Here is a 72,089-nt window from a genome sequence, read left to right on the forward strand (position 1 = left end):
CCCTCTACAGCAGTCAAGCGTTGTATACATGTACACTTGCCCCCACGAAGGATGTAACCTTCAATGTAAGTACATAGGTATGACGTCGACCAAGCTGACGAGGCGTTTGACATGCCATCTTCAATCTGGTGCCCCTAGGAATCACATGAGACAAGCCCATGACATTACTCTAACAAGAGAAATTTTGAACAAGAATACTTGCATAATAGACAAAACCCAAGATTCAAGAAGATTACAAATTCTTGAGGCAATTCACATAAGAATAGAGCGACCTACCATGAACACCCAAATCACGGAACTATTTACTCTACCCACCATGAGAGTAAGGACAAGACAAGAACATATCGATGCCAACACAGAAGACAATGTCCAACATAACAGGCCAATTACACTGGATTAATCTTTGTGTTTAGATAGGAGATGCCTCGTTTGGGCCAATAAGCCTTCTGCAGCCCCTATGTTTATCCCTTATGTATCCCCCCCATGTTTTCACCTTCATTGTATTATCACCTGACCTAATGCGGGTATAAAATCAACTAGTATTGTAAGATCTGTTCACTTGAGAATGAACCATGGAGGTTCGAAACGTCGTGCAAATAATACAAATAAGTGTAATAGTAAATCACTCAATAGTAAATCACTTCTTTTCTTCACCTTAAAAGTACGAAAATGAGTTTTGGAGAACTCCTATTTCAATTAAGCCCTGATGCTAAGAAAATAGTTAGAGGGATAGAAGCCCTAAACCAGAAAATAATAAATACAGAATATGCGGTCATATTCAATGAAATATATATATATATATATATATATGCGAACAAGCCTGAATGGTCCCCAGGACTATATGCGAATGAAAACTCACACCCCAGAAGTGACTCGAACCCATACTCCCAGAAGCAACGCAACTGGTAACTACAGGGCGCCTTAATCCGCTTGACCATCACGGCCGTCAAAAGGAAGTGATAGCCGAGGCTATTTGAGCCACTTCCCCGACGGCAACTCGGATGGTAATCTTGGGCATAGCATTTCACCAAATCACCTCATTCTTTGGGGCACACGTGAGGAACACAAATGCGAACAAGCCTGAATGGTCCCCAGGACTATATGCGAATGAAAACTCACACCCCAGAAGTGACTCGAACCCATACTCCCAGAAGCAACGCAACTGGTAACTACAGGGCGCCTTAATCCGCTTGACCATCACGGCCGTCAAAAGGAAGTGATAGCCGAGGCTATTTGAGCCACTTCCCCGACGGCAACTCGGATGGTAATCTTGGGCATAGCATTTCACCAAATCACCTCATTCTTTGGGGCACACGTGAGGAACACAAATGCGAACAAGCCTGAATGGTCCCCAGGACTATATGCGAATGAAAACTCACACCCCAGAAGTGACTCGAACCCATACTCCCAGAAGCAACGCAACTGGTAACTACAGGGCGCCTTAATCCGCTTGACCATCACGGCCGTCAAAAGGAAGTGATAGCCGAGGCTATTTGAGCCACTTCCCCGACGGCAACTCGGATGGTAATCTTGGGCATAGCATTTCACCAAATCACCTCATTCTTTGGGGCACACGTGAGGAACACAAATGCGAACAAGCCTGAATGGTCCCCAGGACTATATGCGAATGAAAACTCACACCCCAGAAGTGACTCGAACCCATACTCCCAGAAGCAACGCAACTGGTAACTACAAGGCGCCTTAATCCGCTTGACCATCACGGCCGTCAAAAGGAAGTGATAGCCGAGGCTATTTGAGCCACTTCCCCGACGGCAACTCGGATGGTAATCTTGGGCATAGCATTTCACCAAATCACCTCATTCTTTGGGGCACACGTGAGGAACACAAATGCGAACAAGCCTGAATGGTCCCCAGGACTATATGCGAATGAAAACTCACACCCCAGAAGTGACTCGAACCCATACTCCCAGAAGCAACGCAACTGGTAACTACAGGGCGCCTTAATCCGCTTGACCATCACGGCCGTCAAAAGGAAGTGATAGCCGAGGCTATTTGAGCCACTTCCCCGACGGCAACTCGGATGGTAATCTTGGGCATAGCATTTCACCAAATCACCTCATTCTTTGGGGCACACGTGAGGAACACAAATGCGAACAAGCCTGAATGGTCCCCAGGACTATATGCGAATGAAAACTCACACCCCAGAAGTGACTCGAACCCATACTCCCAGAAGCAACGCAACTGGTAACTACAGGGCGCCTTAATCCGCTTGACCATCACGGCCGTCAAAAGGAAGTGATAGCCGAGGCTATTTGAGCCACTTCCCCGACGGCAACTCGGATGGTAATCTTGGGCATAGCATTTCACCAAATCACCTCATTCTTTGGGGCACACGTGAGGAACACAAATGCGAACAAGCCTGAATGGTCCCCAGGACTATATGCGAATGAAAACTCACACCCCAGAAGTGACTCGAACCCATACTCCCAGAAGCAACGCAACTGGTAACTACAGGGCGCCTTAATCCGCTTGACCATCACGGCCGTCAAAAGGAAGTGATAGCCGAGGCTATTTGAGCCACTTCCCCGACGGCAACTCGGATGGTAATCTTGGGCATAGCATTTCACCAAATCACCTCATTCTTTGGGGCACACGTAGTATATATATATATATATATACTGCTAGTATATATATATATATATATACTAGCAGTACCCGCCACGCGTTGCTGTGGCTCCGTCTGGGTAAGTGGGAAAGAAAGAAAAGAGAAAGCGCACTTTTCTAATAAGTTAATTTTACAATGCTTGTGGGTATACACGATTTTTTGTTGTTCCATTGTCTGTGGAGATATAGAGATTGTCTGGTTTGTCGACTCTAGAACACGCAAAATTTAATTGTCCATGTGAGAAGCAATCCGTATCAAGATATAAACTGCACAATTATAAAGATTGGCCATGAGTTTTGTTGATGGTGATTGCAAACGCCAATAGAATTGGAAATTACAAGCTCTTAAATTGAAATGGCATATCTGTTGGTATCATAGGATTGCGAGGAATGAGGACATCTTCACCTCTGAAAGGTCCTGTAAAAATTGTTGCTTCTATGACGTCGCTGATTATTTTTTTTTACTGCAAGCCGCGTGGCGTTGCAAAGTTTTGGCTGGATGATGTTTCCGAATATGATAATTGGCACGCCAATTATCAATTGCCATATGTGTGATAGTATCCCTGGCAGATGGAGTGAATTCAAAAATTCTGTTGGATAATTATCCATTTCATCTGCTTCCTCAACAGTGTCGACGGACTTGTATGTGACTGCCTCGCTTTGAATGTTAGACGGAATTAAGTTCAGTCTTGTGTTAGTCTTCTGTTAAGTTTTGTTAAGTTCGTGAGCCAGACGCATTGGAAATGTTGCATGTGGGAGTTTCAATTAATTGCATTTTCAACGGCAATTTCAAAGCCGAGTAGCAGTTCTTCCACCTGGTAGCAATGTTACAGGTATTCCGAACATTGCAAGAGCTAAGGCTATGCCATTTTGGGATCGAAATGCTACCAGAATCAATCTAATTAGGAAGGTTTTACCAGTTCTTCCTGGCGCATCTAAGAAGATTTCTCCAAGCCCGTTATTGACAGTTTGAATTATTTGATTGTAAATGCCTGTTCGCTCAAGCGTTAGATTAGGAATATTTGAGTGCACATACGACAACAGATCACCAGTGTTGTAACTTTGTTCACGACGCAATTTTACATCGAATGAAGCAGCAGCAGATCGATTCGGTGATGGCATTTCCAATTGATTGAGAACTTTGTTCGCGATTTCTAAGCACAAAATCATTATCAACGCTTCGTTCTAGATTTCTGCTGTGAAACCCATGTTCATATTTGAATTTTCCTTGCGTATTCGACGGACAATACCTTCAGCCATGTGTGATTTATATTTCTCCCAAAACTGTTGGAGATGAAAGAGAGCCGGTGGTCAATATGATTGCAAACAATGCACGAATTTGATCTGGATGTGGCGTGTTAGATGCTTCATAAATACATACATCCCAGTGTCGGTCGTTCTCCAATTAATTCAGAGCTTGACATGCACTACGGATAGTGGCATGTGTAACGACGTTGACAGATCTCAATTGCTGGAAGACGTTGATCCAGGCACATTTACCAACAGCTTGCGAAGAATGAAGCATTCATCTTGATTGGGATGCACTGTGTACAGTCTGCCTATCGTAGTTTATTTGAATATGCCAGGTTGTCCGTCGACTCGCTCTCCTCGTTTGCGTCGTTCAAATGATTTTCTACAGGCATTCCACGTGTAATACGTAGGTACTTCCGAATACAGCAGTGTTTTTGCAAATGCGTTATTTTGACATAACGTGAAGAAAGCAGTTAACGTTGTAGCCGGTGGATTCATAGCTGTTTGTTGCACATTTGCAGCTGTGAAATAAATGTGTTGTCCATTTTCTTGTTTTCAAAACAAAACCAAAAATATACTAACGAAATATTTAAATTCAAACGTAGATCAATCGACAACGGCTCAATTTCACCACAACTGTACTGAAAATTATAAAGAACAGTTAAAAAACGAAATGAAAAAAGAAACAAACTATACTCACGAAATGAACACTATGGTAAACAACGCGGAATGGAACGTTGTGTGAAAATTTCAAAGCAATCGGTGAAGAACTTTCGGAGATTAGCGATTTTGAACAAACGAACATTTACATTTTATTTTATATAGATATAAGATTTATATATATATATATATATATATATATATATATATATATATATATATATATATATATATATATATATATATATATATATAGTGTGACGGTAACGCGTTGGTGTTCGGCTGTTTAAGGCTAGGGGTATGGCCTCGTCACATAGTTATAAAAAAAATAGAAAAACTGGAACTTCGTCTGTGGTAAGGTAAGGAGAAGACACACAAAACACAAGTAAACTTTAACAATGAAATTTTAATTACGTTAAATAAATCAAAACATGAAAATAATGCACAAACAAATTCTTATAATAAAATCAATGAATCAAAATAATAAGAATACTTAAATGACAAAATGAAAAGTTACGTTAAGGCAAAATAACAAGAAGTGCAATACAACAGTAAGTGGGAGGTGCTGGAATATTGGCTTAAAGCCACCACCTCTCTCAGTACACTCTAGAGTCTAGCTGGGAGGTGTGCTGGCTACGAAAGCACGGAACATTCTGAAGACTGATGTTGGGGCGACCCCAGACATCGGGTAGTATGGGGGGGGGCGAGGCAGGTGCAGCCAGACCGGCGACCAATCAGCGGAGTCGTAGCGATCAACGGGTAGTTTGGTGGTTGGAGTTCGAACAGGTGGCTGGTTGCATACGTTTCTGCTCACCCTGGCAAGCCTTGCTGGTGTTTGTTGTCGTTGTTGGACATTTCTTCCATAGTCTTTTATATAGTTGTGAAGACGTAATTTTGGAGGGAAGAGCAGGCTCAATCTCTTGAAGGAGATTATCGTCACAACTCTCCCCCGAAGCCTGCGGTTCTGGAAGAAGTACGTCGTTATGTGGTGGAGTAATGGATGGAGTCGCTTCTACTTCATAAACTCTGGAGAGATCATGGGCTAAGATGTTGTCAGACTCTTGGTATAGCGTGTCTCCAGGTTGAATTTCTGCAGTTAGCAAGCCCATAGTAGAAGACGTTGAGATGAGAAGTGGGCGTGCTGCAGGAGGTGTAGGGTGGTGTGGTCCGTATTGATGGTGGACCGAGCACTTTTCAGGTGTGGAGTGAAGTGCTGAAGCTTCAGGATGAGGAAGAGTAGCTCCTTGCCAATTGTTCCGTCGTTCCTTGTAGCAGTAGTCGCTGACAGGTGTATTCTTCTCGCCTCGTTGCTGCATCACGACACCACCATCGTCGGTACCATTGGCGTCGACATGGAGGATGTAGGGCTTATCTGACGAGGTGAGAGTGGAATTAGAAGAGGGCATAGGAGCACGAGTATTATCCTGAAAGCATTTGGGAAGATCATTAAGGATTTTGGAATTAGAAAGCGCCGACTCCTTGTCAGTGCTTTCGGGAGAAGAAGCCGGGATGGTCTCACTGTGGATGTAGGGTTCTGTGAAGGTAGAACAATTAATCAAGACAGTGGGAGGAGTACCATTATATTGCTTCAGGAGGTTGACGTGGCACAGCTGGGTCTTCCGCCGCCTATCTGGAGTCTCTATCACATAATTATTATTATTCCTGCACTCTTTGACGCAGTAGGGTCCTGAAAATCTGTTTTGTAAAGGTGAACCTGGGATAGGGAAATAAGCAAGGACGAAGTCTCCCGGCTTGAATTTTCTTACTTTGCTGGTCTGGTCGTAATGAGTCTTCATTCTCACCTGGGCTTTCAATAGATTATCATGGGCAAAGCGGTGGACTCTCTCTAGAATGTGCTGAAGGTTTTGAAGAAACTGGGGCACATTCTGATGCTCACTGAAGGTGGCATCTCTGAGAGAGTCTTTGAAAGCCTTAAGGGGAGTACGGCACTTACGGCAGTAGAGCATCTCATAAGGAGATACTCCTAGGGACTCATTGGGGAGACTTCTGAAAATACACATTATTAGGTCAATCTGCTTATCCCAATCCTTTGAGGTTTCACTACAAAACTTTTTCAAGAGTGCTTTGATGGTCTGATGACTACGTTCAAGAGAACCCTGTGAAGCAGGATGATAGGGGCTGGACAATACCTGTTTGATGTTGAACTCCTCCAGTGTCCTTTTGAAGAGATCACTGGTGAAGTTGGTGCCACAGTCACTTTGAATCTCCCTGGGAAATCCGTATTGAGTGAAGATCTTCAATAGATGTTTGATACCCGTAGCAGCCGTGATGTTCTTCACTGGAACTGCTATGGGAAATCTGGTGGTAGGACACAGGATGGTTAGGATGTAGGCGTTACCTGAACTGGTCCGAGGTAAAGGACCGACACAGTCTATTATGAGTCTGTGGAAAGGTTCCGCAGGCACCTGTATGGGAATCAGTGGTGCTCTGGGAATGGAGACGTTCGGTTTGCCTGCCATCTGACATGTATGACACTGTTTTACGTACTGTTTGACGTTATTTACCATACCTGGCCAGTAGTAGTCTTGACGAATCCCATGGTAAGTCTTGTTGAAGCCGTAGTGGGAGAATGCTCCGTGGGCCAGGTGTAGAATAGTGGGCCGCAGGCTGGTGGGAATCACAAGTTGTTCGATGTTGGCCCAATCGTCCTCCTCCTTCAGTTTACTGGGTCTATATCTGCGGTAGAGCAAGTCGTTCTCTAGGAAGAACCCAGGAATACTGTCGGGTTGAGTCTCAGCCTGGAAAAACAATGGTGTTAAAGTAAGATCTTCCCTCTGCAACTTACGGAACTCCAACTTGGTCAGATGCGGGGGTAGTTTCTGAGGGTCTTGAGGGACAGCGGTAGCAGTAGAGTCAGCTGGCTGTGGACGTGCGGCTTGTGCACGGGTGGTCACGAGAACCGGAGGAGAAACTTCATCACTCTCTTGAACCTCTGCTGGAACATACTCGAGAATAGGGTTACTTGGCACAGAGTTACACACCTGGGGTTTGTCCATGACGATCAGGTTGGTTGGTTGCAGGTCTTCTGCCAAGTCGTTGCCTAGGAGAAGTTGCACTCCAGGCATGGGAAAAGGCTTTTCCCTGACGGCGACTTGGACTTCCCCGTTCACGTAGGGACAATCCAGGTGGACTCTGGCGAGAGGGTATGGAGTAGTAGCAGTGAGGTCAGTGATGAAGACCGTTTCCCCGGTGTAGACTATGTTGGGCACAGCCGACTTCAAGATGATCGATTGTAGAGCCGCTGTGTCCCTCAAGATCTTCAATTTGAAACGTCCCTCCGGATTTGAACCGTTGGCAGAGACAGTTCCAGTATACAGGTGGTTACTGAAAAGAGAAAGATCATTAACATCAACACCAACATTCATCACAGGCTTACCGGACTTAGGAGGAGTTGGTTTGGGTCGTTGTTGGTCAGTGGTTCCCTTGTATTGAGACTTACCACATTTGTCTATGGTATGTCCATAGAGTCTACAATATTTGCAGTACAGTTGTGAACCAGCTTGATCGGGGCTCACCTTCTCGTAACTGTACCACGACTTCTTACTGGAGGATGGTTCAGGTGTCAGCCGGTGGATGAGGCTGTAAGTGTCAGCCGACTTAGCACACTTCAGGTAGTCGGTTTCTTCTTTATCTGCTAAGTAGAGGCGGACAGGAGGCGGCACACGTCTCAAGAATTCTTCAACAAGCATCAGGTTCACGAGTTCTGTAAAAGTAGAGACATGTGCTGCTTCCAGCCATTTCATGAAATACCTCCGTTTCGTGTTAGCAAACTCGAGGAAGGTAGTGGTACTTGCCTTCAGGTGGTCACGGAATTTCCTTCTATAACTTTCAGTAGAGAGGAGGTAGGCGTCCAACACTGCTTGTTTCAGAGTGTAGTAGTCATTCTCAGACGCCAAAGTACTGAGTGTGACTGCAGCTCTACCTGTAAGATGGACTCTGAGAAGTGTGGCCCATTGGTCGACAGGCCAACTGAGTTGATTAGCAAGGGTTTCAAAGGTGGTGAAAAAAACATCAACTTCTGCTTCTACAAAGGATGGCATTAACTTACTTGCATGTGATATATTAAAACTGACGGGAAGATTGGCAGTAGCTTGCTGGCGTTGAGCGAGGTGTGAAGTTTCCAACGTGTATTCCCGTTGACGACACTCAAGAACCAGAGTCGCTTGCTGCTTGTCATGTTCGCGTTGTATTTCCAACTCGCGTTGTTTGGTTTCAAGCTGTACTCGTTCACGTTCACGGAGTAATGCGACCTCGCGTTCGTGTTCTTCTCTCCTCAAAGCAGCTTCACGTTCTCTGAGGGTGATTTCTCGTTCTTGTTCTTCCCTCCTCAAAGCAGCTTCGCGTTCTTGTTCGTCTCTCCTCAAAGCAGCTTCGCGTTCTTGTTCTTCTCTTCGTATGGCAGCTGCTCGTTCTTGTTGTTCGAGGGCTTCCCTTTGCTGCTCACGTTCAATCTTGGCCAGCTCTAGTTTGAGTTTCAGCGTTGCCAAATCAGTTTTATCTGCAATATAGTAAGTTTCATGAGTTTCAGAGTCTATCTTACCTTGCTCTAAATAGTAATCCAGCAACAGGTTGTGTAGGTCATTTTTGTTGGCTTGGTAGGGAACTTCTAGTTGATACTCATGTGCAAGAGTTTGTAATTCAGTCCTCTTGGCACGACTTAAAGTCCCTATTTCACCTGCTGGATTTGCACGGAAAGCTTGGAGACGAAACATGGTGAAATTAGCAAATAAAGGTACACGAATGTTCAATAATGAAATGTCAGAAACAGGACAACGTGGCAACTGGTACCTATCCTGTGTGATCTTTAACAATTAACGTTAAGTGAAAGATATTAAATTAAATCAAGGGCGCAGGAAATCTTGTACCCGGTACTCATGTAAGAGAATAAGGGCAAGAAAATCCTACTAACAAATGAAACAAAGTTTCGAAAACAAATGAAACAGTTAAATGCTTCAAAAGTAAAATTGGTAGTCCAAGGATGTAGGCATACCTTGCCAAGTCTCTAAAGGACATAAAGCAAGTTTTTCCTACTGAATTTAATATGATACTTACAGAATTAGCGAACTTTTGTGCTCTGAAAAAATAAGCTAATTCCCTACCGTTGTATGTATCATCATCTCTGACTGACGTGTAGGGGTGCGAGGTGTCAACTGGTGACGAGAACTGCTGCTGAGGTCCCAATTCAGCAACTAAAGTTCGAGCTAGAGGAACTATGGCCCTCTTTGTCCTCCTACAGTCAGATTGCAGAAGATTGGGTACTCTTGACCCGGGGCAGACCACAGTACCAGGGTACCAATATGATGATCTGTCAGAATGAGAAATATTCAAGGGACATAGATGGTAAATACGAGTAATAACATGGAGGGAGAGATGACCAATTAAGAGTATGACTGAGGCCTACAGTCACCACGTAATCCAAAGTTGTCTCACCTTCACTATATGTTACTCTCGTAATGCACAATACACCGCACCTTATAAAAAATGAAATTGAATGAAAAATAGTAAAGCTACGTTAACAAAGTTAAATACGCTTACCATAAATTACCACTTGGCACCAGTACCTGAGTGAGGCTCCTAGGACAGGCCCCCATATAACTTGTGACGGTAACGCGTTGGTGTTCGGCTGTTTAAGGCTAGGGGTATGGCCTCGTCACATAGTTATAAAAAAAATAGAAAAACTGGAACTTCGTCTGTGGTAAGGTAAGGAGAAGACACACAAAACACAAGTAAACTTTAACAATGAAATTTTAATTACGTTAAATAAATCAAAACATGAAAATAATGCACAAACAAATTCTTATAATAAAATCAATGAATCAAAATAATAAGAATACTTAAATGACAAAATGAAAAGTTACGTTAAGGCAAAATAACAAGAAGTGCAATACAACAGTAAGTGGGAGGTGCTGGAATATTGGCTTAAAGCCACCACCTCTCTCAGTACACTCTAGAGTCTAGCTGGGAGGTGTGCTGGCTACGAAAGCACGGAACATTCTGAAGACTGATGTTGGGGCGACCCCAGACATCGGGTAGTATGGGGGGGGGCGAGGCAGGTGCAGCCAGACCGGCGACCAATCAGCGGAGTCGTAGCGATCAACGGGTAGTTTGGTGGTTGGAGTTCGAACAGGTGGCTGGTTGCATACGTTTCTGCTCACCCTGGCAAGCCTTGCTGGTGTTTGTTGTCGTTGTTGGACATTTCTTCCATAGTCTTTTATATAGTTGTGAAGACGTAATTTTGGAGGGAAGAGCAGGCTCAATCTCTTGAAGGAGATTATCGTCACAATAGATATATATATATATATATATATATATATATATATATAGATATATATATATATATATATATATATATATATATATATATATATATATAGATATATATATATATATATATATATATATATATATATATATATATATATATATATATATATATCCAGAGAGGAAATGCTCACTGCATCCATGGTTCCTGCCCGCCATCTGAGGAGCTGGAGGAGCTATTCAACCTGTGACAAGCAGCCTTGTACCCTGTATGTAATCAATATTGTAACTTTTTTTGTGTAATGACATTTTCAAATAAAGTTAGATAAATATACACACTTAACAAAAGAATAGGGGTGGTAGGAGAAGAAAATATCGAAGTGTTCAGTGAGGATCCACAAGGTCTTCTCTGAGTACTCTTTATTTTCTTCTCCGAGGCTATGGGTCCCTACATTTGCACCAGAGGTGGTACCCCTTCTAGGTTTAAAAAAAAAAAAAAAAAAAAAAAAAAAATATATATATATATATATATATATATATATATATATATATATATATATATATATATATATATATATATATATATATATATATATATATATATATATATATATATATTCCGTGGAAATTCACCGAATACTGACAAATCTAATTGACGGCAAATTGTGTGTTAGCTAATTTGCCATCAAAGGGGCAGAGGGTAAATGAGGTAGCCTCGACCATCCATTGAGACTCATAATTTCTCAAATCACCATAGAAAGTCATGTGAGGATAACCCCCAAGAATGTAGCCTCCATCCTTGCGTACACAGGAAAGAAACATTCTCTTTCATAGATACAGATTGATGCGCATCTTTACTTGGGAGGGAAGTTGGGAGAAAATTACACTCCTTAGGTAGTTATGCTATTTGATTAGACGTGTGAGGTGTTCTTGAAGTTGTTCAGAAGTGGTTTTTCTAGTTTCTATTATGAGATAGTTGAGGCTTCAGGTTCTCATGGGGCCACGAGAAGGGATCAACGATAGTCATTACTTTCAAGGCATTTCGCGTGTTGACGTGAGAGTTTTTTCATTCGTAAGTTGGCGGTCTTTTTGCTCACATAATAAATTGTAAATGTTATATTCTGGTTTGTTTACGTAAGAGACGTAAACAAACAACTGTTCCAGTTGATGATGTTCCTCGGGAATATTTCCTCTGTTTGAGTGTGCCGTTGAGAAGACTTTCCAGTAGCGGAGTTCAACAGGTGACCAGACTCCGCTCTGTTGACCGTGTCATCCTGGGTAACACAGGCGGGTAACCGACTTTTAATGACCTCTTCCAAGTATCCGTAAGAGTGTCCATCGCTGACTAGGACCTGCCTTACTCCTCCGAGTTCCTCGCCAACCTGCTTCCAACTGCAGCTGTGTAACGGTTGACATTGGCACCGACCTCGCCTATTTTATGCCTGTCCTGATACTGATTGCAAGAATTGAAACCCATTTCCTTTATGAACTCCCTTAGTACTGACTGGTATTAGAGGCATTATTTCTTCCCTAGACTCTATTATATTTATTAAATATAACTTACCTTCATTCCCTATCTTGTAGCTCATTCCCCTCGACTGGACGGTAGAGCGACGGTCTCGCTTCATGCAGGTCGGCATTCAAAGGGTTGGCTATCTTTCTTTCTTTCCCCCCGTCCTATCCCAAGTCCTTAACCTTGACACCTTCCCAGTGATATATAGTCGTAATGGCTTGGTGCTTTTTTCTTGACAATTCCCTTGCACCATCTTGCAATTGAAATTAGCACAAAACTGCAATCTACGGCTTCCATAAACTGTAGGCATAGTTCCAGCAAGAAGATGTGATCAACATTCCTACAGTTGAAGTCAGGCATAAGTTGCACATTCCATTTCTACTTCGCACATCCCAGGCCTACGCTGCACATCCCAACTGGTGCTGCAGATATCAGACTCGAGGTCCACATTCCTGCCACATGTTGCACACGCTGTATATTCCAGTCACTCACGCCATTTATTGCAGGAATACATTGCATATACGCCAGACACTCATCATTCATTCAACACACAGGGCTTCTGAGGCAACAACACATCCACTGGCACTCTGGTGCCACAAGATTACCCCCCCCTGTATGCCAAAGATGATAATACCATCCATTGTCATTGCTAATGGGCGCAGGAAATGCACTGAAGATAATTATCACTCGTTGATTAAATTCATCGTCTATCAAACATCAAAGATACTTCGAGTAAAATTATACTGAAGCATCAGGTTATCTTATTTTATATCTTCAGGAGGTCAGTGAAGAAGTGTGTATGTTCGCGCTATTTGTGGTCGCTTACTACTCTGTTCCCCGCACCACTTGTGAGCACTGCAACTCCTGGATGTGTGAACACGCGTACGCTGTCAAGGTTATTCCACTTGGACAGGGAAAAGGTTGTGTGTGTGTGTGTGATGTTGTGGCCCTTTACTACTGTCAGCCAGCTGCCATGTCTCCCGGAGCGTTGCCAGTAGCCACACGTGTCATAAAAAAAGCTTTGTATGCACATATACTGGTCGGTTAGTTTTTAATTGTCATTTTAATTCTTTGTGATATAAAATTATATAAATCAGAGCAAGCTAACAAAGGAAGATACTTTTCTAGATCTTACTTTGAAACAAATATATAATTGGAGATCAGCTTCAGCTGGGGCAGGAAGGCTGGGGATACGGCAAGAAGATCTAATGTCTTGTAAGAACCCCAATTCCGCAAGATTTAGAAGCCCATTTCGAAATGGTGGTTTTCTATCTGACTACAAACAGCTGTTGGACTGTTGGGAGGGTTTAGGTGCCACGAATCTTAACACCAAGTTAAATATTCTTTGGTCATCTTCAGGGGCCTCGTAGCCTGGTGGATAGCGCGCAGGACTCGTAATTCTGTGGCGCGGGTTCGATTCCCGCACGAGGCAGAAACAAATGGGCAAAGTTTATTTTACCCTGAATGCCCCTGTTACCTAGCAGTAAATAGGTACCTGGGAGTTAGTCAGCTGTCACGGGCTGCTTCCTGGGGGTGGAGGCCTGGTCGAGGACCGGGCCGCGGGGACACTAAAGCCCCGAAATCATCTCAAGATCTCAAGGTAACATGTGAGCAGCCACCGAGCACCTGCGACCCTTTCAAATTGTTTTACTGTAATGCAATTTTATGAACAGGACAGCACGGATATTTACGAACACTTCTAAAAGTCTGACTGATGCTCCTGTTCACCTAACAGTAAATAGGTACTTGGGAGTTAGACAGCTTCTACGGGCTGCTTCCTGGGGGTGTGTAACAAAAAGGAGGCCTGGTCGAGGACCGGGCCGCGGGGACGCTAAGCCTCGAAATCATCTCAAGATAACTTCAAGATAGTTAGAAGTTAGTAACAGTTGATTTATTGACAGTTGAGAGGCGGGCTGAAAGAACAGAGCTCATCCCCCGCAAGCACAATTAGGAGAATACAGCTAGTATTCTGCTATGACGCCACATACTCCAGTATGATCATACTGTGGCTGGTGTATGATGCGTCCAAACTGTATAGTGATATCTTGGCTGATTAACCTAGTATCACAAATATTATTATACTAACTGTACCCGGCCACACGTTGCTGTGCCTCAGCTTAAGCCACAGCAACCTTCCCCTGTCCCCCAGTCCACCACATCAATTTCCCCCTTCTCCATCCCCTCGTCCTACCAACCATTCCCCACTCATAGTCCACTCATCCTCCCAACAATTCCTTCACTGTCCCCTCGTACTCTCCACCATCTCCCACTCCCATGTCCCCTCCTCCTCTCTACCATTCTTCAATCCCTCGATCTCCCCACAATTCTCCATTCCACTGTCTCCCCGTCCCCACCATCCCCAACTCTGCCTGTCCCCTCGTCCTCCCCACCACCACCCCCTTTCCTGTCCCCTTGTCCTCCACACCATCTCCCACTCCCATCCCCTCGTCCTCCCCACTATTCCCCACTCCCTTGTCTGATGCATTCGCAAATGATCTGATATTCCCATCAGAAAATTAGGAACATCAAATGATCTGTTGTTCCACTCACTGAAATATAAGAAAAACAGTTAAGAAACGAAATGAAAAACAATGAAAAAATAAAAAAATAAACAATTCTCACAAAATGTACGGTATGGAAAACAACTCAGCTCAATTCCAACACAATGTCACACAAAATAATTAAATCAAAATGAAAATAAATTAAAATCCATGAAAATTCAATTTATCAATGAAATTGGAAACATTGAAATGGAATTGAAACATATTTAGTATAGCGTGTATTTAGTGTGTGTGTATATAGTATAGATGCCATTATGTGCAACAGATGGCACTGTTTTTAAAAAAAATCATGTTTTTACCTGTCACAGGTGTGGCATCTATAGCTATACTCACGAAATGAACGGAATGGTAAAAAACACAGCTTAATTCAACGCAATGTCACACAAAATAATTAAATCAAAATGAAAATAAAACTGAAATCTATGAAAATTCAATTTGTGAATGCAATCGGAAACATTGAAATAGAATCGTTATATATTTAGTTGAGCATGAGTTGCTCCTATGCGCAACAGATGGCGCTGTTTGTTTAAAAAAGAATGTTTTACCTGTCACAGGTTTGGCATCTATACTTATACTTACAAAATGAATGGTACGGTAAACAACACAGCTCAATTCCAACACAATGTCACACAAAATAAATAAAAATGAAATAAATCAAAATCTATGAAAATTAAATTTATCCATGCAATCGGAAACATTGAAATGGAACCGTAACATATTTAGTATAACGTGTGTTGCTATTACGTGCAACAGATGGCAATGTTTTTCAAAAAAAGCATGATGTTACCTGTCACAGGTGTTGCGTCTATACTTATACTTACAAAATGTACGGTATGGTAAACATCTATATAGTAGGTATATAAAAACATGCGCGAATTTGAATGGAACGTTGTGTCAAAATTTCAAAGCAATCGGTGAAGAACTTTCGGAGATTACAGCGTGTGTTGCTCTTACGTCTAACAGATGGCGCTGTTTAAAAAAAATTCCTGTCTCAGGTGAGACATGTATATAGTAGGTAATAGGTATATAAAAACACGCGCCTATTCGAATGCAACGTTGTGTCAAATTTTGAAAGTAATTGGAAAAGAGGTTTCGATGATTTCCCTCACATGAAAAACACATGAAAAACACAATTTAAAAAAAATGTTTTTCCTGTCATAGACGTGACATCTATATGGTATGAATATAAAAACCCGCTCGGATGCGAATGGAACGTTGTGTGAAAATTTCAAAGCAATTTGTGAAAAACTTTCGGAGATCAACGATTTTGAGCAAACGAACATTTGCATTTTTATTTAAATAAATTTATCTAATCTTCTTTCGACAATATACTGGTATAAATTGTGTATTGCCAATGTATGTCGGCAATGTTGTCAATATACATATGCATATTATATTTTAATACTTAAGTTATATACCATGCATTTGAGGATATGATGGAAGTGTAGTATATAGCAGAAGCCTAATGTCATGAAGCTTGGAAAACACCATTATGTGCTTATATTATGGAATACTACATATTGCTGTATAGGTCATGCTATAGGTATTATGATGTAGAATGTATACATTTAGGTATGTGATGTATTACTAGCATGTATACTGTGAAATATTCATTTAATTATGGTTCAATGCATTGTCCTCTTGTCATATTAGTATTACTAGTATTGGAGATGTATACCACAGAGACAATGTTTTGTTACATATTTTGGTATATGATGCTGTACATTGTATTCATGTATACTTATGTATACCGGCTGACCGGTAACGTCTTGGAATCCTCCCCTTAACCCCCCTCCCCTCCCCTCCCCCCACCCACCCATGCGTACCGTCCCATCCAGTGTTACCATGTCTTACTAATATGAATTCCCCGTTGACTTATTTGTATATCATGATATATTCTATTATGTATTGATGTATTGATATATATTGTTATGTAAGGATGTGTAGTGTAACCTTGGTTTAGTTATTGTATTAATTAGGAGTTATTTACTGAGAAATGTCTGTATATGAGCTTGTGATATTGGAAAGAGAAGAGTCAGCTGACTTCTTGATTTGGAAACAGTGTCGCTCCCGGCCTGCTTGCCTCCTGGGCGGTCACTACTCTCTGATCTTCCGAGTCGGGCGGATGTGTGTCGCCCTGGGCCGGGTTTTAGTGGCCTTATTTGTGTTAATTGACTGCTAGGATATTTAATGTTAAGCAGTAGAGTTTACCATGGATCATTTCTAGCGTTGTACATCATTTATACCAGGCGGTAGATGCTTTTATATGTATTATTGAGGTGGGTATCTGAGGCTCTCAAGTGATGCTATTGTGTTGTGGATGATATTGATTCCTCAACCTCATTTGTTAATGATTGTGACACCATCATCATGTATTGGAATTAGCATAATAGGCGCTAGTGTCCCACTGTGCCAGGATAGAGCCTGGTGTCAGGTAGTGCTGAGTGTATGCAGTTTTGAGGCCCGTTGATGATCATGCAAAGCTTTAAGAAGCTGGATAAAGTAATAGAATGTGAGTTATAGCGACTGTACTTTTCTTATGGTGTTATGGTGACTTATGTTATATGCGCTAATAAACTGGAATTTTTTTTGTTAAACTTTGAATCCCCTAGACTTTTATTGATTATTGGCAAGGCAATGTTTTCCAGTGATGCTGTAGGTTCACTACCCCATAATATTATATGGGGATTCATAATATATTCACTAGCTGTATAAACAGAGGAAGTTTAACTGTATAAATAGTAGGAAGCTACAAGATGACCTAGACAGACTGAATGAATGGTCCGACAAATGGCTACTAAAGTTCAACCCGAGTAAATGCAAGGTAATGAATCTAGGCGGTGGAAACATGAGGCTAAACACAGGATACAGAATGGGAGATGAAGTACTTCATGAAACGGACAGAGAGAAAGATGTAGAAGTTGATATCACACCAAACCTGTCTCCTGAAGCCCACATAAAGAGAATTACATCTGCGGAATATGCGAGGCTGGCTAACATCAGAACAGCCTTCAGGAACCTGAGTAAGGAATCATTAAAAAATTTGAATACCGCATATGTAAGACCAATCCTGGAGTATGCGGCCCCCAGCATGGTGCCCGTACCTTGTCAAGCACACGACGAAACTGGAAAAAAGTTCAGAGGATATGCCACTAGACTAGTCCCAGAACAAAGAGGCATGAGTTACGAGGAAAGGCTGAGGGAAATGCACCTCACGACACTGGAAGACAGAAGAGTAAGGGGAGACATGATCACTACCAACAAAATCCTCAGGGGAATTGACAGGGGTACATAAGGATAAACTGTTTAACACTGGTGGTAGGCGAACAAGGGGACACAGGTGGAAACCGAGTACCCAAATGAGCCACAGGGACATTAGAAAGAACCTTTTCAGTGTCAGAGTAGTTAACAGGTGGAATGCATTAGGCAGTCATGTGGTGGAGGCTGACTCTATAAACCGTTTCAAATGTAGATATGATAGAGCCCAGTAGGCTCAGGAATCTGTACACCAGTTGATTGACAGTTGAGGGGAAGGACCAAAAAGCCAAAGCTCAACCCCCGAAAGTACAATTAGGTGAGTACACACACACACCACACACATTCACACGCACACACGGGGAGACATGATCACTACCTACAAAATCCTCAGGGGATTCCTGAGCCCAGTAGGCTCAGGAATCTATACACCAGTTAATTGACAGTTGAGAGGCGAGAGCAAAGAGCCTAAGCTCAACCCCCGCAAGCACAAATACGTGAGTACAAATAGGTGACTACACACATTGACAAATGGAATGCATTAGGCAGTGATGTGGTGGAGGGTGACTCCATACACAGTTTCAAGTGTAGATATGATAGAGCTCAATAGGCTCATGAACGTTACCCCCCTCACCGTTACACCAGCGAGTAACGGTGAGGGAGAGACATCAGAGCGGCGAGATGTCACCAGCGGAGTCCCACAGGGCTCAGTACTTGGACCCATCCTGTTCCTAATATATGTAAGCGATCTTCCGGAGGGTATAGACTCATTCCTCTCAATGTTTGCTGATGATGCAAAAATTATGAGAAGAATCAAGACGTATGAAGATAAACAGAGACTACAGGATGACCTGGACAAACTGGAAAAATGGTCTTGAAAATGGCTGCTAAACTTCAATTCCGGAAAGTTTAAGGTAATGACATTAGGCGAAGGGAGCAGGAGGCTGAACACAAAGTACCATCTGGGAGGTGAAATCCTGCAAGAGTCAAATAGAGAGAAAGATCTGGGGGTTGATATCACGCCGAACCTCTCCCCAGAGGCCCACATCAAAAGGATATCATCAGCGGCATGTGCTAGACTGGCCAACATAAGAACTGCCTTTAGAAACTTGTGTAAGGAATCGTTTAGGAACCTGTATATCACTTATTTCAGACCAATCCTGGAGTATATAGCTCCAACCTGGAGTCCATGCCTAGTTAAACACAAGGCAAAGTTAGAGAAGATTCAGCGGTATGCCACCAGGCTCGTCCCGGAACTGAGAGGTATGAGCTACGAGGAAAGGCTAAAGGAGCTTAACCTCACGTCCCTGGAAAACAGAAGAGTAAATGGAGACATGATAACCACCTACAAAATTCTCAGGGGAATTGACAGGGTGGAATAGAGGGGCTATTCAGTAAATTCAATTTTAATAATAAAAGGATAGACTGGGAGATAATAAACAGGGAACTGACAAACATTCCATGGGAAACTGTTCTAAATAATACAAGTCCTACAGAAGGAATAGAAAAACTGACTTCGGAAGCGTATCAAGTCTGTCTGAAACATATTCTTTTGAGGAAAGCCAGAAAGAGATCCAACATAGAAAGAGAACGCAGAAGACACTATAAACGCAGGAAAAAAATAACGGAACTGCTTATGCAGACACGAATTTCCCGTCAAAGAAGGAATAATTTAAATAGGGAGATTGAAGAAATCGAGCGGAAATTGAAACAATCATATGAAACTGAAGAAAGGCAGTTAGAACAGAAAGCAATTCAGGAAATAAAGAAAAATCCAAAATATTTCTTCACATATGCGAAATCAATAGCAAAAACTACTGCCATTATTGGACCTATTCGTACAAGTGAAGGTTCATACACGGAGGATGACAAAGAAATTAGTGAAATCCTAAAAAAGCAGTATGAGGACACGTTTAGCACTCCAATAAACAACATGAAAGTGGAAGATCCAGACAATTTCTTTATGCACGATATTCAAACCCCTGTAAATATAACTGATATCAACACGAGCGCACTAAATTTTGAAAGAGAAATTGAAAACATGCCCATGCACTCGGCCTCAGGTCCAGACTCATGGAATTCAATATTTATAAAGAAATGCAAAGTGCCGGTAGCACAGGCACTCAGTATAGTGTGGAGGAAGAGCTTGGACACGGGGGAGATACCAGATGCACTTAAAGTAGCAGACATAGTCCCTCTACACAAGGGAGGGAGCAAAGCATTGGTAACGAACTATAGACCAGTTGCACTAACGTCGCACATAATAAAAGTATTTGAGAGAGTGATTAGAAGTCAGGTCACCAATTTCATGGAGACCAATGACCTTCACAACCCAGGCCAACATGGATTTCAAGCGAGAAGATCGTGCCTCTCACAGCTACTAGATCACTACGACAAAGTCACTGAGGCATTAGAAGAAAAACAGAATGCTGATTTGATAAACATGGACTTCGCAAAGGCTTTCGATAAATGTGACCATAGAGTGATGATGAAGTCAAAATGAAGCACACAAAATGAAGTCAATGAGAATAACCGGTAAAGTAGGACGCTGGATACTCAGTTTTCTGTCAAACACGACTCAGCGAGTAACAGTCAACCATATATTATCTGGTCCAAGCGCAGTTAAAAGTTTTGTACCTCAAGGTACAGTCCTTGCACCGCCGCTTTTCCTTATTCTCATATCAGATATAGACAAAAATACAAATAACAGTTTCGTATCATCCTTTGTAGATGACACAAAAATCAGTATGAAAATTACATCGGCTGAAGACATTGAAAAACTTCAAGCTGATATTAATAAAGTTTTCGACTGGATATCAGAAAATAACATAATGTTTAACAGTGATAAATTCCAGTTACTCAGGTACGGTAAAAATGAGGACCTTAAACATAATACAGGGTACAAAACACAATCAAATGTGCCCATAGTAGGGAAACAGCATGTAAAGGATATGGGAATAATGATGTCTGATGAGCTAACATTTAGGGAGCATAACCAAGCAAATATTGCGTCAGCCAGAAAAATGATCGGATGGATTACGAGAACTTTCAAATCCAGGGATCCCATCACAATGGTTGTACTCTTCAAGTCACTTGTGTTGTCCCGTCTTGAGTACTGCTCAGTACTCACTTTCCCCTTCAGAGCAGGAGAGATTGCTGAAATAGAGGGAATACAGAGAACATATACGGCACGCATAGACGCAATAAAGAACCTAAATTATTGGGATCGTCTCAAAGCCCTCCAAATGTACTCTCTAGAAAGAAGACGAGAGAGATACCAAATAATATACACGTGGAAGATACTGGAGGGCCAAGCACCAAATCTACACAGTAAAATAACAACGTACTGGAGTGAACGATATGGAAGAAAATACAAAATAGAACCAGTGAAGAACAGGGGTGCCATAGGCACAATCAGAGAACACTGTATTAACATCAGTGGTCCGTGGTTGTTCAACACCCTCCCAGCGAGCATAAGAAATATTGCCGGAACAACAGTAGACATCTTCAGGAGGAAACTATATTGTTTCCTCTAAGGAGTACCGGACCATGCGGGCTGTGGTGGGTATGTGGGCCTGCGGGTCGCTCCAAGCAACAGCCTGGTGGACCAAACTCTCACAAGTCAAGCCTGGCCTCGGGCCCGGCTTGGGGAGTTGAAGAACTCCCAGAACCCCGTCAACCAGGTACCAACCAGGTACATGTTACAGTGAATTAAAAAACAAGGCCAAAATCATCAAGTTATTTAGCATTATTAATCAGTGTTTCATATGAACATTTAATGTTAAGATGAGTGTTTTCGTTGCCTCCTTTTATGACCAAGTACAAGTGTGAAATTGGAGTCGCCATTCTGACAACGTTATAACAGTTAACGCAACCAATATGCGTATTGCACTATCGTATCAACCAGGGCAAGGATTGAGCAGTCATTTATGCAATAACTTTCGAATCCTATACATCTTTCCTCAATCTTGGCTGCATTGTATACGTCAACCCGTCCTCGATTCACGTCCATTGCATCCAGCGGTCGACCCTACAGACGCATTCATAAATTTTAACATGCTGTTCATTCATAACTGGAATTTTTTCAAATGAAAATTAATATTATAATTTATTAGCATATTGTGCATATATAGGTATAGGATAGGTTAGGTTAGGTTAGGTTAGGTTAGGTGTTTAGGTTCTGTTGGTGATTATTTATATTTGTAGTACGTGTGTGAAGCATTTATAGCGTTGTGATTCGAACAAAATTCGTCAGTGAAGCACTTGTTCCGGAAGTGTTCGAACGAAATCAGTTGTGAGTCGTGTGTAAACCGTTTTTCATTCATAAACAGGGGGTTTGGCGGGTGCATGGAATCACTTTTGGGTCTTTTTTTGTGAGGACGGGCTGAATTTGTGTAAGCCCGTCCTCCAAACAAAGACAAAAAATTGATTCCATATACCTGCCAAACCCCCTGTTTATGAATGAAAAACGGTTTCCACACGATTCACAACTCATTTCGTTCGAACACCTCTTTAATGTGGAATATCATAGTTCACACAAATTAGTAGTAGGAACAAAGGGTAATAATATCAAGATAGCCTTTTTTATTTTAAAGTGGGAATTCTCCATTAATCTTATTGCAAAATTATGACAAATTTAATTGATCAAGATCATTCCTCAATGCAAAGGACCTACTGAGATCAAGCAATTCAAGTTTAAAACAAGTTTAAATCAATTATTGATTCAAGGAGTTGAAAATCTAATGGATTTTTTTATCCAAAGGCTTTTCTTCACTATTTCCAATTTCTGCACTGGAAAATAGTTATATATTGATGCTTTGGGACAGAAAAGGGAGATATGACAATATCTCGAGTTTTAATTATTTTCAAATATCTTCTCTGACAATGTTCTCAGCAGTGTATTGTAATAATGTAGGAGACATGATAGCTGGGTTGATCACTTTCAATTCTTGTCATAGTCTTAATATCTTCTGAAACCCCTCAATATATTTAATTTGCTGGAATACATTACCGCATTTTCCTTTAGTTTTAATTCTAAATCATTAAGAATTCTACAAATATTAGTTAAATAAGCAATTTGGTAGTCCAAATATAATCCTAAACAAATTGTGCCAAGGAAATATTTCTTTGTACCAAAAAGACATGAACACCAGTTCATAGTTTACACAGCCGGCTAAGTCTCTGGCCTCGTTACAACTTATGCGTGCTACAGTAGGTGGCTGTATTGGGCTCCAATCTCTGATTACAATATTTCAAATAACCTTCTATTAAATAAGCTACCTTTGATAAAATTTACACCTTTTCACTGCAACTTTCAACACATCCGTAAGCAAAAAACACAATATTTTCGCGGATTTGCAAAGTGTATTTAGTAGAAAACACGGGGAACACCGTGGTACCCCCACTATTATGGCGTCCACACATCACACACTCCTCTCCTCCACACTTTCTTGAAAACATTTCTCCCCGGCTTGAAGCCTTTTTTTGATAATTACATGTCAACAAGAACTAAGTGGAGTGATGCCCACACAATGGAAACACGCAATAATTGTTCCCATTCCGAAGCCCAATGACCCTGGCAGTTACAGACCCATCAGTCTCGTGTCATGCACATGCAAGATGCTTAAAAGGATCATCCAAAGTCGACTGTTGCACAAAATAGGCAGGTTTGGGGAGTGAGTCAATGGCTTTGTTAATGGGGGGCCTCGTAGCCTGGTGGATAGCGCGCAGGATTCGTAATTCTGTGGCGCGGGTTCGATTCCCGCACGAGGAAGAAGCAAATGGGCAAAGTTTCTTTCACCCTGAATGCCCCTGTTACCTAGCAGTAAATAGGTACCTGGGTGTTAGTCAGCTGTCACGGGCTGCTTCCTGGGGATGGAGGCCTGTTCGAGGACCGGGCCGCGGGGACACTAAAGCCCCGAAGTCATCTCAAGATAACCTCAAGAAGATGTAGTCCTGAGCTCTGGACGTTTTCCTAGAACTCATTAGACTCTGTGTTGACTCTAACTCTTTCTCTTTCAACGGTAAATACTACTCTCAAACTTTCGGTGTCGCTATGGGTTCCCCTCTCTCCCCTGTTCTTGCTAATTTCTACATGGAATACTTCGAAACTGTTCTTCTTCCTTCTATTGATATTCGTCCCTCTCTCTGGCTTCGCTATATTGACATTTTCTCCTTATGGCCTCATGACCTTAGTCTTTTCCAGCCTTTCCTCTCCTCTCTTAACAACCTGGCTCCTTCCATCTGTTTCAAAGTTGAATGGGAATCTAATTCCCTCCTTCCTTTTCTTAACGTTCACATTCACAGCTCTGTGTCCGGGTTCTCTTTCTCTGTCTATTGCAGACCCATGCATAGTGGCATGTACATTCACTTCTTTTCCTACCATCCTTCTTCTGTTAAGAAAAGTGTCCTCGTCTCTTTTCCTCCCCGCTCTACACATCAGCGACCCTCAGTTTCTTGATTTAGAAATTTCCTTTATCTACAAATCATTCTCTCGCCTTGGTTACCCTTTACATTTTATCAACTGTGCCCACTCTCAAGCTAAACGAAATTTCTTTCATCCTAAACCTGCTTCCAACACTAGTAGCACTGTACTATGCCTTCCCTTCATATCTGAACTTTAAACCTTTACTAATACCTTTCGTCCTCTTGACATTAAACTCGCCTTTCGACAAACTAACACACTTCGTAGCAATCTAGTTCACACTGCTCCTCCTGCTTCTAATTCTGCTGGTGTCTATTTCCTGTTAGTCTTGTCCTCTCCAATAGTTTGGTGAAACTGGCCGTACACTTAATGACAAACTTAAGGAACACAAAAGAATTGTAATGTCTGCAGACACTAACAATGCTCTTTTCTGTCATGTGAGGGATTCTAATCATTCTATTGATTGGTCTTCCTCCAAAATAATCTTTCCTGCTTTTACACAGACGCCGTCTTGTTTAATCGGCTCTAATACACAACGTACCCAACATGAACTTGAGTCCTGGCTTTGTTGCTGTTGACTCTTCCCTCTCACAGTATACTCAAATGTTCCAAACTTTCTAACAAACGTGACCTGACATAAGCCTACCCTTTCCTTTTGTCTTTCTTCTTTTTCTTTTCCTTATTTTCTCTCATGCCCTTTCTTATTCATATTATAACCCCTTTTATTACACCTTACCTTCCGTTCCTGTTGCCTTGCTTTTTCTTTTTCATCCTCTAAGATTTTCTTCTCCTCACCTCTCTCTCTCTTGCCTGTTTATTGCCATGGCCTCCTTCCTCTCATTTAGACACATTCACGGGAAACATCTCCCGTAACGCAGGGTGCAGTAGCACCTCCACAGATCTCCAGTATCATCTATTGATACTGGTAATGGCTCAAAAGGGCCACCACTTACGGGCTATTCATGCCCGTGCCATCTTTTGGGTGGCTTAATCTTTATCAATCATTAATCTTCCTCTCATCACAATCGACTTGTTAATGGACCAGGACGGACTGTAACGTCGTCGTCTCATCACTTTCTAGTGTGTGGTTTGGTCTACAATACAGAATAAGCAGTCAAATTCAACGAAACACACACACACACACATATATATATATATATTTATTTATATATATATATATATATATATATATATATATATATATATATATATATATATATATATATGTCGTACCTAGTAGCCAGAATGCACTTCTCAGCCTACTATGCAAGGCCCAATTTGCTTGATAAGCCAAGTTTTCATGAATTAATACTTTTTCGACTACCTAACCTACCTAACCTAACCTAACCTAACTTTTTCGGCAACCTAACCTAACCTAACCTATAAAGATAGGTTAGGTTAGGTTAGGTAGGGTTGGTTAGGTTCGGTAATATAACTACTTTATTTTTAACTCCAAAAAAAAAAATTGACCTCATACATAATGAAATGGGTAGCTTTATCATTTCATAAGAAAAAAATTTAGAGAAAATATGTTAATTCAGGAAAACTTGGCTTATTAGGCAAATCGGGCCTTGCATAGTAGGCTGAGAAGTGCGTTCTGGCTACTAGGTACGACATATATATATATATATATATATGTCGTACCTAATAGCCAGAACGCACTTCTCAGCCTACTATTCAAGGCCCGATTTGCCTAATAAGCCAAGTTTTCATGAATTAATGTTTTTTCGTCTACCTAACCTACCTAACCTAACCTAACCTAGCTTTTTTTGGCTACCTAACCTAACCTTACCTATAAATATAGGTTAGGTTAGGTTAGGTAGGGTTGGTTAGGTTCGGTCATATATCTACGTTAATTTTAACTCCAATAAAAAAAAATTGACCTCATACATAGAGAAAAGGGTTGCTTTATCATTTCATAAGAAAAAAATTATAGTAAATATATTAATTCAGGAAAACTTGGCTTATTAGGCAAATCGGGCCTTGTATAGTAGGCTGAGAAGTGAGTTCTGGCTACTAGGTACGACATATATATATATATATATATATATATATATATATATATATATATATATATATATATATATATATATATATATATATATATATATATATATATATATAGACATATGTCGTACCTAGTAGCCAGAACGCACTTCTCAGCCTACTATGCAAGGCCCGATTTGCCTAATAAGCCAAGTTTTCCTGAATTAATATATTTTCTCCAATTTTTTTCTTATGAAATGATAAAGCTACCCATTTCATTATGTATTAGGTCAGTTTTTTATTGGAGTTAAAATTAACGTAGATATATGACCGAACCTAACCAACCCTACCTAACCTAACCAAACCTATCTTTATAGGTTAGGTTAGGTTAGGTAGCCGAAAAAGTTAGGTTAGGTTAGGTTAGGTAGGTTAGGTAGTCGAAAAAACATTAATTCATGAAAACTTGGCTTACTAGGCAAATCAAGCCTCGCATAGTAGGCTGAGAAGTGCGTTCTGGCTACTAGGTACGATATATATATATATATATATATATATATATATATATATATATATATATATATATATATATATATATATATATATATATGTATATATATATATATATATATATATATATATATATATATATATATATGTCGTACCTAGTAGCCAGAACGCACTTTTATGCCTACTATGCAAGGCCCTATTTGCCTAATAAGCCAAGTTTTCCTGAATTAATATATTTTCTCTATTTTTTTTCTTATGAAATGATAAAGCTACCCATTTCATTATGTATGAGGTCAATTTTTTTTATTGGAGTTAAAATTAACGTAGATATATGACCAAACCTAACCAACCCTACCTAACCTAACCTAACCTATCTTTAGAGGTTAGGTTAGGTGAGGTAGCCGAAAAAGTTAGGTTAGGTTAGGTTAGGTAGGTTAGGTTGTCGAAAAACAATTAATTCAGGAAAACTTGGCTTATTAGGCAAATCGGGCCTTGCATAGTAGGCATAAAAGTGCGTTCTGGCTACTAGGTACGACATATATATATATATATATATATGTATATATATATATATATATATATATATATATATATATATATATATATATATATATATATGTCGTACCTAGTAGCCAGAACGCACTTCTCAGCCTACTATGCAAGGCCCGATTTGCCTAATAAGCCAAGTTTTCATGAATTAATGTTTTTTCGACGACCTAACCTACCTAACCTAACCTAACCTAGCTTTTTCGGCTACCTAACCTAACCTAACCTATAAAGATAGGTTAGGTTAGGTTAGGTAGGGTTGGTTAGGTTCGGTCATATATCTACGTTAATTTTAACTCCAATAAAAAAAAATTGGCCTCATACATAATGAAATGGGTAGCTTTATCATTTCCTAAGAAAAAAATTAGAGAAAATTTATTAAATCAGGAAAACTTGGCTTATTAGGCAAATCGGGCCTTGCATAGTAGGCTGAGAAGTGAGTTCTAGCTACTAGGTACGACATATATATATATATATATATATATATATATATATATATATATATATATATATATATATATATATATATATATATATATATATATATTCCTGCAAGGTTCAGGAAGCCATCTCTTGGTCGTGGAATTGCCATAGGTCCTCCATATAATGTTGTTAGTTTCTTGATAATCCTTGTTTCAGTGCTGAGGTGATGTCGATCTGTGAGGATGTCGAGGTGTTCTTCAATGCGGGTACGGATACTTTCGAGATTTGTTGTTTTGTTGTCTTTGATTTAATTCTCTGCCTTGTATATCTGATCACGAATCAGATCCTGGCGATATTTTATCGTGAAAGGCTTGATTCCTTGCTGCTGGGTCGTGCGCTTTAATATTAGTATATTTTGGTAGCAGTCTTTCCTGTAGACATATATTATTAAATATGACCGAAAAAGTAAGATTAATAATTCTAACACGAATTTTCTCAATCTTTCGTACATTTCTTTTCACTGTTGGAGGTAATTCAAAAATCAATTCTCCAAAATTCATTTTTATTTCTAGTCTGACGCGACACTTGAGCGCGTTTCGTAAAACTTATTACATTTTCAAAGACTTTAGCTTACACATACACAACTGAATAGAACTTGAACATCTTCGATTTGTTTATATCTACATTTGAGTGAGGTGGATGGGGTGAGGTGGTATTAACAGGGTATTAAATTCCTAAACACAAGACAGAACACGAAACAATGGGTATTGAATGGAAGTGATTTGTAGAAAGCCTATTGGTCCATATTTCTTGATGCTTCTATATTGGAGCGGAGTCTTGAGGTGGGTAGAATATAGTTGTGCATTAATTGGCTGTTGATGGCTGGTGTTGACTTCTTGATGTGTAGAGCCTCGCAGACGTCAAGCAGCCTGCTATCGCTGTATCTATCGATGATTTCTGTGTTGTTTACTAGGATTTCTATGGCGATGGTTTGGTTGTGGGAAGAGATTATATATTCCTTAATGGAGCCCTGTTGCTTATGCATCGTTAAACGCCTCCTAGAAAGAGATGTTGTTGTCTTGCCTATATACTGTTTTTTTTGGAGCTTACAGTCCCCAAGAGGGCATTTGAAGGCATAGACGACGTTGGTCTCTTTTAAAGCGTTTTGCTTTGTGTCTGGAGAGTTTCTCATGAGTAGGCTGGCCGTTTTTCTGGTTTTATAGTAAATCGTCAGTTGTATCCTCTGATTTTTGTCTGTAGGGATAACGTTTCTATTAACAATATCTTTCAGGACCCTTTCCTCCGTTTTATGAGCTGTTGAAAAGAAGTTCCTGTAAAATAGTCTAATAGGGGGTATAGGTGTTGTGTTGGTTGTCTCTTCAGAGGTTGCATGGCGTTTCACTTTCCTTCTTATGATGTCTTCGACGAAACCATTGGAGAAGCCGTTGTTGACTAGGACCTGCCTTACCCTACAGAGTTCTTCGTCGACTTGCTTCCATTCTGAGCTGTGGCTGAGAGCACAGTCGACATAAGCGTTAACAACACTCCTCTTGTACCTGTCTGGGCAGTCGCTGTTGGCATTTAGGCACATTCCTATGTTCGTTTCCTTAGTGTAGACTGCAGTGTGGAAACCTCTGCTCTTTTCCATGACTGTTACATCTAGAAAGGGCAGCTTCCCATCCTTTTCCATCTCGTAAGTGAAACGCAGCACGGAACTCTGCTCAAATGCCTCCTTCAGCTCCTGCAGATGTCTGACATCAGGTACCTGTGTAAAAATGTCGTCAACATACCTGCAGTATATGGCCGGTTTCAAGTTCATTTCGACTACGACTTTTTGCTCGATGGTACCCATGTAGAAGTTTGCAAACAGGACACCTAGGGGGGAACCCATGGCGACCCTATCTACTTGCTTATACATGTGCCCATCCGGGCTCAAGAAGGGTGACTCTTTAGTACAAGCTTGGAGTAGTTTCCTCAGAATGTTTTCTGGTATGTCAAGTGGAGTGCCGGCCGGATCACGATACACTCTGTCGGCTATCATCCCGATTGTCTCGTCCACAGGTACGTTGGTAAACAGGGATTCTACGTCCAACGAGGCTCTTATCCCTGTGGCCCGTGTGCCCCGCAGTAAGTTAACAAATTCCTTTGGAGACTTCAGGCTGAAGGCGCAAGGGACATAAGGAGTCAGCAGGCCGTTGAGTCGCTTCGCCAGTCTGTACATGGGTGTGGGTATCTGGCTACTGATTGGCCGAAGTGGGTTTCCAGGCTTGTGTGTCTTGACATTTCCGAACTTGACATTTCTTGACGAATGGAGAAATAGCAACATCGACGAAAGTCTCCGTACCCGCATTGAACAACACCTCGACATCCTCACAGACCGACATCACCTCAGCACTGAAACAAGGATTATCAAGAAACTAACAACGTTATATGGAGGACCTATGGCAATTCCACGACCGAGAGATGGCTTCCTGACCCTTGCAGGAATTAACCTCACTGAGGACCAAGTCACTCTCCTAAATCTGGGCATAAACTGTCACGTTATGTCCAGACCGAGTGAGATGGCCCGGAAAGTGGAGTTGGAAATTCTGTTGGACGACATATTCGACCTCGAGACACAAAAGAAGGTCACTACCAAAGATACCTTACAAGCAAAACTTATTGCGGAAGGAGGAAAGAATCGAGGCAACTACAGAAGCACCATACTGTCCCCCGAGCTCAAAGCGGCAGCGAAGAGCCTTCGTGAGAACAAGGAGATAGTTGTCAGGAGAGGTGACAAGTCGCCAATATACGCCATTCTTAAAAAAGACGAATATCCGGCGAAAATGAACCTCATACTCTCTGACCAAACTAAATTCCAAAGGGTAACGAAGGACACTACAGCCGAATTGAAAGCAAAGGTCAACAAACTGATCGAAACTGTGAATGCCAAGAAATCCGGACTCCACCTGCCAAAGGTTATTGGGGAATATAAACCTGGATATGCGTACGGAGAGATGTGGCAGCAAATTCACCGGGCCAAAGGGAATAAAACACCTAAAGCTCCACACCCCAAGGATCCTCAACAGGAAGCCGAAGTACTGGCAACCAGGTTTGCAGAGAGAGCAGCCAGCAATCAACTTCCACCAGATGTATTAGCAGTACAGACCGGACTAGAGGAAGAAAGGTGGCACAGAATCCTTACAGCATGTGAAGAAGTCTCTGACACTAATGCCCCCTTCACACTGGATGAGCTCAATCGGGCTAAGAAAAACTCCAAGGATACATCCCCTGGAACCGACAAAATAACCTATAAAATGATTAGAAACCTCGGCCCAGAGGGAGACGCTGCATACCTAAGGTTAATTAATTTAGCCTGGACTTCTCAAACTAGACCTTCTGCTTGGAATAGAGCAGACATAGTACCGATCCCAAAACCCAAAGATCCAGCTAATCCCAGGCCCATCTCTCTCCAAAGCTGTGCAGCCAAGACGGCTGACAGAATGCCACTCAACAGACTGGAGTGGAAAATGCCTAAACTGCACCATGATATGTATGCCTATAGAAGAGGGGTTGGCACAGTGGAATGTATTACAACTCTGTTAGCCCACTTGAATGACAGACCAGGAATGCTGATATTCCTGGACCTCGAAAAAGCCTTTGAACTGGCTAGCGCCCCAGCTATTCTCTGCTGCCTCATTGACAAAGAGGTCAGAGGCAACCTGCTCTCCTGGACCAAAAACTGTCTCATAAACAGAGAAGCAAGAGTAAAACTTCATGGCACAGTCTCTGAGTACAAAAGACATGAAAATGGTACACCGCAAGGAGGTATTCTCAGCCCTCTTCTCTTCAACTGTTTAATGGAAAGAATAATGAGGTTGAAACTCCCACATCACTGCAGGATGCTAAACTACGCGGACGACTTTGTCATCATCATAAAAGGAAGGGATGCGGCTTTCCTTGCACCCAAATGCTTAGACTGCATCAGTAAAGAGGCAAAACAGATTGGGATCAAACTCAACCCCTTAAAGTCAAAGGCCATGCCCATAAAAATAGCGAAGCCCAACATCCAACTCACAGTACAGGGTCAACCAATAGAATGGGTCGACACCTATCAGTATCTAGGAATCATCCTGGACACACACATGAATTTTAATGCTGAGGTCACTTACTTGAGAGAGCGAACTGCGGCCCGGACGGCAATCCTCAGGTCGCTAACCTCCCTTTCTGGAGGAGCCAATCTGCAAGTCCTTCGCACATACTATGTACAGGCAGTCAGATCAGTGATCGATTATGCCGCACCTGCACTCACAAATCTATCACACCAACAGTGGAAAAAGCTTGAAGTTGCCCAAAACAATGCTATGAGAGCTGCACTGGGAGCCCCCATGTGGACCAGGCTTGAAACTCTTAGACTGGAGACGGGTTTGCCCTCTCTACAAGAAAGAATATCACAAAGGACAGCTACAATTATCAGTAAGATAATTATTTCTTCTGATCCAATCCCAGTACGGCAGGCCTTGGTGGTTGGACTAGGCCAAAACAATGTAAACTCTTGGGTTGCAAGAGCAGGAAAAGTCCTAAACAGACTACATTTAAAAAACATGATTCTTGATAGAGAGGGTGATCATCCACACCCAAATTACACTCCTTCCGCGCCGTGGGAAGAGCCTACTTTCAAAATAGTAATAGAAAGTCTCCAAATGAAAAAGGCTGCCTATGATCCGACAATCCTAAGGCGCATAATAGAAGAGCAAATGTATAGCATAGCAGTAGCAGGAGCCACCCACATCTTCACAGACGGATCGGTGGACACAGAAAATGAGAGTGCTGGCGCTGCTCTTTGCACGACCAGCGTTCAGGCATATTGGAGACTGGGAGGACTAGTATCATCAACCCAAACTGAGCTGTTTGCCATACAACAGGCATTCGCATATGTGATTGCACAAAACACTCAAAATGCAATCATACACACAGACTCAAAAGCTGCACTTCAAATACTAGGACAAAAACAGTGGAAAGATAATGTGGAAATAATTACCACCATTTTGTATCTTGGAGCAGTCGCTAAAGGCAAAGGACTCAACATAACTTTAAACTGGATCCCATCCCATATTGGAATCCCATTAAATGAAAAAGCTGATGAAATTGCTAAATTGGCAACTCGTCATCCAGTGATACATAAAACAATTCAACCCAGCCTAGAGAACATAAAAAACATCATCACCAAAAAACTCTCACATCTCAACAAAGCCGACCTACACCAGAGAATAGCTGAAGGTTCGCCATCTGCAACATGGTATCTTCAGGCAACCAAATTAGAAAGGTTAAATATCCCAAAAGGAATCCACAGGGAAATAGCAGTTAGGCTATATAGACTACGTCTAGGTTACAGATGCAACTGGGAGATTGGTGAACCCCGACAGAGAGAGTGCATCTTCTGCCAAACTGTCACAGAAAAGCCATTACTTCACTATCTTCTGGAATGTGAAGCAACCAATGACCTTAGAAGAGCTTTAAGAGTTCCTGAATCATGCAGTGGCCACCCTGAAGCCATCAACACAGCCACTCTTCTGGTCAACAAAGGTGTCCAGCAGCTGGACATCCTCATAAAGACTGTGAAGCAGTATCCTCCCCCGCGATAACAGCTTGATGGTTAAATGCAACCTCAGAATACTGAGAAAAAAAAAATTGTACCACTTACGGGCTATTCATGCCCATGCCACCTCTTGGGTGGCTTAATCTTTATCAATCAATCAATCGTAAGTTCTATTCAGTTGTGTATGTGTAAGCTAAAGTCTTTGAAAATGTAATAAGTTTTACGAAACGCGCTCAAGTGCCGCGTCAGACTAGAAATAAAAATGAATTTTGGAGAATTGATTTTTGAATTACCACCAACAGTGAAAAGAAACGTACGAAAGATCGAGAAAATTCATAAGAACATAAGAAGAACATAAGAACAAAGGTAACTGCAGAAGGCCTATTGGCCCATACGAGGCAGCTCCTATTCTATAACCACCCAATCCCACTCATATACTTGTCCAACCCGTGCTTGAAACAATCGAGGGACCCCACCTCCACAATGTTACGCGGCAATTGGTTCCACAAATCAACAACCCTGTTACTGAACCAGTATTTACCCAAGTCTTTCCTAAATCTAAACTTATCCAATTTATATCCATTGTTTCGTGTTCTGTCCTGTGTTGATACTTTTAATACCCTATTAATATCCCCCCGGTTATGTCCATTCATCCACTTGTAAACCTCTATCATGTCACCCCTAACTCTTCGCCTTTCCAGTGAATGCAACTTAAGCTTTGTTAATCTTTCTTCATATGAAAGATTTCTAATTTGGGGAATTAACTTAGTCATCCTACGCTGGACACGTTCAAGTGAATTTATATCCATTCTATAATATGGCGACCAAAACTGAACTGCATAATCTAAATGGGGCCTAACTAGAGCAAGATATAGCTTGAGAACCACACCAGGTGTCTTGTTACTAACGCTGCGATTAATAAATCCAAGTGTCCGATTTGCCTTATTACGAACATTTATGCATTGATCCTTTTGTTTTAAATTCTTACTAATCATAACTCCCAGATCCCTTTCGCAATCCGACTTCGCAATCACAACACCATCTAGCTCGTATCTTGTAACTCTATCATCATTACCTAACCTCAGAACTTTACATTTATCAGCATTAAACTGCATCTGCCAATCCTTTGACCATTTCAAAACCCTATCTAGATCAACTTGAAGTGATAGTGAGTCCTCCTCCGAATTAATTTCCCTACCGATTTTCGTATCATCGGCAAATTTGCAAATGTTGCTACTCAAACCTGAATCTAAATCATTTATATATATTATAAACAACAGAGGTCCCAGGACAGAGCCTTGAGGCACTCCACTTACAACATTTTTCCACTCTGACTTGATTCCATTTATACTAACTCTCTGTTTCCTTTGGTATAGCCATGCCCTAATCCAGCTTAATATAGCACCCCCAATACCATGAGACTCTATTTTTTTAATCAGTCTTTCATGTGGCACTGTATCAAAAGCTTTGCTAAAGTCAAGGTATACAACATCGCAATCCTTACCACTATCAACTGCCTCAACAATGCTAGAATAAAAAGATAACAAATTTGTTAAACATGAACGGCCATTTATAAAACCATGTTGCGACTCAATTATTAATTTATGTTTTTCAATTCGTGTTAGAATTATTAATCTTACTTTTTCGGTCATATTTAATATATATATATATATATATATATATATATATATATATATATATATATATATATATATATATATATATATATATATAATCAGTTTTACCAGAAGCCTCAGTCGTTAAACCTACCGACAGCACACTACTCGGAGCACCTCTGGGCCACAATGCCATTGCTGCAGTCCTTGACGAAAAGTTTAGAGACCTAAAGAGGATGGAAGAGAGAATTGGGGACTTGGACTCCCACGATGCCCTCTACCTTCTCACAAAGTGCCTTACCTTGCCCAGGCTAACATACTTCTTAAGGTGTGCACCAACTTTTGGCAACCCACTTCTAAATCAATATGATGAGCTCCTCAGGTCAATATTCAGGAAGGCGCTCAACCTAGATTTAGATGACAGTCAGTGGGACCAAGCAACACTACCAGTGAGATTTGGAGGGATAGGCATACGAAAGGCAACTGAGGTAGCACTTCCAGCATTCTTATCCTCATGTACAGCAGCCAACGAATTGGTAGGGCAGATCCTACCAGAGCGTTTGAGAGATACAGCGGGAACTCATGATCAAACGTTCATCGAAGCAGCCAGACAATGGGACACCATTGCACACCCTCAACCCCGACCACAAGTCCCAAAAGACCACAAGCAGGCCCACTGGGATAGCCTCATAATGGAAAAGACTGTCACAGCAATGATTGACAACGCTGATGCTGAAAACAAAGCCCGCCTCCTAGCGGTAACAGCACCCCACGCCGGGGATTTTTTATTTGCTGTGCCCAATGCAGCCCTGGGAACTCGCCTCAGTCATGACGCTCTCCGCATTGGAGTTGCCCTTCGCCTTGCCGCCCCGATCCTCACCGAACATAGGTGCATCTGCGGAACTGCGATGGCAGACCAATATGGTCGTCATGGTATGGTATGTCGTAAATCACAGGGTAAAATCGCAAGACATGAAGAAGTCAACGACATCATCAAGAGGAGCCTCGCCACAGCCCGCTGCCCGGCACAAAGAGAACCACACTTATCCAGACCTAACGACCCTCAGAAGCGCCCTGATGGGGTCACCTTGCTACCTTGGAAGGATGGTAAGCAAGTGGTATGGGACTACACGTGCGCTGCCACACTGGCCAGTACCTACCTTCACTACAGCACACGTGAAAGCGGTGGTGCTGCTTCTTTCAGGGAATCGCAGAAAATTATTAAATACAGAGGTCTAGCACACTGCTACAGCTTTGTTCCGATCGGCTCGGAGACCCTCGGTTCGTGGGGAAAATGTGCATTGAAGTTCCTGAAGGAATTGGGGGACAAATTGATCAGCGCTACAAAAGACCAGAGAGCAAAAAGTTTCTTGTTCCAGCGCCTCAGTGTTGCGATTCAGAGGGGAAATGCCTGTTGCGTCTTGGGCACTAGTCCAACTTCAGAGGAATTCGAAGAAGTGTTTGACTTGCAACAATGATCGAACCCGTCTGTGACATTCATCAATGTTTCCCATTGTTGTGTTTTTCAAGAGATCCATAACCTTTAAGCACCTTTTTGCATTATTATTTTTGTATCAACCCATGTATATCTTGTAACCATCAAATATATATATATATATATATATATATATATATATATATATATATATATATATATATATATATATATATATATATATATGTATATATAATATATATATAGTTATAATTAGAATATATAGAAGTTATATAGATATATATATATATAAAGTTATAATATAGATATATATATAGAAGTTATAATAATTAGAATATATATATATTCTATATATTTCTAATTCAATTTATATATATATATATATATATATATATATATATATATATATATATATATATATATATATATATAGGGATACCACTACTGGTTTAATTAAAGGGACTCACATCCTCGAAGAAGAAAATAAATAGTGTTCAGAGAAGACCTTGTGGATTCTCACTGAATACTTTAATCTTTTCCTCTCCTATTATTTTTATTTTTATTATTACTTTTTATTTTATTTTACTATTATTATTTTTTTTTTAATATTTTTTATATGATTTTATTGCAATGCTACACTTTACAGAAAACACACACTTATATAACAATTTAACAATCAGTGTTCGAAGACCTCGTCCAGCTCTTCGGAGGTCGGGTACGTACCCAAGATACAGCACACATTTCCGCTCTGAACTGCGACACTCAGGCACTGGAATATGTGTATATATATATATATATATATATATATATATATATATATATATATATATATATATATATATATATATATATATATATATATGTATATATATATATATATATATATATATATATATATATATATATATATATATATATATATATATATATATATATATTAGTATATTTTGGTAGCAGTCTTTCCTGTAGACATATATTATTAAATATGACCGAAAAAGTAAGATTAATAATTCTAACACGAATTTTCTCAATCTTTCGTACATTTCGCTTCACTGTTGGAGGTAAATCAAAAATCAATTCTCCAAAATTCATTTTTATTTCTAGTCTGACGCGACACGAGCGCGTTTCGTAAAACTTATTACATTTTCAAAGACTTTAGTTCACAAATACACAACTGAATAGAACTTACGCATCTCCGATTTTATATCTACATTTGAGTGAGGTGGAAGGGGTGATGTGGCATTAACACAAGACAGAACAAGAGTATTAATAGGGTATTAATTTCATCAACACAAGACAGAACACGAAACAATGGATATTGAATAGAAGTGTTTGTAGAAAGCCTATTGGTCCATATACATATATATATATATATATATATATATATATATATATATATATATATATATATATATATATATATATATATACCACCTCTGGTGCAAGTGTAGGGACCCATAGCCACGGTAAAGAAAACAAAGAGTACTCAGAGATGACCTTGTGGATCCTCACTGAACACTTTGATATTATCTTCTCCTACCACCCCTATTCTTTTGGTATGAGTGTATATTTATCTAACTTTATTTGAAAATGTCATTACACAAAGAAAGATACTATACTGATTACATGCAGGGTACAAGGCTGCTTGTCACATGTTGAACAGCTCCTCCAGCTTCTCAGATGGCGGGCAGGAACCGTGGATGCAGTGAGCATTTCCTCTCTGGATTGCCACACTAAGGCGCTGAAAAAGAAAACTGGCAGCTCTAGGGTCTCTAGTTGTTTCGATTAGCTTAGACCCCAACTCCTTCAAAAAGCTAGCAGCACCTTTACCCCAGGCACCAAGTGTCTCAGAGGCAATGGGGACAAAATTGTAGTGGTGCTCAAGGTCTCTGTATTTACGTGACTTGACCGCTTCCCGGTGATTGGCAGCTCCTCCTGCTTGTGTAGCACTGAAGTCAACATAGGTATTGGCTAAAGTTGAAACGCAAGTGTAGTCCCACACCAACTGTCTACGATTCTTCCAGGGGTTCACCGTGATTCCGTCTGGGCGACCGACAGGCTCATCAGAGTTGCGGGACATTAGGTAACGGGGCTCTCTCTCTGCTGGACAACCGGCTGTGGTAAGGCTTCTCTTAATAATGTCATTGACCTCGCCGTGTCTTGCATGCCATCCTCCTGTCCTTTGGCAGAGAAGGCCATGCCGTCCGTATCTGTCGGCCTCTGCCTCGCCGCAAATACGCCTGCATTCGGTGTGGATTGGGGCAGCGAGGCGGAGAGCCACAGCAATTTGGACGGCCTGCGGTGTGAGACGGGTGCCGGTTGCTGACATTGGCGTTGCTAATAGGAAATCACCTGCATGGGGAGCTGCTACAGCTCTAAGTCGGGCAGTGTCATGTGGTGTTGTCGCAGCTTCTAGCACAGTCGCATCTTCTTGGTCGGCAATGGGGCGATCCCAGCTGGATTGCTTATGGGCTTCAGAAGGCGGTGGTTGGGGTGCTGGTCCTGCGAGAGAGACCCATTTGGATGTGCAGTCTGTGAAGCTCGGATCATGTACCCCGGCCTATTGAACTAGGTGCTCAGGTAGGATTTCCTTCACCAAGTTGTCAGACCCCACTGAAGAGGACAGGAACGCTGGTACAGCAATTTGTGTTGCTGTGCGCACGCCAAGGCCCCCGAGTCTGACAGGAAGGGAGGCCTGTTTCCACTGTAAGTCGCTGAGGGAAAGATTGAGGGCTTTTTCTAGTGTTGATTTCAGCAAGCTGTCGTACTCTTCTAATTTAATATTGTTGAAAGATGGCGAACATCTTAGAAAGTAGGTCTATATATATATAGTATATATATATATATATATATATATATATATATATATATATATATATATATATATATATATATATATATATATATATATATATATATATATATATATATATATATATATACATATATATATATATATATATATATATATATAAGAAGGGAGTTTTCTCTGTGTGTGTATAATATATATATATATATATATATATATATATATATATATATATATATATATATATATATATATATATATATATATATATATATACATATATATATATATATATATATATATATATATATATATATATATATATATATATATATATATATATATGTATATATATATATATATATATATATATATATATATATATATATATATATATATATATATATATATATATATATATATATATATATATATATATATATATATATATATTATACACACACAGAGAAAACTCCCTTCTTCACGGGAGGAGCTTCTAGCTGTAAGATACCGAAGCCCCAGAGTTGGGTTCCCAATTACTTTGTCTGCTTGTTAAGACCACTTTTGCCCAAGTTCTTAACGGGTAACCATTTACTGCTGAACAAAGTTGGATTGAATGCCTCGCCTGGACTCTAGCTCGTCTAGGTTATAAATTTTTTATTTTTTTTAAGCATATGAGTTTTTTCCATGTTTACGACAAGTTAAAATATATAAAATGGAGGATAATGGTTATGCTTATTTTTTTTAACTGATTTAACCCAGGCACAATCGCTTCCGACGTTTGAGCTCACCATGGTTCAGTACCTGAGCGGTCCAGGCACGGGCACCTATTGGGTCTCTTAGGGTCGAATTTAGGGTCGTTTTGTGGCAAGAGAAATCATCTGGATTTTGCGTCAGGAGAGTATGACTGTATAGGACAGGAAGCTGCAGGGTATGAAAAGTGATGCTTAAGTACTTGGCCAATTGGGGGATCGAACCCTCCCTTACCTGCGATAAGCGAAGCAACACCACTACCGGTCAATTCAAGTTCTCGTCCTTTGTCGCCATTTCCGGGTTTGCGCGCCCTGTTACCGGGCCTGTCGTCCTCGCATCCGCCTCTGGCCACCGCGCTCTCAGTCCTGCTATCCTCATATCCGGATACTCCCACCCCGATTACGGTCTGGGTGTTTGATCGTCTTAAATTCATTACCATCGGGAAAAAAGAAGTCTCCGCAAACTCCATAACAGGGAAGCAAATTCTGTTATCTATTCACGTAATTGAATTTCCATCTCCACACTAAAACAGAACATGAATCAATTGGCCCAAAGCTTAATTTCGCGGTCGGCTGAGTTCTTCTTATGTTTTGGTTGGTTCTCCACCAGCGAGAAGCTGAGAGAGAGAGAGAGAGAGAGAGAGAGAGAGAGAGAGAGAGAGAGAGAGAGAGGGGGGGGGGGGGAGGGAGACAGAACGCAGGAGTGGATACAAATAGGGAGCGTGAACTGAAGATAAATGTAGGGCTTGGAAGAGAGGGAGAAAGAGGGTATGGGAGGGAGGGAGGGAGGGAGGTAGAGGGCGTGGTAGATTGAGAGACAGAATGCGTAAGAAAAACGAATGTAGAGGGGCGTGGGAAGGAAAAAAAAAAGAAACTGACAGACGAAAGAAGAGACAAACGGAGGGATGGATTGATATATTGTCAGAGAGGGAGCTGGCAGGAAGGGTGAGAATCAGGAAGAAGGGAAAGAGAATGAGAAAGGGAAGGAAAATGGAAAAGATATGGAGGTAGGAAGTAATGGAGGAATAGAGCAAGAGAGAGGGAGAGACAGAGAGAAGAAGAGGGAGATATGGGAATAAAGAGGAATGGACGAAGAGGGAGAGAGTGAAGAAGAGAGGGAAGGAGGGTGAGAGAGGGGGGGAAATAGAGGCAGGAATAAAGTGATACAGAGGAACATAGAGGGAGAGAGAGAGAGAGAGAGAGAGAGAGAGAGAGAGAGAGACGACGAATAAAGAGCTGGAATCGATAAAGAAGAAGATAGGGAGGAAGAGAGAGAGAGGGAGATTTCTACCTGAGTAAGGAGAAAACAGGTCACACTTGCGGCTGAGAACTCTCAGATGATGATGATAATTAGACTGCACATTGCAAACCAGACTTGCAAATGGGTGGCATAAACCTAGAGTTCAGAGATAAAACTGACGTACTGGGGTGAAGTTTGGCTCTTCGATGACGATTAAGAGCCACGTGCTTATCCTAGTCCAATAAGCTCTACGGCGCATCTCACACTTTCTTGACAGCAGGGGCTGCAAAACCTTATATGAAGCTCAAGTTCGCTCCCATCTTGAGTAAGCACCCCTCTCTTGGATTGACTGCCCTTCAACACTCATTAGAATTGATAAATGATGGTGTTAACTAGACAGCATATTTCAAATGGGACAGATATACAAATGGGAGATAAAAATTTAGAAACGAAGTTGACATCTTGGGATTAAAGTTTGGCTCATCGGTGTGACCATGGAGCGTCACCTAACCTAGCAAGAATGGCAGCCAGGAAACTAACTGCCTTTCGCAAATCTCACACCTTCTCGAGATCCGGGGCTAGAAAACCTTATATGACACCAAAGTTTTCTCCTATCCCCAGGATGCACTGCTATTCTGGATGGCCCCATCCCTCTACCCCGTCTTTTATCTGAATTTTGGACAAGGTGGAGAAAGTGCAAGAAGACTAATCTCATGGCCTGACCCGTTCTGGTCAGCACAACAGAGCCTTCAACCTCACAGAGATTAACTGTAATATATAAAACTGAAATATATGTCGGAGGATTAACTGTAATATATAAAACTGAAATATATGTCGGAGGATTAACTGTAATATATAAAACTGAAATATATGTCGGAGGATTAACTGTAATATATAAAACTGAAATATATGTCGGAGGATTAACTGTAATATATAAAACAAATCTGAGACAAATTTTCCAACAGTCCCATCACCTTCACTTTCCCATGATTTTCCATTCGGACAATCAGAAAAAAATAATTTGCCCAAAACAACGGAAGGCGCTCAGCCGTCAATATCCTTTTGCTACCTGTGTCTGTCTCAAGGACTTAAGCAGGGTTCGTGGTGTAGTGGTAAGACACTCGCCTGGCGTTCCGCGAGCGCTATGTCATGGGTTCGTATCCTGGCCGGGGAGGATTTACTGGGCGCAATTCCTTAACTGTAGCCTCTGTTTAACGCAACAGTAAAATGTGTACTTGGATGAAAAAACGATTCTTCGCGGCAGGGGATCGTATTTCAGGGACCTGCCCGAAACGCTACGCGTACTAGCGGCTGTACAAGAATGTAACAACTATTGTATATATCTCAAAAAAAAAAAAAAAAAAAAAAAAAAAAAAAAAAAAAAACTTCAATTCATCAGTGACCATTCCAAGCCTTGACTCACTTTCTGAACAAGTTTGCTCATCATGCAGATATAAGTGAAATCAAGACTACTGATCATTTGAAGGCTCTATCACTCAAGTGGCTCATCATTCTTACTGCTCCTTACTTGATTGTTAATTAACATTAACTTTTAGTTATTCATAATGGATAATTATTAGGAAGGCTCACCTACAATAAGTGTCTAGGGACCAGCTTAAGATAAGCTGACGTTGGGTAACATCACGTAGATTACATTTTTATTAGGAACTTTAACACAATTCCTAATGAACCCCTAGTCTTAGTTAAAAGAGGAAGAGAGGAGAAAAGAGAAGGGAAGGAGAGAGAGTAAGATATTGAGAGAGAGATAGAGTGCATAGAGGTAGAGGGAGCTGAGGTAGCATAACAGCTCTTGCTTGTAGTTTCAATAGCTTTTCATTATGTGATAGTTACTTTCAAACAAAAATCTCATGAAATAAATGAATCACTAGAGGAAGGCGTCAGATAGGACGAGGTAGGATAACAGCTCTTGCTTGCAGTTTCACTTATCTTGTGTCCAAATACATATGGTATCCTCTTGAACCCGAATTCATTTGGCCTCTTGATGCATATGTTTTAATTTTGCATCTGGTTTCTGATGGATCTGGTGTGATGTTGCATCTGGTGTCATGGTGCATCTGGTGTGATGTTGCATCTGGTGTGATGGTGCATCTGGTGTGATGTTGCATCTGGTGTCATGGTGCATCTGGTGTGATGGTGCATCTGGTGTGATGTTGCATCTGGTGTGATGTTGCATCTGGTGTGATGTTGCATCTGGTGTGATGTTGCATCTGGTGTGATGGTGCATCTGGTGTGATGGTGCATCTGGTGTGATGTTGCATCTGGTGTCATGGTGCATCTGGTGTGATGGTGCATCTGGTGTGATGGTGCATCTGGTGTGATGTTGCATCTGGTGTCATGGTGCATCTGGTGTCATGGTGCATCTGGTGTCATGGTGCATCTGGTGTCATGGTGCATCTGGTGTCATGTTGCATCTGATGTCATGGTGCATCTGGTGTCATGGTGCATCTGGTGTCATGGTGCATCTGGTGTGATGTTGCATCTGGTGTCATGGTGCATCTGGTGTCATGGTGCATCTGGTGTCATGGTGCATCTGGTGTCATGGTGCATCTGGTGTCATGGTGCATCTGGTGTCATGGTGCATCTGGTGTCATGGTGCATCTGGTGTCATGGTGCATCTGGTGTCATGGTGCATCTGGTGTGATGTTGCATCTGGTGTCATGGTGCATCTGGTGTCATGGTGCAACTGGTGTGATGGTGCATCTGGTGTCATGGTGCATCTGGTGTCATGGTGCATCTGGTGTGATGTTGCATCTGGTGTCATGGTGCATCTGGTGTCATGGTGCATCTGGTGTTATGGTGCATCTGGTGTCATGGTGCATCTGGTGTCATGGTGCATCTGGTGTCATGGTGCATCTGGTGTCATGGTGCATCTGGTGTGATGTTGCATCTGGTGTCATGGTGCATCTGGTGTCATGGTGCATCTGGTGTCATGGTGCATCTGGTGTCATGGTGCATCTGGTGTCATGGTGCATCTGGTGTCATGGTGCATCTGGTGTCATGGTGCATCTGGTGTCATGGTGCATCTGGTGTCATGGTGCATCTGGTGTCATGGTGCAACTGGTGTCATGGTGCATCTGGTGTCATGGTGCATCTGGTGTGATGTTGCATCTGGTGTCATGGTGCATCTGGTGTGATGTTGCATCTGGTGTGATGGTGCATCTGGTGTGATGTTGCATCTGGTGTCATGGTGCATCTGGTGTGATGTTGCATCTGGTGTGATGGTGCATCTGGTGTGATGTTGCATCTGGTGTGATGGTGCATCTGGTGTGATGTTGCATCTGGTGTGATGGTGCATCTGGTGTGATGTTGCATCTGGTGTGATGGTGCATCTGGTGTGATGTTGCATCTGGTGTCATGGTGCATCTGGTGTGATGTTGCATCTGGTGTGATGTTGCATCTGGTGTGATGGTGCATCTGGTGTGATGTTGCATCTGGTGTGATGGTGCATCTGGTGTCATGGTGCATCTGGTGTGATTTTGCATCTGGTGTCATGGTGCATCTGGTGTGATGGTGCATCTGGTGTGATGTTGCATCTGGTGTCATGGTGCATCTGGTGTGATGGTGCATCTGGTGTGATGTTGCATCTGGTGTGATGGTGCATCTGGTGTGATGTTGCATCTGGTGTGATGGTTCATCTGGTGTCATGGTGCATCTGGTGTGATGTTGCATCTGGTGTCATGGTGCATCCAGTGTCCTGGTGCGTATAAGTCCTTGTGTCCTGGTGGGTATGGGTCCTTGTGTCCTGGTGGGTATGGGCCCTTGTGCCCTGGTGAGTATGGGCCCTTGTGCCCTAGTGGGTATGGGTCCTTGTGCCCTGGTGGGTATGGGTCCTTATGCCCTGGTGGGTATGGGTCCTTATGCCCTGGTGGGAATGGGTCCTTGTGTCCTGGTGGGTATGGGTCCTTGTGCCCTGGTGGGTATGGGTCATTTTGCCCTGGTGGGAATGGGTCCTTGTGTCCTGGTGGGTATGGGTCCTTGTGCCCTGGTGGGTATGGGTCCTTATGCCCTGGTGGGAATGGGTCCTGGTGCCCTGGTGGGTATGGGTCCTTGTGTCCTGGTGGGTATGGGTCCTTGTGTCCTGGTGGGTATGGGTCCTTGTGCCCTGGTGGGTATTGGTCCTTGTGTCCTGGTGAGCATGGGTCCTTGTGTCCTGGTGGGTATGGGTCCTTGTGTCCTGGTGGGTATGGGTCCTTGTGCCCTGGTGGGCATGGGTCCTTGTGTCATGGTGGGCATGGATCCTGGTGCCCTGGTGGGTATGGGTCCTGGTGGGCATGGGTCCTGGTGCCTTGGTGGGTATGGGTCCTTGTGTTCTGGTGGGTATGGGTCCTTGTGTCCTGGTGAGCATGGGTCCTTGTGTCCTGGTGGGTATGGGTCCTTGTGTCCTGGTGGGTACGGGCCCTTGTGTCCTGGTGGGTATGGGTCCTTGTGTTCTGGTGGGTATGGGTCCTTGTGTCCTGGTGAGCATGGGTCCTTGTGTCCTGGTGGGTATGGGTCCTGGTGCCCTGGTAGGTATGGGTCCTGGTGTCCTGGTGGGTATGGGTCCTGGTGCCTGGTGTCCTGGCACCTTGAGCGTACGAAGACAATGCACAAGTCGACCCATAATCATGCTGTTTCTAAGCAATCATGAAAGCATTAGTGCCTGCCAGAACCTTCAGCTGGGAAATCAGTGGTCTGTGGAAGCCTGCTGGGAGAATCACCTTCTAGAGCTGTGTTAGGACCAGCTGTGTTAAGGCCAGCTGTGTTAGGACCAGCTGTGTTAAGACCAACTGTGTTAGGACCTGCTGTGTTAAGACCAACAGTGTTAGCACCAGCTGTGTTAAGGCCAGCTGTGTTAGGACCAACTGTGTTAGGACCAGTTGTGTTAGCACCAGCTGTGGTAAGGCCAGCAGTGTTAGGACCAGCTGTGTTAGGACCAGCTGTTTTAGGACCAGTTGTGTTAGGACCAGCTGTGTTAGGACCAGCTGTGTTAGGACCAGTTGTGTTAGCACCAGCTGTGTTAGGACCAGCTGTGTTAGGACCAACTGTGTTAGGACCAACTGTGTTAGGACCAACTGTGTTAGGACCAACTGTGTTAGGACCAGCTGTGTTTGGACCAGTTGTGTTAGGACCCGATGTGTTAGGACCAACTGTGTTAGTACCAGCTGTGTTAGAATGCATTGTTACAGCTACAGTTATAATTAAAATGCTTAATTATGAATATTTCATTGCCAATTCGAATGGTTAAAATTAATATTTTATGAGTAATTTAATAATTCATTGAAGACACTGTGAAATATTATGAAATATTCCTCATTTTTGGCTCAAGAGAGCATCAAGGAAGTGGGATGCGCGCGCGCACACATACATCAAGATCATCAGATAACATCAGCGGCATATGCCAGGCTGGCCAACATACGAACGGCATTCAGAAACTTGTGTAAAGAATCATTCAGAACTTTGTATACCACAAATGTCAGACCAATCCTGGAGTATGCAGACCCAGCATGGAGTCCATATCTAGTCAAGGATATGACTAAACTGGAAAAGGTTCAAAGGTTTGCCACCAGACTAGTACCCGAGCTGAGAGGTATGAGCTACGAGGAGAGACTACAGGAATTAAACCTCACTTCGCTGGAAGACAGAATAGTTATGGGGGACATGATCACCACATTCAAGATTCAGAAAGGAATTGATAGGGTAGATAAAGACAGTCTATTTAACACAAGGGGAACACGCACAAGGGGACACAGGTGGAAACTGAGTGCCCAAATGAGGCACAGAGATATTAGAAAGAACTTGTTTAGTATCAGAGTGGTTGACAAATGGAATGCATTAGGGGGTGATGTGGTGGAGGCTGACTCCATACACAGTTTCAAGTGTAAATATGATAGAGCCCAATAGGCTCAGGAATCTGTACACCTGTTGATTGACGGTTGAGAGGCGGGACCAAAGAGCCAGAGCTCAACCCTCGCAAACCCAACTAGGTGAGAACTTGGTGAGTACACACAGACACACACACACACACACACACACACACACACACACACACACACACACACACACACACACACACACACACACACACACACACACACACACACACACGCACACACATAGGGATCGGGTAGTTGAGAGGACAGCGAGCAGGACTCGTAATTCTTTGGCCTAGGTTCGATTCCCAGACCAGGCAGACACAAATGGGCAAAGGTTCTTTCACCCTGATGCCCCTGTTACCTAGCAGTAAATAAGTACCTGGGAGTTAGACAGCTGTTACGGAGCTGCTTCCTGAGAGTGTGTGGGGGGATGTTAATTAATTACTAGTTAGCAACAGTTGATTGACAGTTGAGAGGCGGGCCGAAAGAGAAAATCTCAACCCTTGCAAGCACAACTAGATGAATGCACACACACACACACAAACTGTTGATTGACGGTTGAGAGGCGGGACCAAAGAGCTAAAGCTCAACCCCCGCAAGCACAACTAGATGAATACACAGACACACACACACACACACACACACACACACACACACACCTAATGAGTGTGTGAGTGTGTGTGAAGTAGAGATGAAGTACTTAATGACACAGACAAAGAGAAAGATCTAGGAGTTGATATCACATCAAACCTGTCTCCTGAAGCCCACATATAAAGAATAACGTTGCGGCATATGCGAGGCTGGCTAACATCAGAACGGCGTTCAGGAACATGGATTCATTCAGAATCTTGTACACCACATATGTATGACCAATTCTGGAGTATAGGGCCCCAGCATGGAGCCCGTACCTTGTCAAGCACAAGACGAAGCTGGAAAAAAGTCCAAAGGTATGCTACTAGACTAGTCCCAGAATTAAGAGGCATGAGTTATGAGGAAAGGCTGCGGGAAATGCACATTACGACACTGGAAGACAGGAGAGTAAGGGGGGACATGATCACAACCTACAAAATCCTCAGAGGAATCGACCGGGTAAACAAGGAAAAACTATTCTACACTGGCGGGACGCGAACAAGGGGACACAGGTGGAAACTGAGTACCCACATGAGCGACAGGGACGTTAGAAGGAACTTTTTTAGTGTCAGAGTAGTTAACGGATGGAATGCATTAGGCAGTGATGTGGTGGAGGCTGACTCCATACACAGTTTTAAATGTAGATATGATAGAGCCCATTAGGCTCAGGAACCTGTACACCAGTTGATTCATCTGTTGAGAGGCGGGACCAAAGAGCCAAAGCTCAACCCCCGCAAGCACAAATAGGTGAGTACACACACACACACACACACACACACACACACACACACACACACACACACACACACACACACACACACACACACACACACACACACACACACACACACAGACACACTCACACTCACACACACAAGGCACTGAACTACAGTCCAGTGTCCTTGACTTGTATACCATGCAAGGTGATGGAGAAGATCGTGAGAAAAAACATGGTAACACATCTGGAGAGAAGGGACTTCGTGACAAATCGCCAACATGGGTTCAGGGAGGGTAAATCTTGCCTTACAGGCTTGATAGAATTCTACGATCAGGTGACAAAGATTAAGCAAGACAGAGAGGGCTGGGCGGACTGCATTTTCTTGGATTGTCGGAAAGCCTTTGACACAGTACCGCATAAGAGGCTGGTACATAAGCTGGAGAGACAGGCAGATGTAGCTTGTTAGGTGCTCCAGTGGATAAGGGAGTATCTAAGCAATAGGAAGCAGAGAGTTACGGTGAGGGGTGAGACCTCCGATTGGCGTGAAGTCACCAGTGGAGTCCCACGGGGCTCTGTACTCGGTCCTATCTTGTTTCTGATATATGTAAATGATCTCCCGGAGGGTATCGATTCATTTCTCTCAATGTTTGCGGACGATGCTAAAATTATGAGAAGGATTAAAACAGAAGAGGACTGTTTGAGGCTTCAAGAAGACCTAGACAAGCTGAAGGAATGGGCGAACAAATGGTTGTTAGAGTTCAACCCAACTAAATGTAATGTAATGAAGATAGGTATAGGGAGCAGGAGGCCAGATACAAGGTATCATCTGGGAGAGGAAATTCTTCAGGAGTCAGAGAAAGAATAAGACTTGGGGGTTGATATCACGCCAGACCTGTCTCCTGCAGCACATATCAAGCGGATAACATCAGCGGCATATGCCAGGCTGGCCAACATACGAACGGCATTCAGAAACTTGTGTAAAGAATCATTCAGAACTTTGTATACCACATATGTCAGGCCAATCCTGGTGTATGCAGCCCCAGCATGGAGTCCATATCTAGTCAAGGATAAGACTAAACTGGAAAAGGTTCAAAGGTTTGACACCAGACTAGTACCCGAGCTGAGAGATATGAGCTACGAGGAGAGACTACGGGAATTAAACCTCACTTCGCTGGAAGACAGAAGAGTTAGGGGGGACATGATCACCACATTCAAGATTCTGAAGGGAATTGATAGGGTAGATAAAGATAGTCTATTTAACACAAGGGGAACACGCACAATGGGACACAGGTGGAAACTGAGTGCCCAAATGAGCCACAGATATATTAGAAAGAACTTTTTTAGTTTCAGAGTGGTTGACAAATGGAATGCATTAGGAAGTGATGTGGTGAAGGCTGACTCCATACACAGTTTCAAATGTAGATATGATAGAGCCCAGTAGGCTCAGGAACCTGTACACCAGTTGATTGCCGGTTGAGAGGCGGGACCAAAGAGCCAGAGCTCAACCCCCGCAAGCACAATTAGGTGAGTACAATTAGGTGAGTACACACACACACACACACACACACACACACACACACACACACACACACACACACACACACACACACACACACACACACACACACACACACACACACACACACACACACACACACACACACACAGTTGAGAGGCGGGCCGAAAGAGCAAAGCTCAACCCCCGCAAACACAACTAGGTGAATACAACTAGGTGAACTAGGTGAATACACACATCACTAGGAACAAGGACCTTGTGTCCCGGTATTTGTCTGTATGACTGAACTTAAAACAGTACCCATAAGACAAGGAGTCAGGGAAGGAGGAGCTGACTATAAACAAGGAGGCCACATGACAGCAGGAGAGTATCTGGGAAGTGCGCAATGGGAGGAGAAAGTTAGAGGGAAGACGGTCCAGGAAGTAATGGACCAAGTCAAACTGAGGCGGAAAGAGGCCGAACAGAGATTCATTCCCCCATTAAGGGAAAAATTGGGAGAATATAATAACCTGTGGTTCAGTAGACAGTGCCAGGAAGCGAAAGGAAAAAGCGTGAGGGAGTGGAGGAAATACAGAGGGTAAATGACAAAGGAAACTCGAATAGACACAACTGGGCCAGGAATGAATACATTTATATAAGAAGATTGCCGGAAAAACTATGAAAATGATATTGCTTCCAGAGCAAAGAAAGAACCGAAACTCCTACAAAGCCATATAAGACGGAAAATGACAATGAATGACCAAGTGAATAGGTTACGAAAAAGGGAAGGCGAGTATACAGAAAATGATAAAGAAATTTATGAGGAGCTCAGTGCCACCTTCCATGGAGTGTTCACTACTGAGCCTGAACAGCTCCCAGAGTTAGATGAGTAAGCAGCCCCTAACGAAAACTATTAAATATTGAGGAAACATCAGAGGAAGTAAAAATACAGCTAGCATCACTAGATGAAACTAAAGCTACTGGCCCACATTGAGTATCACCATAGATGTTAGTAGACGCAGCACAGGCCCTCAGCATACCTCTACCACTAACCTACCACTAACTCACAATGAAAGAGGAAATTGCCCAGCTACTGGAAAAAATAAATGTGGTGCCAATCTTTATAAAAGGAGATAGAGAAGACGCACTTAAATATAGATCAGTGTCACCCACAAGCGTCCCTTGCAGAGTACAGAAATGATTTATAAGGTTAAGACCAGTTGCACACCTAGAAACAATTAGGTTTCTAAGCAAACAACAAACACGGCTTTAGGGAAGGGAATTCATGCCTGAAGAGCTTTCTAGAGTTTTATGATAAGGTAACGAAAATAAGGCAAGACAGAGAAAGTCGGGAAGATTGCATATTTCTGGACTGCCAAAAAAATACCTCGCATAAGGCTACTATACAAACTTGAGACGCTGGCCGGAGTAAGCGGAAACGCACTAACATTAGTTAGAAATTACCTAACAGACAGGAGTCAAATTAAAAAGAGGGGTGCCTCAGGAATTAGTGCTGGGGCCCATACTATTCCTCACATATGTAAATGACTTGACAACAGGAGTTGAGTCTTATATGTTGATGTTTGCAGACGATGCGAAACTACTGAGGAGTCTTGAGACAGATGAGGATTGTATGATTGTCCAAGATAACTTTAGCAAGCTGCAAAGCTGTTCCAAGAAATGGCAACTGGAGTTCAACACCATCAGATGTAAGGTGATGGAAATGGGGTTAGGAGCCAGGAGACTGAAAGGCCAATGCATGGTGAAGGTAAACTACCTCCCGATAACGACTAGAGATAAGGTACTGGCAGTTGACATAATAGCAAACCTAACTCCAGAGAGACTAGAGGTACTGAACCTCTAGTTTAGTACCTCTAAACGACGCTTTAGAAGGACAAGAGAGAGAGAGAGAGAGAGAGAGAGAGAGAGAGAGAGAGAGAGAGAGAGAGAGAGAGAGAGAGAGAGAGAGAGGGAGAGGAAGAGAGAGAGAGAGAGAGAGAGAGAGAGAGAGAGAGAGAGAGAGAGAGAGAGAGAGAGAGAGAGAGAGAGAGAGAGAGAGAGAGAGAGAGAGAGAGAGAGAGAGAGAGAGAGAGAGAGAGAGAGAGAGAGAGAGAGAGAGAGAGAGAGAGAGAGAGAGAGGGAGAGGAAGAGAGAGAGAGAGAGAGAGAGAGAGAGAGAGAGAGAGAGAGAGAGAGAGAGAGAGAGAGAGAGAGGGAGAGGAAGAGAGAGAGAGAGAGAGAGAGAGAGAGAGAGAGAGAGAGAGAGAGAGAGAGAGAGAGAGAGAGAGAGAGAGAGAGAGAGAGAGAGAGAGAGAGAGAGAGAGAGAGAGAGAGAGAGAGAGAGAGAAAGAGAGAGAGGGAGAGAGAGAGAGGACAAGACAGAGACGGATAAAATACACACAGAAATCCCAATAGCATGATTCATCAAATGAATAAATCAACAAGGGCCCTGATGAAGGTTCGAACTTACGTCCAGGATGATCCCAGACACGCCTTAATCGACTGAGTCACGACATGGTAAAAGAATTGCAACCGGGATTGCTACTGCTCTCACACGGATCCCGCAGTCTCTCCGTTGGCAGAGCCCGGGTGCATGAGGGGGGGGGGGGATTGTGTAAAACCCTGGTTTGTGTCTCGGAGAGACTCCAGGATGATCTCCAGAGATCATCCTGGACGTAAGTTCGAACCTTCATCATGGCCCTTGTTGATTTATTCACGAATAAAATACTTTAAGGGATTGACCGGGTGGAGAGAATTTTTTTTGCAATGAATACCAATCGAATAATTGAGCACGGATGAAAGCTAGAGACTCGCGTGTATCACAGAGATGTTAGAAAGTTTCCTTTTAGCGTGAGGGTAATGTGTAAATGGAATGACCTAAAGGAGGAGGTTGTAGAGACAAACTCAATTTACAACTTTAAACGCAGGAATGATAGGGAAATAGGTCAGGAGTCAATTCAATAGACAACCAGCGGCTATAAAAACCGGGAGCAGGAGCTGGAGCTCGATCCTACAGGCACACATAGTTAAACAGAAATAGGTGAGCACACATACAAATTTAAATACAAATTGAGGTAGACAAAATTGAGGAAAAATATATTGGTTAGAAAGGCGGGGTCCAAGAGCTAATAGCTCGATTATGCAGATACAAATAGTAAATACAAATTGTAAATACTCTGTTAAACTGTATTATACAATGCACAAACATGCATTAATATAGCATATATGACTGGTTTAGTAAGTGCTGTAATGGGAGGATTACCCGGCTGTGCCCGGGTCTCTCAATGCCCTTCTCTACTTCCCCTCTCTTCGAATCTCTCCCGGTCTTTCCCGATCCCTCCCTCTCTTCCTTTTCTTCCCATTCTCCAAATTTCTTTCCACTCATACCCCTTCTCCCTCCCTCTCTCTTTTCCACCACTCTCCACTCACCTTTTCTCACACTCTCTCTTCTCCCTCCTCTTTCTCCCTCTTCCCACATCTTCATCCTCTGTTCTTACTTCATTTAAACTATCTCCGCTCTCTCTCACCTACTTCCTTCTTTCCCTCTTTCTCATTCTGTCTCTGTCTCTGTGTCTTCTTGATTCATTTTCTCTCTCTCTCTCTCTCTCTCTCTCTCTCTCTCTCTCTCTCTCTCTCTCTCTCTCTCTCTCTCTCTCTCTCTCTCTCTCTCTCTCTCTCTCTCTCTCTCTCTCTCTCTCTCTCTCTCTCTCTCTCTCTAAGAAACAATATATAATCATCATTGCCGCATGTGTGGTCTACCGGTGGAAGGAGCCTAGAAGTGTGAAGAATTAAAAATATATAAAAAGTTACTCTTTTTACTTTGAGAAGTGGGGGGGGGGGGCTTGAGAAGGTCATAGAAGCTGTAGGATTATTAGCTTTATGCTAGTATGGCCAAAATATGAATAGCAGAAAATTTTAGTTCATTTTTCCACGATTAGTGAAAAATGATGTGTGGGACTTGTGGGGTAAGACGAAAATTACTATGATTTTTGTTTTCTTCACAAAATCGTCGTGGTCAGGATGTGACTCAGCCATGTTAATCCCTCTTAAATTCTAGAAACCTCAACCAACCTATGTCAGTCCCGTACCGTAAACCACTCCCCCTGCAAAGCTAGGTGAGGCTAGTCCTAAGCGTCATTTGTCCACACCTGGACAGACAGGCAAACAGACAGGCAAAAAACACAAACATATATTCTCTCTTGTATGTATAGCTTATCTATTCACAATATTTATTATTTCAAATATTTCGAATATCACTAAGATATACAGAGAACCGGGCGTTAGGTAATGACGGGGAGGACTTGTGGGGCAAGTGGAGGTGGGGAGGACTTGTGGGGTAAGTGGAGGTGGGGAGGACTTGTGGGGTAAGTGGAGGTGGGGAGGACTTGTGGGGCAAGTGGAGGTGGGGAGGACTTGTGGGGTAAGTGGAGGTGGGGAGGACTTCTGGGGCAAGTGGAGGTGGGGAGGACTTGTGGGGTAAGTGGAGGTAAGGAGGACTTGTGGGGCAAGTGGAGGTGGGGAGGACTTGTGGGGTAAGTGGAGGTGGGGAGGACTTGTGGGGCAAGTGGAGGTGGGGAGGACTTGTGGGGTAAGTGGAGGTGGGGAGGACTTGTGGGGCAAGTGGAGGTGGGGAGGACTTGTGGGGTAAGTGGAGGTGGGGAGGACTTGTGGGGCAAGTGGAGGTGGGAAGGACTTGTGGGGGCAAGTGGAGGTGGGGAGGACTTGTGGGGCAAGTGGAGGTGGGGAGGACTTGTGGGGCAAGTGGAGGTGGGGAGGACTTGTGGGGCAAGTGGAGGTGGGGAGGACTTGTGGGGCAAGTGGAGGTGGGGAGGACTTGTGGGGCAAGTGGAGGTGGGGAGGACTTGTGGGGCAAGTGGAGGTGGGGAGGACTTGTGGGGCAAGTGGAGGTGGGGAGGACTTGTGGGGCAAGTGGAGGTGGGGAGGACTTGTGGGGCAAGTGGAGGTGGGGAGGACTTGTGGGGTAAGTGGAGGTGGGGAGGACATGTGGGGCAAGTGGAGGTGGGGAGGACTTGTGGGGTAAGTGGAGGTGGGGAGGACTTGTGGGGCAAGTGGAGGTGGGGAAGACTTGTGGGGCAAGCGCAGGAGAGGACTTGTCGGGTAAGCGCAGTTCAGAACTGTTTTTTCCCGGACCGCCCACCCTCCTGTAGTCATAAATCTCAGCGGTCAGTAAAGGTCAGAATTCAATCAGTTAACCGTCGAGGAGAAGCAGTATGCCAAGGAAGGTTGATCATATTCCCACACCAGCTCCTGCATTCCCTCCTGTTGTTCCCTTGGGAACGGCTTTACAAATTGGTTACTCGTGACCCAGTTCGATAATATCATCTGACGTCACGACCCCTAGTCTGACACTTGCTGAATAGTACCATCACGACCACAGACTGACACTGGCTGAATAATACCATCACGACCACAGTCTGACACTGGCTGAATAATACCATCACGACCACAATCTGACACTGGCTGAATAATACCACCACGACCACAGTCTGACACTGGCTGAATAATACCATCACGACCACAGTCTGACACTTGCTGAATAATATCATCACGACCACAGTCTGACACTGGCTGACATGTAATATACCATCACGACGCTAGTCTGACACTGGCTTAATAATACCATCACGACCCCAGTCTGACACTGGCTGACGTGTAATATACCACCACGACCCTAGTCTGACACTGGCTGACGTGTAATACCACCACGACCCTAGTCTGACACTGGCTGACGTGTAATACCACCACGACCCTAGTCTGACACTGGCTGACGTGTAATACCACCACGACCACAGTCTGACACTAGCTGACGTGTAATATACCACCACGACCCGAGTCTGACACTGGCTGACGTGTAATACCATCACGACCCCAGTCTGACACTGGCTGACGTGTAATATACCACCACGACCACAGTCTGAGATTGGCTGACGTGTAATACCACCACGACCACAGTCTGACACTAGCTGACGTGTAATACCACCACGACCACAGTCTGACACTAGCTGACGTGTAATACCACCACGACCACAGTCTGACACTGGTTGACGTGTAATACCACCACGACCACAGTCTGACACTGGCTGACGTGTAATACCACCACGACCCTAGTCTGACACTGGCTGACGTGTAATACCACCACGACCCTAGTCTGACACTGGCTGACGTGTAATACCACCACGACTACAGTCTGACACTGGCTGACGTGTAATACCACCACGACCCTAGTCTGACACTGGCTGACGTGTAATACCACCACGACTACAGTCTGACACTGGCTGACGTGTAATACCACCACGACCCTAGTCTGACACTGGCTGACGTGTAATACCACCACGACTACAGTCTGACACTGGCTGACGTGTAATACCACCACGACCCTAGTCTGACACTAGCTGACGTGTAATATACCACCACGACCACAGTCTGACACTGGCTGACGTGTAATACCACCACGACCCTAGTCTGACACTGGCTGACGTGTAATACCACCACGACCACAGTCTGACACTGGCTGACGTGTAATACCACCACGACCACAGTCTGACACTAGCTGACGTGTAATACCACCACGACCACAGTCTGACACTGGCTGACGTGTAATACCACCACGACCACAGTCTGACACTGGCTGACGTGTAATACCACCACGACCACAGTCTGACACTGGCTGACGTGTAATACCACCACGACCCTAGTCTGACACTGGCTGACGTGTAATACCACCACGACCCTAGTCTGACACTGGCTGACGTGTAATACCACCACGACCACAGTCTGACACTGGCTGACGTGTAATACCACCACGACCACAGTCTGACACTGGCTGACGTGTAATACCACCACGACCACAGTCTGACACTGGCTTACGTGTAATACCACCACGACCCGAGTCTGACACTGGCTGACGTGTAATACCACCACGACCACAGTCTGACACTGGCTGACGTGTAATACCACCACGACCCTAGTCTGACACTGGCTGACGTGTAATACCACCACGACCACAGTCTGACACTAGCTGACGTGTAATACCACCACGACCACAGTCTGACACTGGCTGACGTGTAATACCAATACGACCCGAGTCTGACACTGGCTGACGTGTAATACCACCACGACCACAGTCTGACACTGGCTGACGTGTAATACCACCACGACCCTAGTCTGACACTGGCTGACGTGTAATACCACCACGACCCTAGTCTGACACTGGCTGACGTGTAATACCACCACGACCACAGTCTGACACTGGCTGACGTGTAATACCACCACGACCACAGTCTGACACTGGCTGACGTGTAATACCACCACGACCACAGTCTGACACTGGCTGACGTGTAATACCACCACGACCCGAGTCTGACACTGGCTGACGTGTAATACCACCACGACCACAGTCTGACACTGGCTGACGTGTAATACCACCACGACCCTAGTCTGACACTGGCTGACGTGTAATACCACCACGACCACAGTCTGACACTAGCTGACGTGTAATACCACCACGACCACAGTCTGACACTGGCTGACGTGTAATATACCACCACGACCACAGTCTGACACTAGCTGACGTGTAATACCACCACGACCACAGTCTGACACTAGCTGACGTGTAATACCACCACGACCACAGTCTGACACTGGCTGACGTGTAATATACCACCACGACCCGAGTCTGACACTGGCTGATGTGTAATACCACCACGACCACAGTCTGACACTGGCTGACGTGTAATATACCACCACGACCACAGTCTGACACTGGCTGACGTGTAATACCACCACGAACACAGTCTGACACTGGCTGACGTGTAATACCACCACGACCACAGTCTGACACTGGCTGACGTGTAATACCACCACGACCACAGTCTGACACTGGCTGACGTGTAATACCACCACGACCACAGTCTGACACTGGCTGACGTGTAATACCACCACGACCACAGTCTGACACTAGCTGACGTGTAATATACCACCACGACCCGAGTCTGACACTGGCTGACGTGTAATATACCACCACGACCACAGTCTGACACTGGCTGACGTGTAATACCACCACGACCCGAGTCTGACACTGGCTGACGTGTAATACCACCACGACCACAGTCTGACACTGGCTGACGTGTAATACCACCACGACCACAGTCTGACACTGGCTGACGTGTAATACCACCACGACCACAGTCTGACACTGGCTGACGTGTAATACCACCACGACCACAGTCTGACACTGGCTGACGTGTAATACCACCACGACCCTAGTCTGACACTAGCTGACGTGTAATACCACCACGACCCTAGTCTGACACTAGCTGACGTGTAATACCACCACGACCACAGTCTGACACTGGCTGACGTGTAACACCACCACGACCACAGTCTGACACTGGCTGACGTGTAACACCACCACGACCACAGTCTGACACTGGCTGACGTGTAATACCACCACGACCACAGTCTGACACTAGCTGACGTGTAATATACCATCACGACCCTAGTCTGACACTGGCTGACGTGTAATACCACCACGACCACAGTCTGACACTAGCTGACGTGTAACACCACCACGACCACAGTCTGACACTGGCTGACGTGTAACACCACCACGACCACAGTCTGACACTGGCTGACGTGTAATACCACCACGACCACAGTCTGACACTGGCTGACGTGTAATATACCATCACGACCACAGTCTGACACTGGCTGACGTGTAATACCACCACGACCACAGTCTGACACTAGCTGACGTGTAATACCACCACGACCACAGTCTGACACTGACTGACGTGTAATACCACCACGACCACAGTCTGACACTGGCTGACGTGTAATACCACCACGACCACAGTCTGACACTGGCTGACGTGTAATACCACCACGACCACAGTCTGACACTGGCTGACGTGTAATATACCACCACGACCACAGTCTGACACTGGCTGACGTTTAATATACCACCACGACCACAGTCTGACACTGGCTGACGTGTAATACCACCACGACCACAGTCTGACACTGGCTGACGTGTAATATACCACCACGACCACAGTCTGACACTGGCTGACGTGTAATACCACCACGACCACAGTCTGACACTAGCTGACGTGTAATACCACCACGACCACAGTCTGACACTGGCTGACGTGTAATATACCACCACGACCCGAGTCTGACACTGGCTGACGTGTAATATACCACCACGACCCGAGTCTGACACTGGCTGACGTGTAATACCACCACGACCACAGTCTGACACTGGCTGACGTGTAATACCACCACGACCACAGTCTGACACTGGCTGATGTGTAATACCACCACGACCACAGTCTGACACTGGCTGATGTGTAATACCACCACGACCACAGTCTGACACTGGCTGACGTGTAATATACCATCACGACCACAGTCTGACACTAGCTGACGTGTAATACCACCACGACCACTGACACTGGCTGACGTGTAATACCACCACGACCACTGACACTGGCTGACGTGTAATACCACCACGACCACTGACACTGGCTGACGTGTAATACCATCACGACTACTGACACATACATTCACGAATTTACAACTTGTTTAAACAAACTATATTAAAGCCGTACAAAAACAAAGGAAGGAGATGGTAGGAGAAATGAACATGGAGCCAGCACTGGAGTGGGGCCCTAATATCCCTTTTAATGCTTCACATATCCCCTTCTCCGAGGCTTTGGATTCCATTTTCAACCAGAGGTAATACCCCCCTTATGTATTTATAAATATACATTATATATGTATATACACATATTTTTCATTCACTTAGGCCATCGGAGCCTCAAACCACGGACCACAAACCGGTAGTCAGTTGTTCTAACCACTACACCATTGAACACCCGCCACAAAAGAGGATCATTACAGACCCGCCACTGGTGTCCACCTTAAGTGTTAAACCTCTGCCTGGAGGTTTAACTCTTCCACTTGTGCATGGAGGAGTTATCTTGAGATGAGGTTATCTTGAGATGATTTCGGGGCTTTTAGTGTCCCCGCGGCTCGGTCCTCGACCAGGCCTCCACCCACAGGAAGCAGCCCGTGACAGCTGACTAACACCGAGGTACCTATTTTACTGCTAGGTAACAGGGGCATAGGGTGAAAGAAACTCTGCCCATTGTTTCTCGCCGGCGCCCGGGATCGAACCCGGGACCACAGGATCACAAGTCCAGTGTGCTGTCCGCTCGGCCGACCGGCTCCTCACCGGAGTTAAGTGATCCACGCCCCAGTCATGTACGTTCCGAACCACAATAAACGTGGATAGTATCATTGTGTTCACTTGGATCATGACAGCATCGAACCAGGGACCACAAAGCGGTAACGGTCAGCGGTGCCTCCGTCTCGAGGCAGTGTTTGGGGAGGGAAGCAGGGTGACGCCTGCCTCAGACACAACACACAGCGGTCTGGTCATAGGGGTCTGGTAGCCGAGTGGACAGCGCGCGGGACTCGTAATCCTGTGGCCCGGGTTCGATTCCCGGTTCTAGCAGCGATAAATGGGTAGAGTTTCTTCCATCCTGATGCACCTGTAACCTAGCAGTAAATAGGAACCGGAGAGTTAGACAGCTGTTACGGGCTGCTTCCTGTGTGTTTGTGTGTGTGTGTGTGTGTGTGTGTGTGTGTGTGTGTGTGTGTGTGTGTGTGTGTGTGTGTGTGTGTGTGTGTGTGTGTGTGTGTGTGTGTGTACTCACTTAGTTGTACTCACCTAGTTGTGTTTGCTGGGGTTGAGCTCTGGCTCTTTGGTCCCGCCTGTCAACCGTCAATCAACAGGTGTACAGATTCCTGAGCCTATTGGGCTCTATCATATCTACACTTGAAACTGTGTATGGAGTCAGCCTCCACCACATCACTTCCTAATGCATTGCATTTGTCATCCACTCTGACACTAAAAACGTTCTTTCTAATATCTCTGGGGCTCATTTGGGCACTCAGTTTCCACCTGTGTCCCCTAGTGCGTGTGCCCCTTGTGTTCAATAACCTGTCTTTATCACCCCTGTCGATTCCCTTGAGAATCTTGAATGTGGTGATCATGTCCCCCCTAACTCTTCTGTCTTCCAAGGAAGTGAGGTTTAATTCCCGTAGTTTCTCCTCGTAGCTCATACCTCTCAGCTCGGGTACTAGACTGGTGGCAAACCTTTGAACCTTTTCCAGTTTAGTCTTATCCTTGACTGGATATGAACTCCAGGCTGGGGCTGCATACTCCAGGATTGGCCTGACATATGTGGTATACAAAGTTCTGAATGATTCTTTACACAAGTTTTTGAATGCCGTTCGTATATTGGCCAGCCTGGCATATGCCGCTGATGTTATCCTCTTGATATGTGCTGCAGGTGACAGGTCTGGCGTGATATCAACCCCCAAGTCTTTTTCTTTCTCTGACTCCTGAAGAATTTCCTCTCCAAGATGATACCTTGTATCTGGCCTCATGCTCCCTACACCTATCTTCATTACATTACATTTGGTTGGGTTAAACTCTAACAACCATTTGTTCGACCATTCCTTCAGCTTGTCTAGGTCTTCTTGAAGCCTCAAACAGTCCTCTTCTGTTTTAATCCTTCTCATAATTTTAGCATCGTCCGCAAACATTGAGAGAAATGAATCGATACCTTCCGGGAGATCATTTACATATATCAGAAACAAGATAGGACCGAGTACAGAGCCCTGTGGGACTCCACTGGTGACTTCACGCCAGTCGGAGGTCTCACCCCTCACCGTAACTCTCTGCTTCCTATTACTTAGGTACTCCCTTATCCACTGGAGCACCTTACCAGCTACACCTGCCTGTCTCTCCAGCTTATGTACCAGCCTCTTATGCGGTACTGTGTCAAAGGCTTTCCGACAATCCAAGAAAATGCAGTCCGCCCAGCCTTCTCTTTCTTGCTTAATCTTTGTCACCTGATCGTAGAATTCTATCAAGCCTGTAAGGCAAGCTTTACCCTCCCTGAACCCATGTTGGCGATTTGTCACGAAGTCACTTCCCTCCAGATGTGTTACCAGGTTTTTTCTCACGATCTTCTCCATCACCTTGCATGGTATACAAGTCAAGGACACTGGCCTGTAGTTCAGTGCCTCTTGCCTGTCGCCCTTTTTGTATATTGGGACCACATTCGCTGTCTTCCATATTTCTGGTAGGTCTCCTGTCTCCAGTGACTTACTATACACTATAGAGAGTGGCAAGCAAAGTGCCTCTGCACACTCTTTCAGTATCCATGGTGAGATCCCATCTGGACCAACAGCCTTTCTACCATCCAGATCCAGCAGGTGTCTCTTGACCTCCTCTCTAGTAATTTTGAGCTCATCCAAGGCCGCCTGGTTTACCTCCCTTTCTCCTAGCACAGTGACCTCACCCTGTTCTATTGTGAAGACCTCCTGGAACCTCTTGTTGAGTTCTTCACACACCTCTCTGTCATTCTCTGTATACCTGTCCTCGCCGGTTCTAAGTTTCAGTACCTGTTCTTTCACTGTTGTTTTCCTTCTGATGTGACTGTGGAGTAGCTTTGGTTCGGTCTTGGCTTTGTTTGCTATATCATTTTCAAAACTTTTCTCTGCTTCTCTTCTCACCCTGACGTACTCATTCCTGGTTCTCTGGTATCTCTCCCTGCTTTCTAGTGTTCTGTTATTCCGGAAGTTCCTCCACGCCCCTTTGTTCAGTTTCTTCGCTTCCATACATGCCCTATTATACCATGGATTCTTCTGTTGCTTCTCGGATTTTTCCCTTTGGGCCGGGATGAACCTGTTTACTGCCTCCTGACACTTTTGGGTAACATAGTCCATCATACCCTGTACAGACTTGTCTCTGAGGTCTGTGTCCCAAGGTATTTCACTTAGGAAACTTCTCATCTGTTCATAATTCCCCTTTCGGTATGCCAGCCTTTTGATTCCTAGTTCTTTTTGGGGGGAGATAAGTCCTAGCTCTACCAGGTACTCAAAGTTCAATTCATTGTGGTCACTTATTCCCAAGGGCGCTTCCATCTTAACTTCCCTTATATCCCACTCATTTAGGGTAAATATTAAATCAAGCATTGCTGGTTCATCTTCTCTCATTCTTGTTGGTTCTTTGATGTGCTGGCTTAGAAAGTTTCTTGTTGCCACGTCCAGCAGCTTAGCTCTCCATGTTTCTGGTCCTCCATGCGGGTCTCTGTTCTCCCAATCTATCTTCCCATGGTTGAAGTCTCTCATAATTAGTAGTCCAGATCCATTCCTGCCAGCAACAGAAGCTGCTCTTTCTATTATGTTAATGGTTATCTTGAGATGATTTCGGGGCTTTTAGTGTCCCCGCGGCCCGGTCCTCAACCAGGCCTCCACCCCCAGGAAGCAGCCCATGACAGCTGACTAACACCCAGGTACCTATTTTACTGCTAGGTAACAGGGTCATAGGGTGAAAGAAACTCTGCCCATTGTTTCCCGCCGGCGCCTGGGATCGAACCCGGGACCACAGGATCACAAGTCCAGCGTGCTGTCCGCTCGGCCGACTGGCTCAACATGGTGGCCATGTTGTTTCTATCATATTCCTGTCTAGGTCTTCTGTCATTTGGTGGTGGATTATATATGACTACGACTATAATTTTTTTCCCTCCATTTGTTATGGTACCTGCTATGTAGTCACTGAAACCTTCACAGCCCTAAATATCCATCTCCTCAAAATCCCATCCTTTTCTTACCAGCAGAGCTACACCACCCCCACCTCTTCCTTCCCTCTCTTTCCTCTTAACATAATAGTCCTGTTGGAACACTGCGTTTGTTATCGTTTTCGTTAGCTTTGTTTCTGTGAGTGCTATTATGTCTGAGTTTTCCTCTAGTACCCGATCTCCAAGCTCATTTGCTTTATTTGTAATTCCATCTATGTTAGTGTACATTGCTTTGAGGCTCACTTTCTTCTGTCCCTTCTCAAATCGCCTCCTTGGTGAGTGTTCTGCTGGTGGGGAAAGCTGTTGCATGGGTGTGAGAACCTGTGAGGTGGATAACAGGGTCTCAGAGGATACTGGGATGAGGGGCGGGGGATCCAGTGAAGGGGGAGGGACAGGGAGGGTATGGGGTGAAAGGGGAGGGAGGACAGGAAGGAAAGGGGGGTGGGAGGACAGGAAGGAAAGGGGGGGAGGGAGGACTCAGCGGAAGGAGGGGAGGGGTAGAAGGGTGGGGATTGGGTGTGGGGGGAGGGAGATTTGGCTGAACATTTGAGTGGGGGCAGGGAGGGTTTGGGGTAGGGTTTTTTTTAAATCTTACGTTATCTTGCGGGTGCAAAACGGGGGAATATTTAAAGAACAGAATCAATATTTGACAAATAGTGTTTTCCTAACTCAAACAATGTGGGGTTTATTATTCTACACATGTTTCTAATGTCTCTCAGGTGTTGTCATTCGCGTAGATAGTGGTCAAGGCGGTGTCCGTCACTCTCACCACAGATTCTGCCACTCCACTGCTCAACTGTTGTTTCCATTCCGAATCTCCATGGATGTTTGTATCCAAGTAGGATTCTCGCTATTACTGATTCTCTCCCGCGGCCACCTCCTCTTCGTACATAATGTTGCCAGTTGCAATTATGTTGTACCATCGTACAGATTCACTAATTTAAGCTCCTATCCTCCATTTCTCAGTAACCTTGTCACGGTGATGTTGCCTGACAATACCTCTAATTTGTAGAAGAGTCTTGGCTATGAAGTATTCAATATGGTCACCTTCAGCAGCCAGCACATCTGCTCCTTCATTTCCACAAATTCCAACTTGGGAGGGGATCCACATAAAAATGGACTCTTCCCTGGATGGTTAGTACCCTCACAGCTCTCTTAATTTCAGCAACTATCGCAAGATTTTCTGCCTGATTTTTACTTAGGCTTTGTAGCAATGCTTTTGAATCAGTACAGATCACTGCGCCATTAGTGTTTCGTTCAAGAAATCTTAACGCCATAACAATGGCATATAGCTCTGTTTGTGTTGAAGAGGCATAGTTCTCAATACGTGCTTTGTCTTCATGTCTGCGTTGAAAGGCATTATTCCTAATTACAGTATGCTGCACCAGCCCTGCCATTGACAGGGTTAGATGACCCATTCGTGTAGATTTGATCTAGTTCATCTCCAGCTTTAAACATTACCACAAGATACTTGTGCTTCATTTGTAGTGGTATTATGTTGGAATTTTTTGTTGCCATTTCATTGATGATAATCCTGCATGAGTCATCCTCCCAGGGAGGTAACCTCTCTACAGGCAGGAGCTCACGGGCTTGGTTAAGCAGGGGAAGTTCTTCGAGGTAGCAGACTGATCTGTGATGCCATTTTTTGCTTCTCCTGTTTCCTCCTGTAAGTAACACAGAACTCAGTTTTTTCTTGGCAATATCATTGTAATGGGGATCTTTGGCTCTCATAATTACAAACTTAGCATTCAGTTCCTTAATTCTACTTTTAACACTGGGGAGGGACAACTCCTCTCGTGGATTAGACGTTTTTTGGTAGTTCTTGGAACTCCATGAATGATTGTCATGGTCTCATTTCGAATGCTTTCGAGCCTTTTCATATCGCTTTGGGAGTAGGCGCATTAAACTGGTTTGGCATAGTCTATGACGTAGCGCACATAGGCTGTGTACATCATTTTAAGCACGGCAATAGAAGCGCCCTGTCCATTCCAGGTCATAGATTTCAGTGCCCTGAGTCGACTTTTGCATGTTCCTATGAGTTGGTTGAGCTCCTCTTTCTTCTCCTTGTTAGAGCCGACAATGACGCCAAGATACCGATAGTATTCAACCCATTCAAGTGTTACACCATTAATTTGTAGTTCATTTTCTCCCCGCTTGTGACGAGAGTATACTTTTGTCTTGTTTGTGGAGTGAAACCGAGCTCAATACATTTCCTTCCAAGGAGTTCAATGGATTGTTTAATTTTCCCAAGGCGGGAGCTTGTATTAGGACATCATCTGCATACCCCACTTGTTGCGTCCCTTCCGGAAAATCAATATCTGCAATGGCGTTCATAAGTATGTTGAATGGTGTTGGGCTTAAAACTCCGCCTTGAAGGGTACCGAGTTCCATATTCAGTGTTCATGAGACTGCTCCATTGAAGCAGACCTTGGCTTTCCTTCCTGTGAGGTAGTCTTCAATCCATTTCATGAGTCTCCCCTTGACACCCATGCATTGCATCTCGTCCAGAATTGCAGCTTTGTGAAAGGCTCCTTTGATGTCAACAAATACAGAGTACTTAGCTGTGTCATTAGCCAAGTAATTAACTATACAATTGGCTGTGCTCCGTCCTTTAAAAGACTGCGCCTGCAGCCCTCCTGTAAGATACGTAGTCTTGATGTCGACTCTCTGTTTACTAATGTTCCCCCTTTATGACGTTCGTTCTTTCCTTAGACAGTAGGCAACTGAGGACCTTCTTCCTTTCCCGCTTCCAATTGACGTTTTCCTAAGGCGGGAAATAAGCGAATAACACTCCTAAGGAGGAACCAATTGCTACTCCGTCTATCTGTAGATACATGTACCCTTGTGGACTGATGAAAGGCGCTTCCTTTGTACGTGCCTTGAGAAGGCTCTTCAAGTGTGGCTCGGGTATGTCTAATTTGGGGGTGCTCTCGTCTCTGTATACTCTGTTCAGTATCATTTCTATGGTGGTGTCGACTGGGACGTTGGTAAATATGGATTCAACGTCCAGGGAGGCGATGAGTCCATAGGGTTTTGTAGTTTTGATTAATTCTAGGAAATATGCTAATAATTGTAGACTATAGTTGCTTGGAGTGTATGGAGTTAGAAGTTCGTTAAGTCTTTTTGCCAGGTGATAGGTTGGAGTTCGTATTTGGCTGATTATTGGGCATATTGGGTTACCTGGTTTGTGTGTCTCAACATTGCCATAGGCATATCCTAAGTCATAGTCGCCTTGGAGTTTAGTGAAATGGACACTACCTTTCTTTGCGCTGATTGCAGTAATAGTTTAGTTCACTTTGTGAATAAAGTCTTCCACAGGGCTCCTGGTGATTCGTTGAAATTTAGTGTCATCACTGAGGATGTCCCTGATTTTATTTATATATTCTTGAGTAGGGATCAACACATATGCTGCTGTCTTGTCGGCTTTTCTTATTGTTACACCTTCCAGATATTTTAGTTGTTGTGCTGCTTCTTTGAGTCGTGGGGTTAAGATTGTTGATGAGTATGTTCCTCGTTTTTTCTCCGAGAAAATTATATGTATAGTTTTATATATTGTTTTGACCCCAGGTAGCCTGAAGAACGAATCTACCTGTCAGAGAGATATTCCACCCACCAGACCTAATTGAGGGGTCAGAGAAAAGATATATATTTCTATGAAATAAATGTCGGTGACTAAATTTAAAATATGGGCAGAGGATGAATATGTAAATAACTGATATGGAGGGAGATGGCGATACTTTGAGGACATGATGTGAGGCTCGTGAGGACGTCTTGACTCTACTTGAGCAACAGAGGTCGAGATGTGTGGTGCTGTGCTTGAGCTCCTGACAGAGGAGGAAAACCTCTAACTGTGTGCTCCTACAAGAGGCAGGTGTTTATGTGTGAAGCCTGAGGACGATTTAAAGTGCTCAAGTCAGGACTAGAAGAAGCCTTGTGAGGCAGTCGTATAGCGATTTTGTGGGCGACCTGTGTGGACGCCATTGTGAGGACCAGGACCTGAGCGCCCTCGAGATATAGATTCTGTGGTAAGCTCATAGAACACTTGGGACAGTGGTTAATTGTGCTTGATCGTGTGTCTAGCGATCATGGCAGATGTTTATATATGAAGGATTAATGTTTTATTAAGGCAGTAAGCTGAAATAAGAGAATAGAGATAGGAGAACATCTTGGAGGGAGGAGTGATACGTCCTCCCTCGACGAAGATCAGTGGATGACTGCACGCCGGCTGGCGGCAGCGGCCAGCAGCATGTCTGGACACGTCGAAGATGGACTCACCCAAGGTAGGGGAGGACCGTCGCGGCGACGTGTTCGGGTTTAAAGAGATGTCGGATGAAGGAGTTTTATTATCTGTGAATACATTTAATTATGCTTTAGTAGGGAAACATTTTCATTGGCATGGCAGTGAAATTGCAGGTTCGCTTAGGGAGGAGTTGATGGAAGAACTTCGAGGCCAGGGTAGAAGTTAACGGAGAAACTGCGAGGCTGGGGAAGTGTATGCTGAAATCTGTGGGAGAGCAGAACTCCATAGTGAGGAGTCGACCTCAAGCAGTGTAAAGGAGCAGTGAAGAGGAGTTTCACGTGTCTCCGTGGAATCAGTGATGAAGCATCACTGGTGTTTGAAGAGGACTTCATTGTGCAGCAGTTTGGGAGAACTGCAGAAGTGCCCTTGATGAATATTTTAGAGAACTTAATACCTGATAGTGAGCCTCTAGGAGCAGAACAGAGGTTTATGATGGATACATAGGAATATATAAGGAGAGTGCTTGAACGCTTATTGACATGTAAGACGCAAAGTAAAGTGAAAGATTGATTTCTTCTTTTGTTGGGGAATACTTATGTAGATGTTTCTGGTGTTTCAGCCCCAGGCTGAGTTTTATATACTATTTGGGCTGAGTATATAATATTGTTGTGACAAGATTTCAACCCCATTTAGTGAGGGAGTAGTAAGTGGTAAGCCAAGAGTTGGGCAGCCACTTGGTATGGACGGTTGGTGAAGCCAGGATGTGATATTGGATTGCTACCGGGTTGTAGCAGCTTAGAGTGTTTTCCGACAATGTTTAATTTTTCTTATATCATGTATTGTATGTTTTTTTCGTTTATTAAATGTGTATTGTTAGCTGGCTTTTGCTCTTGTCCTGGTGAGACTTCCCAGAAAGCAGGAGAGAGAGAGAGAGAGAGAGAGAGAGAGAGAGAGAGAGAGAGAGAGAGAGAGAGAGAGAGAGAGAGAGAGAGAGAGAGAGAGAGAGAGAGAGAGAGAGAGAGAGAGAGAGAGAGAGAGAGAGAGAGAGAGAGAGAGAGAGAGAGAGAGGGAGAGAGAGAGAGGGAGAGAGAGGGAGAGAGAGAGAGAGAGAGAGAGAGAGAGAGAGAGAGAGAGAGAGAGAGAGAGAGAGAGAGAGAGAGAGAGAGAGAGAGAGAGAGAGAGAGAGAGAGAGAGAGAGAGAGAGAGAGAGAGAGAGAGAGAGAGAGAGAGAGAGAGAGAGAGAGAGAGAGAGGAGAGAGAGAGAGAGAGAGAGAGAGAGAGAGAGAGAGAGAGAGAGAGAGAGAGAGAGAGAGAGAGAGAGAGAGAGAGAGAGAGAGAGAGAGAGAGAGAGAGAGAGAGAGAGAGAGAGAGAGGGAGAGAGAGAGAGAGAGAGAGAGAGAGAGAGAGAGAGAGAGAGAGAGAGAGAGAGAGAGAGAGAGAGAGAGAGAGAGAGAGAGAGAGAGAGAGAGAGAGAGAGAGAGGGAGAGAGAGAGAGAGAGAGAGAGAGAGAGAGAGAGAGAGAGAGAGAGAGAGAGAGAGAGAGAGAGAGAGAGAGAGAGAGAGAGGGAGAGAGAGAGAGAGAGAGAGAGAGAGAGAGAGAGAGAGAGAGAGAGAGAGAGAGAGAGAGAGAGAGAGAGAGAGAGAGAGAGAGAGAGAGAGAGAGAGAGAGAGAGAGAGGGAGAGAGAGAGAGAGAGAGAGAGAGAGAGAGAGAGAGAGAGAGAGAGAGAGAGAGAGAGAGAGAGAGAGAGAGAGAGAGAGAGAGAGAGAGAGAGAGAGAGAGAGAGAGAGAGAGAGAGAGAGAGAGAGAGAGAGAGAGAGAATCACATCTTCGGACAGAATGGCAGAAAATACTAATTCACAAAATGGGGATTTAGGAGATCATTCCAAACAAGGAGAGAGTGCGGAGTCACGGCGGTTCAAGTAGGGTGTGTACACGAGACAAGGAGGCCAGTGTTGGAGCCGCATCCCTTAATATGTGATGTTAAACACATCTCCAAGATCAAGAGCCATACAGGGTGATCTCCTGTGTAAATTGCAAGTAATCCAGTATTCGTTGCTGATCGATCAACGGTAGCGGGAGTGTAGCTGCCGAGGTCGGTTGTCAGAGAGTGGTTGGGGGGGGGGGGATGTTGTCCACCTGTACGCAAGTAACAGTCTGGTGTAACAACCAGAGCTCTCTTTGGAGGTTTAAGTTCCATAAGCCCCAACTGCCTCAGACCAGAACAATATATAATATATTCCTCGTTACATATATATATATATATATATATATATATATATATATATATATATATATATATATATATATATATATGTATATATATATATATATATATATATATATATATATATATATATATATATATATATATATATATATATATATATATATATATATATATATTAGTACATTTTGGTAGCAGTCTTTCCTGTAGACATATATTATTAAATATGACCGAAAAAGTAAGATAAATAATTCTAACACGAATTTCCTCGATATTTCTTATGTTTCTTTTCACTGTTGATGGTAATTGAAAAATCCATTCTCCAAAATTCATTTTTATCTCTAGTCTGATGCGACACTTGAACTCGTTTCGTAATAACTTTTTACATTTTCAAAGACTTTTAGTTTACACACACACAACTATAACCTGCAAACACTAAACAGAGTTCTTACTATGCAATGATTTAAACAGCTTTCATTTTTAATTTTATACCCGCATTTTGGGTGAGGTGAATAAAACTTTCAACACAGGATAGAACACGAAACAATGGGTATTGAAGGTACGAATGGAAGTAACTGCAGAGGGCCTATTGGCCCATATTTCTTGATGCTTCTATATTTGAGCGGAGTCTTGAAGTGGGTAGAATATAGTTGTGCATTAATTGGCTGTTGATTGCTGGTGTTGACTTCTTGATGTGTAGTGCCTAGCAGATGTCAAGCTGCCTGCTATCGCTGTATCTATCGATGATTTCTGTGTTGTTTGCTAAGACTTCTCTGGCGATAGTCTGGTTGTGGGAAGAGATTATGTTCCTTAATGGAGCCCTGCTGCTTATGCATCGTTAATCGCCTGGAAAGAAATGTTGTTGTCTTGCCTATATACTGAGTTTTTTGAGGCTTACAGTCCCCAAGTGGGCATTTGAAGGCATAGACGACGTTGGTCTCTTTTAGAGCGTTCTGCTTTGTGTCTGGAGAGTTTCTCATGAGTAGGCTGGCCGTTTTTTTGGTTTTATAGTAAATCGTCAGTTGTATCTTCTGATTTTTGTCTATAGGGATAACGTTACTATTAAAAAAAAATTTCAGGACCCTTTCCTCCGTTTTATGAGCTGTGGAAAAGAAGTTCCTGTAAAATAGTCTAATAGTGGGTATAGATACTGAAAGATATTGTTAATAGAAACGTTATCCCTACAGACAAAAATCAGAAGATACAACTGACGATCCCACGACATTCGCCTTATAGTCGGAAATCTCCATGCAAAAAATTTCGTGAGGCTAGCCCCTGGCATCTGGGCTCCAGCCCTGGGAAGACATCCCCGCCAGTAGCCGAGTTTCTCTGACTCTTGATAGTGGATATAGTCTGGCCTAAAAAAAGGTTTTAATAATAATAGTTTAATTCATTGTGTCGGGGGACAGGCAGCTAAAGTGTATTCATGCACGTTAGGCTTATATCGAGCCCCCCCCCCCCCCTCCCACCATGATAGAATTACTGGCCCCGCCCTGGATGCACCCCACAACCAGGATACCTACTTGGTACCTGGTAGATGAACTGGTGCATTAGGTGATAGGAAATGCTCCCCAACCATTTCTGTCCCGCCCTGGATTCGAACAGGGAATTCTCGACTAAGAGTCGACTAAGAGTCGACTAAGAGTCGAGAAAGAACCCGACTGTACTATCGGGACCCTAAACTGTCGACTGTTTGTACTGTCCAGCAACAGTCATGATTTACTTTTTCAAGATAAATTCTAATA

The 72,089-nt window shown here is 43.5% G+C and overlaps 1 protein-coding gene across 1 annotated transcript; it reads right to left on the reverse strand.

Annotated features, from left to right (window-relative positions):
* Nucleotides 1-46,137: 46,137 nt before the first annotated feature.
* On the reverse strand, nt 46,138-46,662 carry LOC138370823 (spore coat protein SP65-like). The gene has a single exon (XM_069335428.1). The coding sequence runs from the start codon at nt 46,660-46,662 to the stop codon at nt 46,138-46,140; it is 525 nt and encodes a 174-aa protein (XP_069191529.1).
* Nucleotides 46,663-72,089: the final 25,427 nt, after the last annotated feature.

The sequence above is a fragment of the Procambarus clarkii genome, chromosome 33 (assembly GCF_040958095.1).
Source record: "Procambarus clarkii isolate CNS0578487 chromosome 33, FALCON_Pclarkii_2.0, whole genome shotgun sequence".
In the NCBI taxonomy this organism is placed as follows: Eukaryota; Metazoa; Arthropoda; class Malacostraca; order Decapoda; family Cambaridae; genus Procambarus; species Procambarus clarkii.

What these genes read in the sequence shown, in the direction of transcription:
- LOC138370823 (XM_069335428.1), bottom strand. Translation starts at nt 46,662, where the DNA reads ATGCATTCTAACACAGCTGGTACTAACACAGTTGGTCCTAACACATCG.